The sequence below is a fragment of the Bufo bufo genome, chromosome 6 (assembly GCF_905171765.1).
Source record: "Bufo bufo chromosome 6, aBufBuf1.1, whole genome shotgun sequence".
NCBI classification, from domain to species: Eukaryota; Metazoa; Chordata; class Amphibia; order Anura; family Bufonidae; genus Bufo; species Bufo bufo.
Window position 1 is genome coordinate 305,994,277 of NC_053394.1, and position 72,089 is coordinate 306,066,365.

The 72,089-nt window shown below is 45.0% G+C and overlaps 1 protein-coding gene across 1 annotated transcript; it reads left to right on the plus strand.

The window, feature by feature from the left end:
- The first annotated feature begins 1,444 nt into the window (after positions 1 to 1,444).
- Positions 1,445 to 39,699, plus strand: KPNB1 (karyopherin subunit beta 1). The gene is made up of 22 exons (XM_040434825.1): positions 1,445 to 1,615; positions 1,756 to 1,814; positions 7,349 to 7,531; positions 7,623 to 7,823; positions 10,788 to 10,940; positions 11,644 to 11,703; positions 11,782 to 11,871; positions 11,944 to 12,054; positions 13,480 to 13,581; positions 14,490 to 14,714; positions 18,649 to 18,840; positions 19,513 to 19,643; positions 20,314 to 20,461; positions 20,552 to 20,623; positions 30,593 to 30,737; positions 32,018 to 32,100; positions 33,030 to 33,137; positions 34,004 to 34,147; positions 34,824 to 34,929; positions 36,392 to 36,506; positions 37,281 to 37,442; positions 37,530 to 39,699. Coding segments are annotated over exons 1-22 (2,631 nt in total). The 5' UTR covers positions 1,445 to 1,575; the 3' UTR covers positions 37,531 to 39,699.
- The last annotated feature ends 32,390 nt before the right edge of the window (positions 39,700 to 72,089 follow it).

A 72,089-nucleotide genomic window follows, 5' to 3' on the forward strand; every position in this document is an offset into this window, starting at 1 on the left:
TCATAACAAAATATATGGAAATGTGCATCTGGTAACAAAGATAGTTGATATGACATGGTACGGATTGTATTTGTGATTTTTGTGCGGTACATACCGTTGTGTGTACTTTATATACTTTGTGTATTTTATATGCTCAATAAAAAGAATTTAAAAAAAAAATATGGTGTTTAGACCGAGCTCCATATTCATAAAGCACCTGAGACACATTTCAAGACATATGAATGAAGGAAAAACCCAGTTTCAAATAAAGACAGCATGTTTGTTATAATCCTGTCGAATGTACACCATGACAATGGGGGTGGGGGAGACAGGCGCATTTTTGGCATGAAGTGCTAGTATTATTGGAGCTGCCCCTATTTCTAACCACCAGAGCTCTGACCCCTATAAAGGTTTCTTAAGAAATTACAGTGAACATTAAACGGGTGAAATTAAAGCTCATCTGTCAGCAGATTGGTACCTATGACATTGGCTGACCTGTTATGTATGTGCACTTGGCAGCTGAAGCCATCTGTGTTGGTCCCATGTTCATATGTGCCGGTATTGCTGAGAAAAATGATGTTTTAATATATGCAAATGAGCCTCTAGGAGCAACGGGGGCGTTACCATTACACCTAAAGGTTCTGCTCTCTCTGCACTTTGCATTAACCCCCTCAGTTGTTTACATGGGAACCTGTCACAAAATGCAGTGCAGTCTGCCGGCAGCAGGAGGAGCTGAGCAGATTGATGTATAGGGGGTCATTTATCAAAACTGGCGGAAAGGAAAACTGGCTTAGTTACCCATAGCAACCAATCAGATTTCACCTTATATTTTTCACAGCTCCTCAGGAAAATGAAAGGTGGGATCTGATTGGTTGTTATGGGCAACTAGGCCAGTTCTACTTTCAATCAGTTTGATAAATCTCCCCCATAGTTTGTGGGGATAGATAACGTGTCTTTTATTGAAGTAAGCCTCTAGATTGACAGCTATCTGTCCCGCACATCTAGGGGGTGCTGTCAATCACTGATGGGACCGCCCACTGGACTAGTAAGCCTCTGAGCAGAGCTTTACCTCTAGAAGTAAAGGACAGCTTCTCCCACAGAACTATATATCCCTCTGCTCAGCTCCTTCTGCTCGATGACCTGCTGCCTGCACTGCATTTTCATGTCAGGCTTCCTTTACATAATGGAACACACAAATACCTAAAAAAAATAGATAAAAACCTGGCCTATAAAAATGCTATAAAAAAAAAAACAAAAAAAAAAACGGGTGACAAAGGGTTAAAACTGCTCCTCAGCCTGTCCTATATCTCACACCGCAGCCGCCTATAGAGAGCAGTGACAGGCGCGCAGCACTTACTGTCACATGACCACGCTTAGCCCCGCCTCCGCCATCCCACAATCCTTAGCAGCAATGACTGGCGCCGCGGCGTGCTCGCCGCCAATCAGGAAGCTGTGCGTACAGTGAGGTCCGGCAGATATCAGTGCGCGATCGTGCTCCACCCCTCTTGCACTGCGCGCCTGAATCCCTCCGCGCCACGCTCCCTCCCTCCGGCAGACCGCCCGGCACCGCCCGAGCAGTGACCCGGTATCGCCCGCATGGAGCTCATCACTATCCTCGAGAAGACCGTATCTCCCGGTGAGTGAGCGGGCGCCGTCCGCTCGGACAGCAGCGGGTTTGGGTGTAATGGGCATCTGCGGGCTGGCCGGGTGTGACAGCAGCTGGGTCTGGCTAAACGGAGTAGGGGCTAATTCTGTTCCGCTCTCTGTCTCCCGTAGACCGCAATGAGTTGGAGGCGGCGCAGAAGTTCCTGGAGCAGGCGGCCATCGAGAACCAGGTAATAAAAGCAGAAAGCCGGGGGAGATTGCACATGTGGCGGAGCTTCGGGACAGTGCAGCCGGGGGTCCGGCGGGATGCTTGGCGGTGCTCGGTTCTGCTGAGAGGTTGCCGGTTACAGTGTGCCAGGAAAGGGCCGTGCTCGGGCCTCCTCTAACCGCCAATACACGCGCAGCCTAACCTGCCCGCCACAAGCGATCAGCCAATGGGCATGATGGGAGAGCCGGAGCCGGGTGGCGGCTGTCCAATCGGAAGGCGACGTTGAGGGAGCGGCGCAGGGGGCGGAGGCGCAGCACGTTTGGTTGACGAGCGGCCTAGTGCTCTTTGCCGGGAACCAAAGCCCATGTGGTGCAGCGGCGCGCTCCTGTCCGGCCATGCTGGGAGGAGTAGTCCCTGAGTGCTGATAAGCAGCCATGTCCGAGCTGTCCTGTGGACACTTAATGGCTGCTGCGGAAGCCTTGTATATCCCAAAGACCTCAGTGTAAAGGAAAACTGGCTTTGCAGCAACCAATCAGATTCCACCTTTGGAATATGAAAGGTGGAATCCGATTGGTTACTATGGGCAACTATACCAGTTTTTCTTCACACCAGTTTTGATAAATCTTCCTCAATGAGCGTTACTACAGGGTTCCTAATACACCACATTGTAGCCCCCAGCAGTGACCAGGGCGCTGCTGGCCATCAGCGGTCTCCCGATTTGGCTTGGAAATGGACAGAGGGGAGTAAGCCTCTGGCAGCCGCATGTCTCCCTTGACGGCGAAGGGTTGGACATCTGCTATTGCGGAGTCGTGAGGTGCCCATCCACTTGGAGTACTCGGGTATTCCATCTCAGACATTGATGGGGTTTCCGTAAGCGCCTATCTCAAACGAGACCCCCGAAGTGGAAGGGAGAACAACCTTTCGTGAGCAGCCACCCTCCATTCTCTGTTACATCTGAAAATAGCTGAGGGTGCTCATTAGGCTTTTTTTTTTCTCCCAGATCTCCTATCGCAGTGAATGCACAGTGTGCTATCCGTCAATTTGGGGGTCCCATTCTGGTCTAGGAGCTGGTCCCACCTCTGACATTGTAGAGAAATGCCATCAACGTCGGAGATTCTAAAACCTCTTTAATTTAATGTCTGTGAAGGTTCTCATTTATCCAGGTCATGGAATATCTGTAAAGAATAAATCAAGGCAACTGGACTTACTGTAGATTTCTTGAGTAAGACCAGTTTCTACAGTAAGTCCAGTTGCCTTGATTTATTCTTCACAGATATCTTTAATCCAATGTATATGACCTGCTTAAAGGGGGTTTCCAGCTTTTCACCTCCCTAGAGTCACCCACGATGCTAGGAAGGCTCCCCCCACCCACAGCCATTGGCTTTTCAGAGACCCCAAATTTTAGATAAGAACAAGGTGGTGATTTGGGATTATGCCATATCCTAGAAGTCGACAGGAGGAGAGTTGAAGTGGACGCTCAGACAATTTTGAGTTTTAATATCCCAGTAAAGAAATGCCATATAATTAATTAAAGGGACCCTCTACAAAACACACCTTGCATGATTTATATTTGAAAGTATTCTAAGGGCTTGTAGGTGTTGTCCTTTCAAAGGGTCCCGTCTGAGGAGCTGTGTGCGCCCGGAGACTCGCCTTAGCTGCATGTTGGGGAAAAATATGCTGTGTACATGAGCCTTAACATAGGAAGTGGTCTTAAATGTCCTGTCCTGCTCATGGGGCATACGGAGGGGCCCTAGTGAGTACCGTTCACTGCAGGAATGGTGGTGCTGTGGGCTGCCAGCCAGATTTCAAGAGGCCTTGCACTTTCCTAGTAGACCTGCAACTTAGTGATAGGTTACAGAACCCTGTTTAGGAAATGGAGTCTCCTGACCAGTAGATCACCAGCTTGACCTTAGAGGATCTGCATACCTTTGCAGTTGTATCGTTCAGCCACTATTGGCGTGGTTAGTTTTGGCTTCCAATACCGGTGAGTTGTTAGGTGGGCGATACCCAGCACTCAGTGCCATTGGTTGAGCGCAGGGCACCACCAACCTGACAATGCTGCTATCAGGCGCCAATAGCGTCCAAGTGGGGGGAGGCTAAGGGAACACATTGGCCCTGATTTATCATGCCTTCACTCCAGAATTCTGGCATCAAAAAGGGCTTTTGCGATCTTTCTGCACTAGCGCCAAATTTAGACTTTTTGCTTTTTTACACAACTTACTCCAGTTTTATAATGTGTGTGTGTGTGTGGTTATCTGTTAATTAATTTAACTCCAGATTTATCACTGGGACATTTTTAAAAAGTCGCGATCTTGCTCCAGGAGGAGAGTAGAGTAGAGTGGGAAAACTGGAGGAGCTTCTCTAGACACAAGTGTTAGGTTTAAGGATAAGCCAAATTTATCAAACAAGTACTCCAAAACTGACTTCAAATGTTCCCCTCATGATAAATCCCCCTATTTGTCCCTTTTTTTCATGTGCATGTCATCAGTAGGTCCTGCAGCTTTTCACATAAAAAAAAAACAAAAAAACTTTAGCATCTCCCAGCAACAAATCACAAAAAATGAACCGTACCCGGATGGTTTTGGTGTGCTGTCATTTTTTTTTTTTTCCATCTTGGATACATTGACTTCAGTAGGTGAGTGTTATTTTCGGTTCAGACCAAAATAGTGCATGCAGCAATTTTCTGTGCATGGTCTGATAGTTCCAGAAATGAAAAATGGACGTGAATTGGCCCATTAACATTCGGACAGCAGATGGATGTGAATATTGCTGGTCTACATGAGTCCATAGTTCTTGAGATGGAGCGTCAGCTTTCCTTTCCACCAGTCCCCCATTTGCATGCGTCACTGGAATCAGAAATGCATGGGTGGCTCTCTACAAATCCTTGTGGCTGGGTATGGAGACATCATGTACAGAAGTTATAATATGGAATCTGCATTGATTCCTGAAAGTGCAGTATTAGGGTTCTTTCACACTAGCGTTGTTCTGATATTAAGTTGCGTCACAGGAGCTTAATACCGGAAAAGAACTGATCAGTTGTATCCTAATGTATTCTGAATGGAGAGCAATCCGTTCAGTATGCATCAGGATGTCTTCAGTTCAGTCCCTCTAACGTTTTTTGGACGGAGAAAATACCGCAGCATGCGTTTTTCCAGTGGACAGATCCGGTGTTTCAGTGCATTTGTCAGACGGATCCGGATCAGTCTGACAAATGCCATCTGTTTGCGTCCGGATTGCCGGATCCGACAGGCAGTTCCGATGATGGAACTGCCTGCCAGAATCCCCTGCCGCAAGTGTGAAAGTACCCTTAAAGTGTAGCCACAGCTTTCAGCTAGCTATACAGACCTCTGCTTCTCTCCATTTTGATATTTCTACCACCTTCCTCGTCCAGGACACAGATGAAGCATGTGCTGGCCAGGACAACTGAGCAGCGCTGGTATCAGCCACTTGGCAGGCGGCACAGGAAATACTACAGCTGCCAGCTACAATGTTTGGCAGTTGTAGTAATTCTTGGCATGCTTGCCAGGTGTCTCGTTCTGCCCCACAATGGGTCTCGGTTGCTTCCTGTTGGAGGACATCGGTAGATCACAGTAGGGCAGTTTTCCCTAATAAAAGTTGAATGGGGCAAGCAGTGATAACTACTGTGCTGCCTCTACAAAGGACAGCTCGCAGAGATAATCTTGCAGGAAGCAACTACCTCTTCAAACAGCTGATTCATGAGTCTGACTCCTAATCTGATGACCTATCCAGAGGGGTTTTCCTATCTTGGGCATTGGTGGCATATTGCTAGGCTATGCCACCAATGTCAGGTGCTCCTGTCTCCAAAACAGGCCCTCGAAAGTATAGGAGAGCGTAAGTATGCTAGTTTGATCTTCATTCACTTTTATGGTAGTTCCGAAAATGGCTTGCTAGGCTATTTCTGGCAGTCCCGTAGAAGTGAGCGGTGAGCGCACCACGCATGCCCGGTCATCTCTCCATTCGCCGCTATAAAAAGTCCAGGAATGGCTTAGCTGGCGCTCTATTTGTCAGAGCTCCCATAGCAGTGAATGGAGGGTGGGCATGCCCGAGTGGTGTGTGCTCCACTTCCAGGGGCACATTCTGGAAATAGGACTGGGTCCCACTCTGACATTGGCTGCATATCTTGGCGATATGCCACCAATGTCTAAGATGGGAATACCCCTTTAAGATGTCTAACATGTGTTAAAGGGGTCTATAATGAAGACCAGGATACACACCACTAAAACAGATCTGTTTGGGTAGAACAAGGGCCCCTATTCAAGTGGCAGAACTGCTGTCGGGCCTTAGAGAAGTAACTTTCTTCAACCCCGATGGACTTCATTATCTCTCCTCCCTGCGGACTGTTGGTTTCCATATATTCAGATATGTCCAAATGTATCCCTCCATGTTTCTCTGCCTGTGCCTATGTGTTCCAAGGGGTGATATGCCAAGGACATAATAGGACAGTCTTATCTTTACAAAATGTTCAGGCTGCGTTTTGCTAGAGCCAGACGCCTTGACTTCTCTGCATGTGTAGAAACTGAGGAAACTTTGGAACATTGAGAGATTCTTTTTCCCATTCATCTCCTTTAGTGGGTGTTTGTGGCTTTTAATCCATGTTGTCCGCATATTTTCCTTCCCCACTGAAAATGAACGGGTCTGCACCCTGCGGAACGGATCTGGACTCAAAGTACGGACGTCTGAATGGAGCCTATTGGTGTCTGTTTGGTTTCTGTTCTGAAGTCACAGATGTGAACATGCCCTTTAGTAGTATCACAAGTAAATGTTGCCTGGAATTAAGGCTCTAGGCCAGTGGTGGCGAACCTATGGCACGGGTGCCAGAGGCGACACTTAGAGCCCTTTCTGTGGGCACCCACACCCTGGGAAAAGTCAATGGTGTACCAATATGCCTTAGACTTTTCCTGCCATTCATCAGCGCCGGGTTCACTATGAATGGCACCGGCAGTGCACTGAATGTAGGCAGGCTATTACAGCTACATGATAAAGTACATGGAAGATATACTATATTGGACTAGTATTCAGGGTAAATTGCCGTGTTGGCACTTTGCGATAAATGGGTTTTGGGTTACAGTTTAAGCACTCAGTCTGTAAAAGGTTCGCCATCACTGCTCTAGGCCATTACATCTTGTGAATGGGGTGCTATTTATGGTGGCCTGTATGCTTTGAACAGTCTTGAGGCAACTGTAAGTTGCTGATGGCCACTGCAGGCAGCCATTACACTTAACGGACTGGCATAAACTGCCTGTCAGGGATTGAGGGCAAGTTTGTTATCTATTGCTTTGATTATATTTCTGCTTGCTAAGAAATAATTAAGTAGCTGTAAACTAGCGCTATACCCACAGGTAATGCTGCCATGTAGACTCTTAAAGGAGGTATTCTGGCTTTGACACGTTATTCCCCCGTCCACAGGGGCATCTGTGGTATGTAAAGTGTAGGTAGCAGGTCAATGTGGTGGTTGGTGTGGGTTTACATATGGTTAATGTATGTGTTTTATTGTGACTTTCCCATCTTTTATTAATGCTCTTAATAATTTCATAGGCAACTTTCTTGTTGGAGCTCTCAAAGGTCCTTGCAAATCCTGGGAACAGTCAGGTGGCGAGAGTTGCATCTGGTTTACAAATTAAAAACTCCTTGACCTCAAAAGATCCAGATGTGAAGACCCAGTACCAACAGCGCTGGTTGGCAATTGACGCTAACATCCGTAGGGAAATAAAAGCTTTGGTAAGTTCTGATCCAGTGTCCTAGTGTTTGTCTTTTCTTCAGGCAGTAGAACTAGAGCTACAAACTTCTTCTGTCTTGTATCTCTTCTCAGGTGCTGAGAACACTAGGTACAGAGAGCTACAGGCCTAGTTCAGCATCACAGTGCGTGGCCGGGATAGCATGTGCGGAGATAACAGTCAATCAATGGCCTCAGCTAATTCCACAGCTTGTTGCCAATGTCACAGACCCAAACAGTACAGAACACATGAAAGAATCTACGCTGGAAGCCATTGGGTACATCTGCCAGGACATTGTAAGTAATCTAGAACCTTGGATAGAAGGCTTTCTTACAGTAGAGGTTTATCCTTGTATAGAGTTTTTGAGTTTATATAGATATGCTTTGTGGAAGGTTATATATAATGTGAATACGTTCACCTTTCCTGTACTCATTCAGAGTTAATGTTCAGAGCTGTATTCACAGTTCTTCTCGTTCTCATTGGAACCAGTTGACAAGCCTATTGTCAGACCTATACTTAACAGCTTAGGTGAGCCCCTAGAGAGCACAGAAAGTTTCTGTATGGCACCTGGTCTAAAGACCTACCTTTCTGAATGCATGTTCTATGCAGACATTGAGCTGGGAGGCTGAACACTTTGAGCTCTTAGGGCTCTTTCACACTTGCGTTCTTTTCTTCCGGCATAGAGTTCCGTCGTCGGGGCTCTATGCCAGAAGAATCCTGATCAGTTTTATCCTTATGCATTCTGAATGGAGAGAAATCCGTTCAGGATGCATCAGGATGTCTTCAGTTCCGGACCGGAATGTTTTTTGGCCGGAGAAAATACCGCAGCATGCTGCGCTTTTTGCTCCGGCCAAAAATCCCTAACACTTGCCGCAAGGCCGGATCTGGAATTAATGCCCATTGAAAGGCATTAATCCGGACTTAAGTTAAACGTCATTTCAGCGCATTGCCGGATCCGACGTTTAGCTTTTTCTGAATGGTTACCATGGCTGCAAGGACGCTAAAGTCCTGGCAGCCATGGTAAAGTGTAGTGGGGAGCGGGGGAGCAGTATACTTACCGGGCGCTCCAGAGTGACGTCAGGGCGCCCCACGCTCATGGATCACGTGTCGCATGGATCACGTCATCCATGCGCATGGGGCGCTCTGACGTCACTCTGGAGCGCCCCGGGAGCCGCACGGACTAAGTATACTGCTCCCCACTACTACTATGACAACCAGGACTTTAATAGCGTCCTGGCTGCCATAGTAACACTGAACGCATTTTGAAGACGGATCAGTCTTCAAATGCTTTCAGTTCACTTGCGTTTTTTCGGATCCGGCGGGCACCTCCGGCAAATGGAGTACACGACTGATCCGGACAACGCAAGTGTGAAAGAGCCCTTAGATGGTCACTGTTCTTTCACCAAACTTAAAAAACTACTATTGTGGGCAGTCTAAGGCACACTTGTGCAATATACATGCTGTCTAATCAGCACCTTGATATGGGATGGATTATCTTCGCAAAGAAGTGCTCACTAACACAAATTTAGACAGATTTGTGAACAATATTTGAGAGTAATGGGTCTTTTGTGTATCTAGAAAATGTTTCAGATCTTTGAGTTCAGCTCATGCAAAATGGGAGCAAAACCCAAAGTGTTGCATTTATATTTTTGTTCAGTGTATAAGTAAACTTTATGCTTATGAGCTACTTCTCTCCTTTTATCTACCCTCAATTTGTCTGCATAAGGCCTCATGCAGACGGCGGGAATCGGTCGTGTGCTCCCAGCATCACGGATTAATTTGAATGGGTCTGCAATCCAGAGCTGCGATACGGAGGCACTACGGAGTGCTTCCGTGGTGTTTGTCTGTACCGCAAAAAAATAGAACATGTTCTATTTTACTTTGCGGACGGATCACAAACCCATTCAATTGTAATGGGTCTCGATCCATCCCGGCCGCCGCACGGATGTTGCTCGTGCATTGGGGACGGCAAATTGTGGTCCCCAATGCACAGAACAGCCATGTGCATGAGGCCTAAATCATTCAGCCTCAAGTCAAGGTTAAAATCTTGAGATATGAGATGGATTACTAGCTCACTGAGGTATCTGGCTGTATGTTGCCTGTAGAAGCTTATCGAGGAGGAGTTGGTCAGACACAAAGGCCCTAGAAAATTTTCTCACTTCAAGTGCTGGATTCACAGCTACACCTCCCTGTGGTATTGTGTAATGCCATCTATGCTGCAATAGGAGAGCAGGATCTCCTTTTGTGTGCTGTGTATGGGAAACATCATAGCAGCTACTCTGGTCTGCACATACTAGCTCAGGTAAAACTTAAAATTGGTAGTTTAGACTGTAGAGGTGAAAACTTGTGATAAATGCCATTTACACAGCATAGAACAACCAGGTAGTGTTATGCTCGTGTACACACACGTCTGCTTATGCTGAAAAGTGATCTGAAATAACAGGTACGGTTGTACTGTGTGTAGGTTAGCTACTGCAAATCATTTATTGGCTTGTGTATATTTACGCCACTTCATTTAATATGTGAAATATCTCAAACATAATGCCTTGCTTTGAAAATTGCTAGGCTGATTGCAACAATTATGCCAGCATATCGGCCCATTAAAGGTCCATTCACACGTCTATGTGTTTTGCAGACCGCACATCACTGGCATTCTCATAGAAAATGCCTTTTCTTGTCCGCAATTGCGGACAAGAATATTAAATGTTCTATTTTTATTTTATTTTTTTTGGATCCGCAAATGCGGATAGCACATTCCGGCCCCACTGAAAATGAATGGGTGCGCACCTGTTCCGCAAAATTGTGGACCCATTTTGCGGATGTTTGAATGGACCCTTTATAGTAGCAGTGCTGTCCAACAGCATCCAGATTTCTATGTAGCAACTGAATATTGTCTCAGTACGCCAGCTGTATGGGTAATGTTTTTTTATTTATATTTTTGTGCCCTCTTAGGGTCCATTCTCACGTCCGTATGTGTTTTGCGGACTGCACATCGCCGGCACGCTCATAGAAAATGTCTTCATGTCTGCAATTGCGGACAAGAATAGGACATGTTCTATTTATTTTTTTATTTTATTTTTTTGCGGAATGGAATTGCGGATTCGCAAATGCGGATGCACTTTGAAAATGAATGGGCGCGCTCCTGTTCCGCAACATTGCGGAACGGATGCAGACCCATTTTGCAGACGTGTGAATAGACCATTCGAGATTTGTACGTCAGTCCAAATGGATTTTCTCCCTCATTTTGTTTCCACCTTTAGGACCCTGAACAACTGCAACACAAATCCAATGAAATCCTGACCGCTATCATCCAGGGTATGAGGAAAGAAGAGCCAAGCAACAATGTTAGGCTTGCAGCCACAAACGCCCTGCTCAACTCTCTGGAGTTCACTAAATCTAACTTTGATAAAGAGGTTAGTTGGTAGTTCTGTATATTCTACCTGTGATGTCAGTGCAGTACCCTTCACCCGCTGTCAGCTGGCCTATACCCAGCTGGATGCAGTGCAATGGTATCAAAGGACCATTCAAAATATGTGGAATTGCTGAACTAGCAGCCTCTGGTCTGTGCTTGGACCAGCTATTGCTGAATTAGGATGTGACTTCAACAGTCAGGGGCACAAAATATACAGCACTTTTTCTAAGGGGAAAGACAATGAACCGTCTGCAAGAACAGTCAAATACTCTTTTGGAGTTTGCACTAAAAGGGACAGCAATACATTTTGTATATCATACTACAGCAAGGTAACATAGTTTGTAAGGCAGGACAAATACATCTGTCCATGTAGTTCGGCCTGTTATCCTGCAAAGTTGATCTAGACCAGGCATGCTCAACTTGCGGCCCTCCGGCGGTTACAAAACTACAACTCCCAGCATGCCTGAACAGCTATTAACCTACAGCAAGGCATGGTGGGAGGGCCGCAGGTTGAGCATCCCTGCTGTAGACTAAGAGGATGTCCCCTTGTCAAGCTAGAAGACAATAGCATGTTTCAGTTGTAACCCCCAGCCTTTTCACAAATTGCATGTAGTTCATTCATTTTGGTGGTCTGTTTCCAGGCCTCTGTCTGCTGTGGTTTTGTGTTTATTACAAGTTAATGTCCTTTCTTTTCTCCCTGCTAGTCTGAAAGGCATTATATTATGCAAGTGGTCTGTGAAGCAACACAGTGTCCTGATACTAGGGTGAGTTATTAAAAAATGATGGTCATATTGTCAGTGACATCACCACTTTTGGTTTACCATGTGGCCTCTATCTTGTAGGTGCGAGTAGCTGCTCTTCAGAACCTGGTGAAGATTATGTCCCTCTACTACCAGTATATGGAGACCTACATGGGACCTGCACTTTTTGCTGTGAGTTATGTGACTAAGAGTCTAATTTTGTTCTCGTATAAGACTTTTTGTAACACAGATCTTGTTTTTCAGATCACCGTGGAGGCAATGAAGAATGAAATAGATGAGGTGGCTCTGCAGGGAATAGAATTCTGGTCCAATGTCTGTGATGAGGAGATGGACCTGGCAATTGAAGCAACCGAGGTAATAGAATCGTACTAAAGTATTGGTTAAGGGTGGGTTCACATGTAGTAGATCTGTTGCAGACATTTGTCTCTGAAGAATCTTTTTCCCTGCTGCGTCTGCATTAGGTTCTTCCTGTAGAAGGGGCATAATTCAGACAAATGGGCAGTTCTAGTCCTGAACTGGGCTTCCTCCTAACATGATATGTAAGTGACTGCAGAACAGACCTCCTCTAATGAGACAGATGCTGTCCTGAGGAATGCAAGGTGTACAAGATGAGCATGCAGTTCTTCAGGGAAGGTTCACAAGAGAAGATGACACATGGGCTAAGAATTGCCCATTCAACATAATCTTTAATGGGTAAAACTTTGGTTGGCATGAGGTCATGGTGGTTCTAATAATCTCTTAATCAAAAGAAGTATACAAGGGAAGTATTGACTAAGGAATAGGGTCATTGCCTTTTTATGCTTTGGTCATACCCGTTCTGTGTCTGAGGATGACAAGTTCATGCACCACGCATAAAAAATCGTGTTGATTATGACTTTCTGAAGACTGAGAAGGGTTTTGGCCAAATTGTGTGTATTGTTTTGACCCTTTTATATGCAGTCGTGTAAATATACTGCTCCCACAGGATCTCTATCCTTAAAGGGGTTGTCTCATCTCGGACAATGGGGGCATATCGCAAGGATATGCCCCTATTGTCTTAGCGGTATGGGTCCCACTGCTATGTCTGAAACGGAGCCCCGCACAGTGGTGTCTGGAGGACTGCGGTCCGGCCACCACTAAACGCTCTCCCCATAGAAGTGAATGGGATCGCACCGTGCATGACCGGCCACCACTCCCATTCACTTCTGTAGGCCTGACGGATATGGCCAAGCCAGTGCTCAGCTATTTTCGTTGGCCCCATAGAATTGATTGGAGGGTAACTGCGCATGCGTAGTCTGCCCTCCACAACTTTACGGGGCTCTGTTCTCACCTATCAGACAATACAGGCATATCCTAGCTATATGCCCCCATTGTCTGAGATGAGACACAACCCCTTTTAATACAATGGGTAGGATCATATGTACGCTAAAGTAATCCAATAGTCTGTTCTGACTGGGTAACAGACCTCCAGAGTTACCATATCTGGCGTAGCCAGGCACCATCAGATCCTGTTGGTCAATGGAAAGGTATTTACTATGAATTTACCAGACACATAGCACTGCATGCAGCAGTATTTGTCAGGCAGAACGACGGCAATTATGCCAGAAAGTGTTGCATCCCTTCACTACCCTTCCAGTAGTATCCTTCTCTTCCGGAACAGACTACCGGATTACCTTAATGATGTGACCGTAGCCTAAGCCAACGCATACCTTTTTAAGGTTAATGTCTGCTGAGTAAAGTTGCTATCTGGCAGGCATAAAATGCAAAATGTTAACATAACTGTTTAAACCTTGTTTTCAGGCTGCGGAACAGGGGAGACCACCAGAACACACCAGCAAGTTCTATGCGAAGGGAGCGCTGCAGTACCTTGTTCCTATACTAACGCAAACCCTGACAAAACAGGTGAATATTTATCATTGCCATAAGAAGGTGGTGGTATATGTATATTATAGCTTTAAATTTCCTCTCTGCAAAATCCCTTGTAGAACAAAGGCCCTGAGATATCATGCCTTCACTCCAGAATTCTGGCTTCAAAAAGTTGCAAAATTAGACTTTTGTGACTTTTTGTATACGCAAAAATTTTACAACTTTTTTTACCCCACTCTTCAGCTTTAAAATATGGGTGGGAAAGTGGGTGTGGTTAGCCATGTTAAATCTGGAGTGAAACTCCTTTATCAGAGACTTATCAGTTGCAATCTCACTCCAGTTGGAGGGTGGCGATGAAAAACTGGAGTAGTTTTTCTAGACAGGAGTTAGAATAAATTTGACATTTTGATAAATGTGGTATAAAGTACTCCAACTCAGACTCGAGTGAAATGCACTTCATATATTCGCCTCGTGATAAATTCCCCCCCAAAATGTTTAGGTATTTGGCAGTGTGACAGAATTGGTCACTCAATGCAAATTTTTCAAGGGGATGTCCGGCCTTCTATAAGCAGTGGCACACGTGAACACTGACCTTGTTGGAAGTTTTACATACAGGGACCGAAGGCGCTGTAACTGAGCGGTGGGGACTAAGTAAGCATGCAGGTCTCCACAGCTCAGATGAGAAGGGTTAGAATCTAAAGGCTTATAAGAAGCCTGACAACCCTGTAGTAGCTGCAGTTCTGATTTGGCCTTGCATGTGTATTTATCAAACTCTGGGTTAAAGGGGTATTCCATCTTTGCCTGGTGTCAAACCATCACTTATCTGATATTGATTGCCTGTCTGGAGACGAGCCTATTTTAATGCATCCTAATAAATCTTTGGTTACTTGTACATCACCCTTGAAGCATATGTTTTGTTTTCGTACCACCACCTGATCATCTAGGATGAGAATGATGACGACGATGACTGGGATCCCTGTAAGGCTGCTGGGGTTTGCCTCATGCTCCTTGCTACTTGCTGTGAAGATGACATTGTCCCCCATGTGCTGCCATTCATCAAAGAACACATTAAGAACCCAGACTGGCGCTATAGGGATGCAGCAGTCATGGCATTTGGCAGTATACTTGAGGGTCCAGAAGCCTGCCAACTGAAGCCGTTGGTTATCCAGGTTAGTAAATGATTTGCAAGTAAACCCAAAGGAAGAGCTATGTCTAAAGATGACCAGTTCATGCACCACACAGAACAGACTGTGTTGATTATGACTCTCTGAAGACATTTTAGTAGCCGAATGACTAGGTGTGAACCTCTCCAGTAGTTGAAAACTATACATCATGCGCTGGTCTGATGAAATGGTGTTTATCCACCTCAGCCCCTATGGCTTAAACACCCTGAAAGACCAGGTCACTTTTTACACTTCTGACCTACACTACTTTCACCGTTTATTGCTCGGTCATGCAACTTACCACCCAAATGAATTTTACCTCCTTTTCTTCTCACTAATAGAGCTTTCATTTGGTGGTATTTAATTCCTGCTGACATTTTTACTTTTTTTGTTATTAATCGAAATTTAACGATTTTTTTTGCACAAAAAAATGACATTTTTCACTTTCAGTTGTAAAATTTAGTAAAAAAAACGAGATCCATATATAAATTTTGCTCTAAATTTATTGTTCTACATGTCTTTGATAAAAAAAAATGTTTGGGTAAAAGTTATAGCGTTTACAAACTATGGTACAAAAATGTGAATTTCCGCTTTTTGAAGCAGCTCTGACTTTCTGAGCACCTGTCATGTTTCCTGAGGTTCTACAATGGCCAGACAGTACAAACACCCCACAAATGACCCCATTTCGGAAAGTAGACACCCTAAGGTATTCGCTGATGGGCATAGTGAGTTCATAGAACTTTTTATTTTTTGTCACAAGTTAGCGGAAAATGATTTTTTTTATTTTATTTTTTTCTTACAAAGTCTCATTCCACTAACTTGTGACAAAAAATAAAAACTTCCATAAACTCACTATGCCCATCAGCGAATACCTTGGGGTGTCTTCTTTCCAAAATGGGGTCACTTGTGGGGTAGTTATACTGCCCTGGCATTCTAGGGGCCCAAATGTGTGTTAAGGAGTTTGAAATCAAATTCTGTAAAAAATGACCTGTGAAATCCGAAAGGTGCTCTTTGGAATGTGGGCCCCTTTGCCCACCTAGGCTGCAAAAAAGTGTCACACATGTGGTATCGCCGTATTCAGGAGAAGTTGGGCAATGTGTTTTGGGGTGTCTTTTTACATATACTCATGCTGGGTGAGAGAAATATCTCGGCAAAAGACAACTTTTCCCATTTTTTTTTTTTATGCAAAGTTGGCATTTGACCAAGATATTTATCTCGCCCAGCATGGGTATATGTAAAATGACACCCCAAAACACATTGCCCAACTTCTCCTGAGTACGGCGATACCAGATGTGTGACACTTTTTTGCAGCCTAGATGCGCAAAGGGGCCCACATTCCTTTTAGGAGGGCATTTTTAGACATTTGGATCCCAGACTTCTTCTCACGCTTTAGGGCCCCTAGAATGCCAGGGCAGTATAAATACCCCACATGTGACCCCATTTTGGAAAGAAGACACCCGAAGGTATTCAATGAGGGGCATGGCGAGTTCATAGAAATTTTTTTTTTTTTTTTTTTTTTTGGCACAAGTTAGCGGAAATTGATTTTATTTTTATTTTTTTCTCACAAAGTCTCCCTTTCCGCTAACTTGGGACAAAAATTTCAATATTTCATGGACTCAATATGCCCCTCACGGAATACCTTGGGGTGTCTTCTTTCCGAAATGGGGTCACATGTGGGGTATTTATACTGCCCTGGCATTCTAGGGGCCCTAAAGCGTGAGAAGTCTGGAATATAAATCTCTAAAAAAAACTTACGCATTTGGATTCCGTGAGGGGTATGGTGAGTTCATGTGAGATTTTATTTTTTGACACAAGTTAGTGGAATATGAGACTTTGTAAGAAAAAAAAAAATAATTTCCGCTAACTTGGGCCAAAAAAATGTCTGAATGGAGCATGACAGGGGGGTGATCAATGACAGGGGGGTGATCAATGAGTCTATATGGGGTGATCACCCCCCCTGGAAGGCTCCAGGGAGACGCCTGTATGTGTTTTGTGGATCCGTAAAGATCATGCGGACGTCTGAATGGAGCTTTACAGGGGGGTGATCAATGACAGGGGGGTGATCAGGGAGTCTATATGGGGTGATCACCACAGTCATTGATCACGCCCCTGTAAGGCTCCATTCAGACGTCCGTATGCGTTTTGCGGATCCGATCCATCTATCAGTGGATCCGTAAAAATCATGCGGACGTCTGAATAGAGCTTTACAGGGGGGTAATCAATGACAGGGGGGTAATCAATGGTGAATAAGGGGTTAATAAGTGACAGGGGGGGGGGTGTAGTGGTGCTTGGTGCAACATCTTACTTAGCTACCTGTGTCACCTGGTGGTCGATCCAAACAAAGGGGACCACCAGAGGACCAGGTAGCAGGTATATTAGACACTGTTATCAAAACAGCGTCTAATATACCTGTTAGGGGTTAAAAAAAATCACATCTCCAGCCTGCCACCGAACGATCGCCGCTGGCAGGCTGGAGATCCACTCGCTTACCTTCCGATCCTGTGAGCGTGCGCGCGTTAACAGGAAATCTCGCGTCTCGCGAGATGACGCGTATATGCGTGACTGTGCGCAGCGCTGCCACCTCCGGAACGCGAATCTGCGTTAGGCGGTCCGGAGGTGGTTATAGGCGGTGTGCACATGGTATTCAAGCCTTTGATCAGAGGTATCTCGGGAAGGTTTCCTGATGCATACTTCTGACTGTTAAAACGTTTGCTGCAGGATAACCATATGGTGGCATACATCGCCCATTGACTCAAATTGTGGAGGAAAGTATTAGTGCAACACTGCTTTTGCGGTGGACCACTAAGAAAAAGCAGTGTTCTGCCCTTTCCTATACTGTAGGGGAAAAAAGTGTGCTGCTTACAACAGCTCTTTAACATGTTCCAATTAAACTTAATTTTGCAAAGGAGGACTTGCCATTTTTTTGGAGATTTTCTGTTTTTGTAGAGTTTACTTTTCATCTGGGCTTCTTACCGGCATCCTCTGCAGCCAATGAGTAATGCCGGTAATTTAATTCAATACCCTAGGTCTTACTGAAGAGACCAAGGGTATTGAAGCTGCAACTCTTATTTTGGCCAGCAGGTGGTAGGCCAACATGAGAAATTAGCAATTCAGAACAGTTAATGGGTGTAAAAAAATCCGTGATTGTTCAGAATACGAGCTTCAAAATAATTTTAAAGTTTAAAAAATAAATAAATTGCTAAATATATGAAATAAAAAAATATAAGTTTTAATCATCCCCTTTCCGTAGAATAAAAAATAACAAAAATATAAACATCTTGGGTATCACATGACCGTAAACGCCTGTATAAAATTTTTCCAAGACGCGAATGGCATAATGGCAAAAGGATCAAAATGGCCAATTTGCCATTTTTTTCCCGTTGCTTCTCACCCCAAAAAAATGTGATCCAACAGTCACACAGGCTCCAAAATGTTGTTGATAAAAACTGCAGATCGTCCCGCAAACAGCTCAGTAGATAGAACTATAAGAAAGTTATGGGGGTCAGAATATGGTGATGTAAAAAAAAAAAACACCTTTCTCTATAGTTTGAATTTAGTTTTACACTATTTTAGACATTAAAAAAAACTATACATTTACAGGTTTTGAGGAGATTTTGAATTTATATATTCACACACACACACACACACATGGCTCAAGGAAGATAGGGAAGAAAAATGAAAACGAATAAACCTTTGGTACCCTAAGGTTTAATAAGGGTGCTCGGTGGAGCCTGGCTATGGTAATCTGCCTGCTGATTTCACAGCCAGGTTGGAGTGTACAAACGTCTTAATACATGCATTAGGGAAGTGATTTCCATTGGTTTATATGTAAATTGGGCAATTACTTCCAGTGTGTTTTTTACCTTACAAAGGTGGCCTTTTGCTGTGCGCAGAACTAGTTTGTTTTTCTGTATTCCTCATTCTATCTGCTTTACACCAGGCAATGCCCACACTCATTGAGCTGATGAAGGATCCCAGTGTGGTTGTCAGGGACACTACTGCTTGGACTGTAGGAAGGATATGTGAGCTTCTGCCAGAGGCAGCCATCAATGATGTCTACCTCGTTCCACTGCTGCAGTGCCTCATAGAGGGCCTAGGGGCTGAACCAAGAGTGGCTACAAATGTCTGCTGGGTAAGTAATTTGTCCTATATGAGAAATCCAGTTATGTATATTAGTTAGTTATGGTTACTGGTTTACAGTACAGTTACAGGGGGTTGTCAGTGATTGGGAGGACTGGAGTATGCGTACAACAATGCCCTAAATGTTACAATCGCACCTGTCCTACCTTTACCTGACATTTCTAATACCCAGTTTTCAAATCTCCAACTCTCAGCTGGAAGTGCTGTGTTTCCAAGACTCGGTGACGTACCGGGTCCCTTTCTGCCGAGCGAAGCCTCTTCCGCTTCGCAGGGAGCCCGGTGACGTCACCCTCAGCCACGTGAATTATTCAAAGTGCCTGGATGGGCGGTAAAAAGGTAGCAACCAACCGCCACGCCCCCCTCTTGTCCGGTGACTACACCGGGCAGGGTGCTTTATTAATGGAGGAGGCAGAGCATGGAATATTAATGAGGGGGCGGAGTCACGCAAGATGAGTCATTTGAAACCACGTGATGCTGCGCTGGGAACCACAGTGTAAACAATGCGTGGGGGACTGTCGGAGCCATGTAGAAATGGTGAAAATACCAAAAAAAAAAAAAAAAAAAAACATATGGGGGGACCTTGATTCAGCTGTTAATGGGGAGCACACTTTAAAAAAAAAAAAAAATCCCGGACAACCCCTTTTAATGGTTTGCGTGCTTTTAGGCTTTCTCTAGCTTGGCTGAGGCTGCGTATGAAGCCGCTGATGTAACGGACGACCAAGAGGAGCCAGCTTCCTACTGCTTGTCTAGCTCATTTGAAGTGATTGTACAAAAGCTGCTTGAGACGACTGACAGGTAAGCATCGCTTTAATCAATTGCCATTCAACAGAGCTGCAATAAATCGAGGATAACTGTACCACCTTCTTTACAAGGGTGCCTGTACACATGGCTGAGACATGTGAACACACAAACTACTTTGTTTCCAGTATAGTGGTAATATGCAGCTCATTCGCGATGTGTGCAGGCACCCTTAACAAGAGAACTAGTAATATCCAATTACACTGACAAAAAAATAACATGCAGATGGAAATGTTGGCTTGCTGCAAAACTGAAGAGAACTCAGTTCAGACAGGAACCAGTCTGTGGGTATAATATTACGACAGGTGGTATATAGAGGTAACAGCAGTCCCTGGCTGTGATTGGACCGCGACACATCCAGGGAGGAGGAGTAACCCTGGTGTCTCCTCCCTGTCGGTCAGGTATTGCAGTCATGCTCATGTTCAGTGCTGCAGTCCTCCAACTACACAACGGACATCGCTGTGTAATTTCAAGCACCCTAGCTGCAGCTAGACAGCTGATTAGCAGGGGTGTGGAGTGTCAGACCTCTGCCAGTCTCATATTTGAAGGCTTATACTGAGAATAGGCAATCAGAATTCTTGACAAACTAAGTCAGCAGCACTTTTGTGGGTAGATGTTTGATATTGGAACTGTCAATTTAGTAGACTTGTTACCCTCCTTTAATCAGACCTGATGGACACCAGAACAACCTACGGAGCTCTGCCTACGAAGCCCTAATGGAGATAGTAAAGAACAGTGCCAAGGACTGCTACCCTGCTGTGCAGAAAACTACTTTAGTGATAATGGAGCGGCTGCAGCAAGTGCTTCAGATGGAGGTAGGAGTGGGAGCATCTGCTGCGTAAGATGTGACTATATGCAGCCAACATTGTGTTCTTATGCATTCCACCTCTCATTTCTCTTCACAGTCCCACATACAGAGCACATCAGATAGGATACAGTTTAATGATCTGCAGTCCCTTCTCTGTGCTACACTCCAGGTAAGTGTCCTTGATTACACTTGTAGTCACTTCAGCTCCAAGGCAAACCGCAGTCTGAGGATGACCAGTTCATGCACCACACAGATCTTGCTGTGTTGATTATGACATTCTGAAGACTAATTTATATATTTATTTATAATTAAAAAATAAAAATAAAATTCCTGGCAAATTAGTAAATTAAAGTGTTAATTTACTTGTAAATTGAGTAGATCTTTCTGAAGAGTGCTTTCTGTCTTGCCTAGCATTAAAGGGAGTTTGGCAGACTGCTAACACATAGGTATGGTCACGAGGTAATACGCAACTCTGTCCCTAATTAATATATATCAATGGACTGCTGTACAAATGACCTATACATGATGCACTAAGCTGCAGTTCTTCTAGTTCTGTATAAGAGCAGCTCGCAGCCCAGGGGCTGAGCGGGCGGAGCTTGGCCGTGCGCTGGTATGGCCGCTTGACCAGTCAGCACCGTGGATCAGCGCCGCTACAGCGGTACAAAACAGAAAAATACTGAGAAGGACATAAAACAAGTATATTATACTTACTGACTCCCGGTCTCCCGCGATGTCTAAGGGAAGAGGAACGAGCGGGCACCGCGTCATATTACTGAGTTCGTCACAGCGACGAAAGCTCCACAAGATGGCGCCGGTCCCTCACAAAACAGCCTAACAACGGCTGTCACTGCTGAAGAAACCAAAGGGGGAAGCAATAATAGTAAAATGCTGACATTAACCCCTAACAAGCCGGCTATTAATACTAAAAACTATCCTACTACCCCAAATAACAAACAAGAAAAAAAAAAGGATGCTCACCTTTTCTCCACAAAATCCCACAAATTCTACTGAACCTGCAAAAAAAGCAATATTCCTTCCCAAAATTCCTCAAAACAATCTACAAGAAATGTCGCCAGAAGAACAACCTATTACAGAAAATATACTGAAAGAAATGCTAACATCACTACAAACCAATATATGCGACGACATTGGTCCGATAATGCAAAATATCCATACAGACATAGAAAATCTATGCTCATGTACCTCTCAGAAAACAAAATTGAGGAAATTATTACAGCACATAACGACCCAACAGACGCATACGAAAATGCTAACTCTGAGATAAAAGGGTTGAAAGAAAAAATTACGGATCTGGAAGACAGATCGCGCAGAAATAACATACAAATAAGAGGAATACCTGAAGAAGTTTGAACCCCCCCAATTTAGAAAATTACATACAACAACTTATCAAATCAATCCTACAACACGTGACAATATGCTGCTCATAATATACCAAGCACATCGGATACCAAAATCCAAATCTGCGCCTCCAAACACTCCACTAACCAGAATACATTTTTACCACATAAAAGATCAACTTCTACAAAACTGAAGAAGGAAAAACCCTACCTGAGCCCTATCAAAATATCCACATTTTCCCAGATCTTTCAGCAACGACTACAGGCAAGAAAAGATCTATCTAACATCACCAGCGCTTTCCGGGAAAACTAAATCGGATACAACTGGGGCTTCCCTACGAAAATAATCATCAAAAAAGAAGATACCACATATATAATACGGAATCAAGAAGAGGGGGAAAAACTACTACAACAATGGAACCTAATGCAAGCATCCAGACAAACACCAGCCCAAAACATTACTCAGAAAAGAATCACTCAAGAATGGAAAAAGAAAGACTACACCTTCTACTCTATACCGAACAACTCCTACTCCCAGAATAGATATGTTCCTTATAAGTAGACCAGACCTACCCAAAACCCATCAACTGGGAATCTCATGGTCGGACCATGCACCAACATCAATAGAAATTAAAGAACAATTTATAGGCCCATCTACACCTCTCTGGTGTCTACAAGACTACACTATAAATCACCCAGAATATATAGATAGACATAAATCCTCCCTAAAAGAATATTTCACCATTTACAACAAATCTAATTGCAAGCCCTTTTCAATATGGAACGCACATAAAGCAGTAATGCGTGGATTATTCATTCAAGCAGCACACATAAATAAACTTAAACAAGAAATTACACATTACCCAAGAATTAACAAATGTGCAAAATAAAAATAAATAAAAAACAAACCAAATTGATTCAGAAAATATAAAAAAAAACTCAGACTAGAACTGCAACAAACTAGCCAATTTAATATGGAAAAAATATTACTAAAATACAAAATAAACTTCTATGCTAATAATAAACCTGAAAATTCCTTGCAAGACAAGCTAAAACCTAAAGAAGCAAAACAAAGGATAGCCTATCTACTGACAGAAAACAATCAAAGTAAAAAATCCACAACAAATAGTTGAAAAATTCAAAGAATATTATTCCTCATTATACAACCTTAAAAATTACTCAAATATCATTTAACCAACTATCACTGATATTACAAACTTTATGAAATCTATCAAAAATAAATGATGAATAACCACTCTATATTAATACGCCATACAATAAAACAGAAATCCTAAATGTTGTTAAACAATTAAGGCCTCTTTCACACTTGCGTTGTCCGGATCCGGCGTGTACTCCACTTGCCGGAATTACACGCCGGATCCGGAAAAACGCAAGTGTACTGAAAGCATTTGAAGACGGAACCGTCTTCCAAATGCGTTCAGTGTTACTATGGCACCCAGGACGCTATTAAAGTCCTGGTTGCCATAGTAGGAGCGGGGAGCGGTATACTTACAGTCCGTGCGGCTCCCGGGGCGCTCCAGAATGACGTCAGAGCGCCCCATGCGCATGGATGACGTGATCCATGTGATCACATGATCCATGCGCTTGGGGCGCCCTGACGTCACTCTGGAGCGCCCGGGGAGCCGCACGGACGGTAAGTATACTGCTCCCCCGCTCCCCGCTACACTTTACCATGGCTGCCAGGACTTTAGCGTCCCGGCAGCCATGGTAACCACTCTGAAAAAGCTAAATGTCGGCTCCGGCAATGCGCCGAAACGACGTTTAGCTTAAGGCCGGATCCGGATCAATGCCTTTCAATGGGCATTAATTCCGGATCCGGCCTTGCGGCAAGTGTTCCGGATTTTTGGCCGGAGCAAAAAGCGCAGCATGCTGCGGTATTTTCTCCGGCCAAAAAACGTTCCGTTCCGGAACTGAAGACATCCTGATGCATCCTGAACGGATTTCTCTCCATTCAGAATGCATTAGGATAATCCTGATCAGGATTCTTCCGGCATAGAGCCCCGACGACGGAACTCTATGCCGGAAGACAAAAACGCAAGTGTGAAAGAGCCCTAAAACTAGGCAAATCAAGGGAAGAACTAACACCCAATTTAGAAACCATATTCAATCTAGCCGCTAAAACGCAATCCTTCCCAAAATAAATGTTTAACAGCCACAATCATAACCTTACCCAAAACAGGAAAACAACCTACTACACCACCTAATTTTTGCCCAATTTCTCTACTGAACACGGACGTCAAAATATATGCAAAAATTATACCAAATAGATTAATAATCTTTCCTTGATAATCAACCAAGACCAAGTAGGCTTTATTAAAGGAACACAAACTTTTGACGCTACACGCAGAATAATTAATCTCATACAACATTGTAAATCACTAAATATCCCTCCTTTCTTCCTAAAAAGCATTTGACAGGATACACTGGGGATATCTAGAGTCTGTACTACACAAATTTGGATTAACGGACCATATAAATTCCGGCATTATGGCATTAGATTTCAATCCTTCAGGAAGAGTCTATTCCTCTGGCTACCTTTCAGAACCCTTTTACTATTAGGAATGGTAGAATACAAGGATGCCCTCTCTCTCTCCTTTAATTTTTGCATTACTAATTGAACCCCTAGCAGAAACAATTCATAAACTCCCAAATAGGTATTAAAATGGGCACAACAGAACATAAAATTACATTTTACGCTGACGATATAATAACACAAATGCTAATATTTCACTAAATACACTAAAAACTACTTTATCCAATTTTAAGAAGATTTCGTACTACAAAATAAATGAAAATAAATCCCAAATTTTGAACATAAACATTCCTCATAAAATACAATTAACCACATCATTCCCATATCAATGGAACAACAACAAATTTTAAATATCTAAGAATATATATCACAGCCACCAGTCAAAATCTATATAAAGAAAATATAAACCCTTACTACCATCTATACCTCAAAAATACAACCATCTTGGGCTGGCAGAATAGCCTTAGTCAAAATGTTCATCCTTCCTTCAATTTTATATACATTCCGCACAATTGCCATTCCAATCAAAAATTCATTTTTATTAAACTACAAAATCAAATTTCCAAATTTATATGGACAAAAAAAACAGAATTAACTTAGAAACTATGACACAACATTGGAAAATGGGAGGCATGAGACTACAGAGGATAAAGCAACGCTACTAGATCAAACAAAACACTGGTGGACAAATACTGAAACTGAAAAGACATTGGGTTCAAATAGAAGAAAATTGTTTAAAAGTAGGGGTGCACCGAAATGAAAATTCTGGTCCGAAACCGAAAATTCAGGATGCCCTTGACCGAAAACCGAAACTGCCTTTTTGCCCAAATACTTTTAAAATACTTTTTTTTAAAATGATTTTATTAATCTTTTTCATGAATTTAATAAATCATATTATATATGGAGAGGGGGATCTGTGGGTGGCTCTGTTATGGAGAGGGGGATCTGTGGGTGGCTCTGTTATGGAGAGGGGGATCTGTGGGTGGCTCTGTTATGGAGAGGGGGATCTGTGGGTGGCACTGTTATGGAGAGGGGGATCTGTGGGTGGCTCTGTTATGGAGAGGGGGATCTGTGGGTGGCTCTGTTATGGAGAGGGGGATCTGTGGGTGGCTCTGTTATGGAGAGGGGGATCTGTGGGTGGCACTGTTATGGAGAGGGGGATCTGTGGGTGGCGCTGTTATGGAGAGGGGGATCTGTGGGTGGCGCTGTTATGGAGAGGGATCTGTGGGTGGCGCTGTTATGGGCATAACAGTGCACAGATCCCCCCCTCCCCATAGCAGTGCCATAGACTGATCCCCCTACCCATAACAGCCGCGGCCCTGCTGCTCACAGCAGACTAATCACTCACTGCATCTTTATTTTACCTTACAATCGTGACGCTCCAGTACAACTCTGCAGGCAGAGCGGAGGGCGGCGTAACGTCACTTACTCACGTGACGCAACTGCTCCGCCCACTTTATGAATGAAGGAGGCGGAGCAGGCGCGTCACGTGAGTAAGTGACGTTACGCCGCTCTGCCTGCAGAGTTGTTACTGGAGCGTCACGATTGTAAGGTAAAATAAAGATGCAGTGACTTAAAGTAAACCGCCCGGCGCCCGCCCGCAGATGGTGAGCTACTTGGTGGGTGACAAATCCTACACCCCATATTTTCGGCCGATATGTAACAATATCGGCCGAAATGGATTAGGTACATTTTCGGCCGATATTTTCGGCTGCCGGAATTTCGGTGCACCCCTATTTAAAAGCACACCCTATTATACTCAATACAATTATACCACAAAAAAAACAAATCTAAGTATTAAAGCTACTCAAACTACTTGGGGAAAATTTTATATATATAAAAAAAAAAAATACCCCATGTCTAATAAAATTAACATACAACAATTACCAATTTAAATATATCAAAACAATTTGTCCAGATATCAACCTTTCTAAGGCCTCTTTCACACTTGCGTTGTTGGGATCCGGCATGCACTTCCGTTGCCGGAGGTGCCTGCCGGATCCGGAAAAACGCAAGTGTACTGAAAGCATTTGAAGACGGAACCGTCTTCCAAATGCTTTCAGTGTTACTATGGCACCCAGGACGCTATTAAGGTCCTGGTTGCCATAGTAGTAGTGGGGAGCGGGGGAACAGTATACTTACAGTCCGTGCGGCTCCCGGGGCGCTCCAGAATGACGTCAGAGCGCCCCATGCGCATGGATGACGTGATCACATGGATCACGTGATCCATGCGCTTGGGGCGCCCTGACGTCACTCTGGAGCGCCCGGGGAGCCGCACGGACGGTAAGTACACTGCTCCCCCGCTCCCCACTACACTTACCATGGCTGTCAGGACTTTAGCGTCCCGGCAGCCATGGTAACCACTCTGAAAAAGCTAAATGTCGGCTCCGGCAATGCGCCGAAACGACGTTTAGCTTAAGGCCGGATCCGGATCAATGCCTTCCAATGGGCATTAATTCCGGATCCGGCCTTGCGGCAAGTGTTCCGGATTTTTGGCCGGAGCAAAAAGCGCAGCATGCTGCGGTATTTTCTCCGGCCAACAAACGTTCCGTACCGGAACTGAAGACATCCTGATGCATCCTGAACGGATTACTCTCCATTCAGAATGCATTAGGATAATCCTGATCAGGATTCTTCCGGCATAGAGCCCCGACGACGGAACTCTATGCCGGAAGAAAAGAACGCAGGTGTGAAAGAGCCCTTACTGGCAAAAAAAGTAATAAAAATTAAAGACTTAACCGACCCAAATAACCAACACAAGTTACACTCACCCATTTAGCTTCCCAATATCAGTTACCTAAAACAGACTTCTACAAATATTTAAGAATCAGACACTCCTTTTCACAAATCGAGATCAACGACCCAATTTTTCCTAAATCTGCATTTACATTTTTTTTTTTTCTATTCAAAATCTTATAACGTAAGGTATTTCTAACTTTTTTGTTGATATTAACAATAGTGAAGAGAAGTTAAAAAATAAATATATACTACAATGGGAAAGAAACCTAGGAACAATCTATTCTCCTGAAAATTGGAGATCTGCATTCAACTGGACTAATGAAATATCAAAAGGAATGCACCACTGCGAACTCTCTCAAATAATACTTCTGAGATGGCACCTAACACCGGTAAAAATAAACCATATGGATCCCAACTACTCTGATCGATGCTGGAAAAATTGTGGAGCCCAAGAAACCGATCTACATCTATGGTGGACATGTCCAAAAATTCTAACTTTTTGGAAAACTGTATTTGGATATTTATATGGAGCATCTTGTTTAGTTTTTCAACCATCTGCAGGGCTCCAGATGGCTACCAAAACGGTCGCCAATGCGCCTTAAAATTTGCAGATGGCGACAAGACTTTTTAGTCTTGTCGCCATTTGCGACTGTACCGCCGCGATCCCGCGCAGCTTAAGTTCCCTACAGTAGCACAGTGTCGGCAGCGGTATCACAGACCCGGCCTCAATAACAGGGCAGGCGATCCGCTGCCATTAACCCCTCAGGTGCCCCAGATCGCATGCCCTGTTATTGAGGCCGGGTCTGTGATACCGCTGCAGACACTTGTATAAAGGAGTTAGAGGACCTTTCGTGGGTCCAAAGAATATGAACTTATCAGCAGGCTACATAGAGCGGCGCCCAGGGAACTAAGTGCACTTACTATTATTCCTGGGCGCCGCTCCGTTCGTCTGCTGTGGCCCCCGGTATTTTGCATTCAGAGGAAGGAGGAGGAGATGCCAGTGTCTCTCCTTCTCCCTGACAGCAGCGCTGTCCAATCAGAGCGCAGAGCCAGGGAGAAAAAAACCTCCCTGGCTCTGAGCTCTGCGCTCTGATTGGACAGCGCTGCTGTCAGGGAGAAGGAGAGACACTGGCGGCGTCTCCTCCTCCTCCTCCTTCCTCTGCTGAAAATACCGGGGGCCACAGTGGACGAACGGAGCGGCGCCCAGGAATAATAGTAAGTGCACTTGGATCCCTGGGCGCCGCTCTATGCAGCCTGCTACTAAGTACATATTCTTTGGACCCATGAAAGGTCCTCTTTAAACATTCATTGGTGGTGCAGTGCGCTCTCCCAAAGCCTCTTCTCTCCCCCCCCCCTTCCCATTATCACTTGCCACAAGTCGTCCCCCATTGTTATATGGTGGCCACAGGGTCCCATCCCCTTCATTGGTGGCAGTGGCAGATTACACTGCTGGGGCTCCGATTGTTACCATGGCAGCCAGGACACTATTAAAGCCCTGGCTGCCATGTTCATCTCCCTGCTGCTGTGTGCACAGAGCCCAGAGCAGCAGGGACAGTGTGAGATCCTATTCACCCTGATAGAGCTCTATCAGGGTGAATAGCACAAGGGATGAAAAGATCCAGGTTCTAGTCCCTAAGGGAAGAAATGGTTATTAAATAAAAAGTAAAAAAAAAAAAGAAACACCAAAATACTAAAAGTTTAAATGGCCCTCTTCCCAGTTTTACATATAAAATTTACAAACAATAAAGAATAAACATATTACATATCGCCACGTCCCAAAAAGTGTGAGCTATTAAAATATAAAAAAATATTTCCGCTCGGTGAAGGCCGTAACAGGAAAAAAACCTCTAAACCACGCAATTCGCCATTTTTAGTCACCTTGTCCCCCAGAAAATGTCCCTGGATGTGAGAGGCATGTGGTGCTGTTTTCTCCTATATGTAGTGCACCTGCGTCTCATCTTCTCAAAGTCCTTTTTTAAAATTTATATGCATTTTAAATTTGGCGACTAAAAAATTGAATTTGGCTCCTGGTCATTTATTTTTTTTTTTTTTGTCTGGAGCACTGATCTGCAGACTTTGCTTTGTTTCTTGCAAAATCAACCTATTCCACAACATACCAAAACAGTGGGATCCCATATAATACTAGCTGCAAGAAGCCTCATAGTACAAAAATGGAAAAGCTGAGAAATCCCCACCATCTCAGAAGTATGGACATCGGTCTCATAAGCACACAGTATGGAAATTGAATATGCATCGTATTCACTATCTTTAGGAAAAACAAAATTGGTCTCTATGGGACCCTAACTACCTAAACACCATACCAAACTGATTTTCCCTTAACTATAGATGATTTTCTAGACTGACGTTGATATTATTTACCTGTCATATATTTATTTTCTAAAAATATATAACCAATTCATTAATACTTGGGATAAATGCATGTGTGTGTAAATGTACACTACTGTTCCTACAAATATATTATGCGTATAATATCTGCATAAATATGATGACAAATTGTGTGCTTGTAACATAGGTACATACTAGATAGTCCAAGATGGGTGTGTGTGTGTGTATATATATATATATATATAATATATATTTCACACATATCTGAATGTCTCATCCATATATCAACAACTGCAAATTATCATTAACGTGATATTAAAGTTAATAAAAGAAATAGGGGTAGGTTGGACATGTCGATATGAGTTAATTAGCAGTTAAAGGGTTTCTACCACTTCGTTTCACATATTTAGCTGTCAGACACTAGCGATCCGCTAGTGTCTGCTCTAACAAACCATCCTAAGGGAGGATCGCATTCCGGAGGAGATGGGCGGGCTGGAGGGACGCGCTGGGCGGCGGCAGTTTGTGAAGGTAGACGGAGCCTCTAGGTGCTAATGACGCCCCCATAGCACCTAGAGGCTCATTAGCATATCTATATAAGTTCTTTTTTTAGCGAAACGGCTGCCCCAAAACCTATTATATTAAGATGGTTTGTTAGAGCAGACACTAGCGGATCGCTAGTGTCTGAGAGCTAATTATGTGAAACGAAGTGGTAGAAACCCTTTAATATTAGACTTTTAAATATAGAAATAAACATCTGCACAGGCATTAAATGTAGCTAAACAATAAAAAATAAACATTTTGAATATGTGCGTTTTGTGTAGAAACAAGTTTACAATTGTACACACAGGCATCCACACATTAGATATAGTTTTTTGTTGTTAATCTATATATCACAACGATTAACTATTTTACACTTACTAACATTGTATAATTCAATCGCTCTATTTAACGAATGAAAACAATACGAAGAAACTAATAATTGTTCTGTTTATCAAATATTATACAAACATATGACATCTAACCTTATAATATATCAACTTTTTTTGAAAATGTTAAAAAATAATAAATAAAAAAAATGGAAGTTTCTACTAGGCTTTCAGTAGACTTCAAAATAAATATATTTTATTTTTTTCCTTTCCAGAACGTACTCCGCAAAGTGCAGCCCCAGGATGCCCTACAGATATCTGATGTCGTAATGGCCTCACTGCTGCGCATGTTCCAGAGCACGGCAGGTTCAGGGGGTGTACAGGAAGATGCCCTTATGGCTGTGAGCACTTTAGTTGAAGGTAAGTGGCCGATGAGACTAAAGTTTTGTGTGCTCATGGGGGTAATTCATATAACTCCAGTGAGCCCTGTACCAGAGACAACCATAATTGCATTGAAAAGTGGTCTTTTCAAATCTGGTCTGCATAAGGGGGTAGTCTTTTGTGAGCGGTCTCATATGTCTGAGGATGACAAGTTCATGCACCACACTGAATTTGCTGTGTTGATTATGACTTTCTGAAGGACTTTGATTTTTTAAGTGACACTCTAGTTCACAATACAAATTTCTGAATAAATGCATAATTAAAATCCCTTGTGGCCTCCTTTTTTATAAACTGGTTCTTCCAAAAATCTGTAAAATGGCTAAGGGCTCTTTCACACTTGCGTTGTTCTGTTCCGGCATAGAGTTCTGTCGTCGGGGCTCTATGCCGGAAGAATCCTGATCAGGATTATCCCCATGCATTCTGAATGGAGAGAAATCCGTTCGGGATGCATCAGGATGTCTTCAGTTCCGGAACGGAATGTTTTTTGGCCGGAGAAAATACCGCAGCATGCTGCGCTTTTTGCTCCGGTCAAAAATCCTGAACACTTGCCGCAAGGCCGGATCCGGAATTAATGCCCATTGAAAGGCATTAATCCGGATTCGGCCTTAAGCTAAACGTCGTTTCGGCGCATTACCGGATCCGACGTTTAGCTTTTTCTGAATGGTTACCATGGCTGCCAGGACACTAAAGTCCTGGTTGCCATGGTAAAGTGTAGTGGGGAGCAGTATACTTACCGTCCGTGCGGCTCCCGGGGCGCTCCAGAATGACGTCAGAGCGCCCCACGCGCATGGATGACGTGATCCATGCAATCACGTCATCCATGCGCATGGGGCGCTCTGACGTCATTCTGGAGCGCCCCGGGAGCCGCACGGACGATAAGTATACTGCTCCCCACTACACTTTACCATGGCAACCAGGACTTTAGTGTCCTGGCAGCCATGGTAACACTGAACGCATTTTGAAGACAGATCAGTCTTCAAATGCTGTCAGTTCACTTGTGGTGTTACGGATCCGGCAGGCACCTCCGGCAAATGGAGTGCACGACGGATCCGGACAACGCAAGTGTGAAAGAGGCCTAACTGCTTCTGTGACTACATCATGCACACTGTGCTTTGGTAGTTGACGCTCGCCCTGCTTTTGGACGGACCAGCCAAGAGCAGGGGTAACCAGATGGTTGCTTAACGTGATATTTGCCCTCTAGTTTTGTCATTACTAGATTAAGCATGTCACAATACCTCTGTCATATATTTTCATTGTAGTACTTGGACCAGAGTTTTTGAAATACATGGATGCTTTTAAACCTTTCCTTGGCATTGGCCTCAAGAACTATGCAGAGTATCAGGTGAGATCATGGAGACATTCAGGCTGTTTTGGATCCTAATATACTGGTCTTACCCAGTGAAATCTTGTGACTAGCTGTATGTTCCTTGTATTGTGTGCAACAATCCAGTGAGGCTGAACATGGGCTAATATCTGTTCCAGTGGGTTTTTTATAATGCTGTGAGTTCCATCTTTACTGCAGACTTACTATCCTGTACTCAAGATGCTGGGAGTACAGTAATTTGTGGTCGGGCTGGAGCTCGTGGCATCAGAAGTGCGGCCGTCACATAAACAGTGATGAACTGCAACATTAGTGCATGTAAAAAGCAATTTTAGATTTTGTTTCCAGTAAATGCTGATTGTGGTATGACATGTTTTAATAAACAAAAAATCAGATAAAAACATCCTGCACAGTATGATAAATATGCCGATGTCCCTGGCCATATTCACAGAAAAAAAGATAATGCACTAACAGATGTAAGCATTATATATGGACCGAGCCCTCACTCTGTATTAAAATCTTAGACTCTTAGCCAATATATTTTGATCAAAACACATCTGTGCCCGCCTACCAAGCGCCAAGGTGGTCTCGGGTCAGGTGGATCCCACGCTAAACCTACCTAAGCCATTGGGCTTCTATGTTCAGGAGCGCAGACGCCGCACATATGGTGTGCTGCTCCTAGTCACCTCCATGTGCATCAAGCAACCAATGGGAGGAGGAGCCAGCACACCCATATGTACCACCTAATCGAGGAAGGGCAAAAGTGCACAGGAATGCTACTTCCAAGATAAAATAGGAGTGCATTCACATTTGAAATGTTTTAACATCCAGTGTGTCGTCTTGTTGATCAGATTCTTAGCTACTCACCTCTCCTTTCATGTACACTGTACTGTTTTTTGCCCGGTTGCTCATTTTTCTGAAGCTCATAGCTTGTTATCCTCCTGATTTAGGTGTGCCTGGCTGCCGTTGGAATCGTAGGGGATCTTTGCCGAGCTCTGCAGTCTAATATTTTGCAGTTCTGTGATGAGATCATGCAGCTCTTGTTGGAGAATCTTGGGGTAAAAAACACTGCTACGTTAACCCTTTCAAGCCCAGAGGTTTTTGTTTTGTTTTGCACTCCCTGCCTTCCCAGAGCCATAACTATTTTTTTTTATTTGTCTGTTCACATAGCCATATGAGGGCTTGTTTTTTGTGGGACAAGTTGTACTTTCCAACACCACCATTTAATATTGCATAGGATGTAGTGAAAAGTGGGAAAAAATTCCAAATGGGGTGAAATTGCAAAAACAAAAGCGATTCCACCACAGTTTTAAGTTTTAATTTTTTTTTAAATTAAGACGTTCGATGTACGATAAAACTGACCGGTTACTTTTATTCTACAGGTCAGTACGAATCCGCCGATACCTTTTTATATGTATAGTTTCTCTTGCCTTTTGATGGTGATAAACAGAATTTTTTTTTTTTTTTTTTCACCATCGCTTAAATTTCTTCTTCTTCTTTTTCGACCCCCTATAACTTTTTTGTAATTATGTGTATGGAGCTGTATGGGGTCTCATTTTTTGCAGGGCAATTTGAACTTTTCATTGATAGCATTCTGGGGGGGGGGGGCGGGGGGGGTGACTTTGATCACTCTTTACTTAATTTTTTGTAGAAAATGGCCACACGGGGGAGCTGGAGCACAACTGAAAGTGCGCACTCGGATGCAGTGGTCAGGATTTGACCACGGCATCTGAGGGGTTAAATATCCGCGATCGGCATTACTGCCCATTGCGGACATAAGCTGTGGGTGTCCATCTTTAAACACCCGGGTGTCCGTCTTTAAAGTACGGTGCTGGGCATGAAGGGGTTAAGCAATGTCGTAGGTTAAAGAAAACTTGTATGCTGTTTTTGAAATGGTTCCTAAGGTCTTTGACTTGTTTTCCAGAATGAGAATGTTCATCGCTCGGTAAAACCACAAATCCTTTCGGTATTTGGAGATATTGCTCTGGCCATTGGAGGAGAGTTCAAGAAATACCTGGAGGTAGTGCTGAATACTCTGCAGCAAGCCTCTCAAGCTCAGGTGGACAAGGTTAGAGGCAGATTTGTTATCGCTTTTCCTTTTTAACCTGTGGCGGTAAATGGACGCCTTTTATTAGACAGTTACCCCCATTAACATGCATTCTGTGTTCAGCCGAGCATGGATGTGTTTTCTATAGCAACAGAGGAGATAGCCATTGCCAGACACCTTGAAAAGATTGTGCCAGAAAAAGACTGCTTTAAAATTTGCCTGTGCCTACTTTCCCCCCTACTTCCTCTCTTGGAGAGTCTGGGATCCCCCATACACATTATATAGTTTTCCAGCCTTGTCGTGATTGACTGCTTTAAATTAAGCATACCACCATGTAGGGTATGTGCCTGGAAAATTAAGAATCTTGTGAAAATCCAGTCCTGAAGAATACTACTTTATGCCACCTCCTTGTATGTTTGACAGTCCCAAAGATTTCAGAGCCAGTAGCAATGACACAGGGGACGGGGGCTGCACCAAAGACTGTGCGCCGAGAACTTTATTTGCATAAAAATTGCAATTCTCCGGTTAGAGAACCCGATTTTTACAAGAAAGGTATGGTTGATTTGGAGGCCCCTACCCTACGCAGTGGTATGCTTACTGTGAAACATGTTTTGTAGGTGACACAATCCCTTTAAGATGCAGATGGTTTAATTGCTTTCTGTTGTAGTTACACCATTTGTTTAATCTTTTATTTTAGACAGACTATGATATGGTGGATTACCTCAATGACCTCCGTGAAGGCTGCTTGGAGGCATACACAGGCATTATCCAGGGTCTCAAAGGAGACCAAGAGAACGTTCACCGTGAGTAGAACCAGGCAGACTATCATTTTTGGCTTTATTGCTTTGGCCTTTCCATATAAAGTCATGTCATGTGCCTTCCGTTCTTGGCAATGTGCTCTTATGAGAGCAGATCAAATAATGGGATGTATGTTTGGGCTCTGCATCATAATACTATTGCCCCTGATGGTGCTATTCAACCCTGTCTTGACCCTAGTCAAAGGGATCTTTTACAAATGATTCATGAAAGGGGCATTATCCTGTGGTTGCTACTGTAACAACACCAGCCCACTCATTTATAGCAGTTAGGAGCTCATCTGCATGCACTTGCTCCTTTGTGTTGCATTGCAAGGCTTCGCATATGTCTGGCTAAAGTTGCTTAAAGTGCTGGTCTACTCCTTTAGCATGTAGGAAAGGAGCATTTCCTTGCTTCAATGCTGCCCTGCACGGCATCGCGAAGGGCAAGACCTGTTAGCCTTTGACGTATCGGACTTCACAACAATATGCTAGGCGGATACGTCTGCCTGTCATGGAGCCTGGTGTGACTGGCTCAAGTGGGTGGTTTTATAGTGCTGTTCTGGGCACTTTGAGATGGGTACTAGTGATACCTGCCTCTAAAATGGCCCAGAACAGTGCAATGCACCACCCACTTGAGCTGGTGACCTCACCAGGCTCCCTTCTAGACTGAAGTCTCTGCCTAGTGTAAAGCCCAGTACATCACCGGCTCACAACAAACAGACCTTGTCCTGCGCAGGGCAAGGGGAATATCGGAACAAGTAAATGCTTCTATCCTATATGCTAAAGGAGTTTCTCTGGATTCAGTCCTGAACCGAGACAATCCCTTTTAAAGGGTTGTCCAGTTTCCGATATTGATTACCTATCCTCAGTATAGGTCATCAATACCAGATTGGCAGGGTTCCAACTCCTGGCTCCCATGATGATCAGCTGTTTGAGGTGAACGCAGGGCTCCTGCAGGCGCTGTGTTCTCTTCATGGTTTACCTGCTTGCCGTCGGCAATGCAGCAGCAAACGGGTGTAATAACCGTTCCGACATCCCATTCACTTGAATGAGATGGATTGTAACTACAACTGCTCCTTCCCATTCAAGTGAATGGGACGGATGAGCTGTAATTACACTGCTCGCTGCTGCGATGTCCACAGTAAACTGAAGAGAATGCAGAGCTCACAGAAGCACTGCGTTCTCTTCAAACAGCTGATATTAATAACCTATGCGGACGATAGGTAATCAATATTGGAAACTGGACAACCCCTTTGAACATGGTGACTGCTTTATGCAATAAGTGTCAGTGTCAGTGTATAGAGCGGCACTACTTCTAGCAATTGCGATGACTATGCTGAATTTGCTTTGGTGCATTTTGACTGTAATTGTACCTTTCTCTAAAACATGTCGGGTGTGTATTAACAGCAATGTTTACACTGTGATCTGGGTTGAGCATTTACCACAGCAATACACTTGTCCTTTTTAGCTGATGTGTTGCTGGTGCAGCCACGTGTAGAGTTCATTCTGTCATTTATTGATCATATTGCTGGAGATGAAGATCATACAGACAATGTGGTGGCCTGTGGTGCAGGACTTGTCGGGTGAGTTTGTTTTCTGACTTCTAGATGTATTGAGAAATGCGTATTGTCCACAACTGCGGACAAGAATATGACATGCGTGTTTTTGGTGGAGCCGCGGAATGGAAGAACGGATGCGGACATTGAAATTAATGGGTCCAAATCTGTTCTGCAATATTGCGGGACTGATGTGTACACATAGTTGTCTGAGCCCTAATTGGGGAAACTAACAGAGCACTTACATGGTGCCTTCCTTTTCAGCTGCAGATCTGCCAATTCCCAGGATCCTATTGTACTATCCATTATGGCCGTACTGCTTCTAAGACTACCTGATGCATGCAGACACTTCCCGCTTGTCTAACCCTGCTCTTGGATTGACCAGTGCTCTCCAATCCGAGGGCAGCAGGATGTGCCTTGGACTACCAAAGGCACAGGATGCCCTGGGTAGTCTGAGAAGCAGTGCTGCCATAATGGATAGTAGAAGAGGAGCCTGGGAATTGACATATCTGCAGATGAAAAGGAAGGCACCATGTAAGTGCTCAGTTCGTTCCCCAGTTAATTTAAATTTTTTCTTCAACTGGACGGTCACTTTTAAGGGACATTAAACCAAACTGTACTTTCTATAGTCTGTGTTCCTTTAACGTGTGGAGATGTACAGTAAATGTCCTAGTTTGATGTAACCAAGCTGCCTGTAAAATATTTTGGCCTGTAGTAATCTGCCCCCTTCCAGTGTATTTCTCATTTGATGTACACTAAGGGCTTCATGTGACTTACTAGAAGGTGTCATTATTCCAACAGAGACTTGTGCACAGCATTTGGGAAGGATGTTGTCAAATTAGTGGAGACTCGGCCGATGATCCATGAGTTACTGACAGAGGGCAGGCGATCAAAGACGAACAAGACAAAAACTCTTGCCACCTGGGCAACCAAGGAGCTGAGAAAGCTAAAAAACCAAGCTTGGTATGTATGCTCAAGATTTAATTTGAAACCTAAATGAGGCTTTTTACATTCTTATTCTGACATATATTTTTTTTTCTTTTTCTTTAGACCACAGCGGCTGGGTGCAGCTGATAACCCACTGGAAATCTCTAACCTTTTCGAAAACAAAAAAAAATTATATCCCGGAAGCGAGACGTATGAGCGGGGTACTGAATGTTTGAGAGTGAAAGAGTGATTGAGTGAGGCTTCAAACATACCACATGGATAATGCGACCACAGCAGTGCTGTGAGAAGAGCAGACTTCCTGGGAGAGAGGAGTGAGAGCTGTAACATCATCCACCTACCTGCTGCGAGGAGCAAGGGCCTCTGGGCCTCCACAAATTGGGTGTCTGCTTTCACTGCCTTGCGGCCAGGGCAGAGGAGGAGTGACTGGTGTAAATTTTTTCTTTCTTTCTTTTCTTTTTTTATTTTTATTGTCCAAACCCCCTGACAAATGCAGCCCACACCATTAATAGCTGCGCATAACATCTCTTTAGGGAAGGGGTTCTGTATGGAAATATTCTCAGAGCAAGTGTGTGTGAGTGCGGAGGTCTAACAGTCTGCAGTCTGAACTTCATTTACTGTTTATTCTGAGGAGAAGGTGTTAATGGTGAACTTGCTTCTGGATTCACCTGAAGGAGTAATGATGATGTTACCAGATGCACAACACAAGCATTTCTAGATTACAAAATTAAGGTCTGTTTCTCTAGGTTGTTCAAATTAATTAATATTTTTTTTTTTAACTGTTTCCTCTCCAGGGGTGTGTTCTGTACAGCAGGTGCCCCCCCGGCAGGGAAGTAGTTAAGGGAAACACTGGCTTGGCTACTCTAGTCCTGTAGGAAGCAAGCGGCATCCTGCGCCGTTAACTTGCTTTTGTCAGTCTGTGAACGGGGCAAGGAGGAGCAGGGAAGTGTAAGATGAAGAATAGTAGGAAAACTGCTTAACAAGGAAAGTGCCCCCGCCCTTTTATATAAAACCTGGCCGAAGGGTGCAAGGCTTTTTGAGGGATCTATCTACCCCTCACAGCGTCGTCCTTTGTAAAGAAAAGGTAGCCCTCAAATGTGCCAAAGAATCAAATCCTTAAATGTTCAGAATGTGAAATGACCTTTTGCTGCAGCCAGGGGGGAGGGTTGTGGTGCACCAGTTCTGCACGTTGCATTCGCCCTGTGCTTTCTTTGCTACCATCTAGCAGTGAAATGGTTAAATCTAAACAATTTAATGAGGCCTATTGCTTGCACGGTAGATGCAGCGCTTTTTGTAAGCTGAAGCTACTGTGGTGAGAACAGATTAATTTAACCGAGCAATAGAGCCTCTTTGGGGGTCACTATTTTCTGATGAATTAATTTGCATTCTCACACATTCTTCAGCTCACAGAATAGCTGCCTCCTTAGGCAATGGGTACTTCTAAGATGAACTAAAGTCATGCTATGCTATAGAGCGTGCAATGCTAACTTTTATTTCAGAGTCTAATGTGATATTCAATTTCCTGCACTTAAAATGAAAACATTGAAAAAGTAGTTCAAAGAAAAAAAACGAAAAAAAAAAAACTATATTATAGATACGGACTGGATGTACGTTGGACCATGGCACTTGTACAAGGTTCTATTTTTTCACTGCAGTTAAATATTAATAAAATGGTGTCAAACATCCCCTGCCCTCCATCTTGTGGTATGTTTTTTCTTTTTTTTGTTTAATTTTGGGCTCACCAAGTCCCCCCCACCACACACCAATTATGTCCTGTGTCAATGTACCCCCACCTTCCCAAATATCCATTTATGGTGTGCACACATGGAACGTGGCATTATGCTTTGCCAGTAGTTGCCTGCACCATGCTAGAAATTCTTCAATGCATACGTTGGTAGCATGTATATTACCCGGATGCTACTTTCATCATCTGAAGATGGAAGCATAGTAGTATTTGCAAGGCCTTCAGAGATTCCTGGACTTGAAAATGTTGCTGTGCTTGTGTCTTACGCAATGCATTCCTCAAGGAAAGCAAAGACAGTGCAGATGATTGTGACGTGCTGTTATGGACATTGGGTACACCTGTGGATACTAATCTGATGGCAATAAACCCATATCTGAATTGGTATACTGTACAAAAGGAAAGCTTAGCTGCAGTTAAGCTTTTCCTAGAGGGATCTGGGGAAATTAAACCATTTGAGGTTTCCATCCTGATTCCTTTCTAGGCTGTGCCATTTGTAGAAGAATAAACAGTGACGCAGTGCCAGAAATGCAACCCGTGTGTGTCTCTGAATTACATTGTTTCGAACATGAAGTTTGGATGTCTTCCTATAACTGGAAATGCCTAAGGGCTGTGAACCTTAAAGGGATTGCTCAATCTCAACATTTCATGGCAGAGTTGGGAATAACCCACAATAACTCGATCTGACATTACAGAAATGGCATAGCTTGCTGTGCTACGCTTCATGCATTGCTCATTCACTGCCACCTTGACCTGATGCTTGCTGTGGGTTATTCACATCTTGGCCATGGAAGGCTGAGTCCTGTGCCAGTTTAAAGCGGGTTCTAGGAGATAAGGATGGCTGTCCTTTCTCTGGAAATGCTGATGTCCCTGGAAAAGCTCTTATTGCTGCTGAGTCTCATTCACACAATGAAAATTGGGTTTGAGTTATGGTTTTTACATCCTACAATTTGTAAATGGTGGGTGGAAGCTATAGTGCTTTCTAAAGGTGGGTTTAGATGTACCGATAATCTGGCCATTTAATTGTGCTGCCGATCATCTGATGAACGAGCAAAACGCTTGTTTGTCAGGTGAGCCTCTCCATGCATGCACCATCACTCATCGTTTCGGGGCAGCAGAATTTGCTGTCTATTCAGCGATCTGCTTACAGAAACCATGGTTCTGTATAGGGATGAGGGATTGCAACAGCAGTACCTTGTCCTCATACTGTGAAGGAGATTGCTGCATGAAAGTGCAGTGGTCTCCTTCACTGAGCGGGCTGCTGATTGTCAAAAAGGAATGCTTCCTTCCTGACAATCGGCCGCTCCATCAGCTCATCTAAACCTGCCTTTACACTACATGGATTTAAAGGCATATTCCAGTTTACGCAGATGTTACACCTCAGTTTAGGTTTCCTATCTATATAGGATGAATTGTGGGTGCTCTGGCTCCCTAAGAAGCTGTTTTATACTCAAGTTTGTACATGGGTGGGGGTGGCTTGGGAAGGTCCAGGTCTACCATACCATAAGGAACCTATGCTATGGCAGCGCAAGTCTAGCTAAGACAGGGTTTCTTTCACCCTCCCAGGGCCTTGCCTTCTGGGTGGTAGCCACTGTAGCTATGCCAGGCAGCATGGGTTTAGTTTGGGTGTTTGGGCATTTGCAGGACCGCAAGTGATGTAACTTCCAGCATCTTTCCATTAAAGTGTTGTGGAGTGAGGCAGTCAGCCTATCCCGCACAGGATTGTGAGATCATCTGTCTGGTGCTCTTCAGAAAGATGTCACAGCAGGGAGGTTCTGGTCGCACTGACTTTTGGATACCTGAAGACCCATTAGTCTGGTACTTGTTTTGAGCATGATGGGCTTCATCTATGTGAGGTAATTCAGTATTCATTATGGGAGTTCTGTTCTCCTAGCACCTAGGAAAGCCACTTCTAAGTGTTAGGGCTCATGCACATGACCTGGGTGTTTTACAGTAATATTACATGCTATAGCTACTTGAGATGGGTTGTTGATCCATGGTGTTTATTCTGATTGGAGTTGAAGGAATTTTTTTTCACCTAAAGTGAGGAAAAATTGTCTTCTACCTCTGTTTTTTTTTTTTTGCCATCCTCTAGATCAACTTGCAGGCTAACGGGCTGAACTGGATGGACAAATGGCCCCCCCCCCATCCAGCCTTATAAACTGTTACGATGTTAAATTGTGGCTCCACAAAACGCCGATACTGGCCTCTAATAGAATAGTCCTATCCTTTTCTGTAATGCGGACAATGACCACTTCTAACTTTTTTTTTGCCATATGGACACAGAATGCACATAGAGGCATTTCTGGGGGTTTTGTGCCCCCATAGAAGTGAATGGTTCCTCATATGGGCCACAGGACCCCTGCCCCCCCCCCCCCCCCCCCCCCCCAAAAAAAAACACAATACATTTGTGTGCCTGAGCCCTTAAGAATAGAGTATGTGTGGTGGTACAGTAGTCCTATACTAGGCCTGTTTGTCAGTCATGTATGGATAGACTGGTTGCTGAAGAGTCCACTATTCTGGCTAAGAACACGAAATCTATAGTGACATGAAGGGAAAGCTTTATTAGTCCTGGAATAAGTCTTCCCCAGACTGATGATGTCGGAAGTTCTAAGGAATCTGATGAGGAGGAATACAAGATGGACTTTGGTGAGAGCGTATCAGATGAAGCTGCCTCCTCTGATCATTCAGCAGGGAATACTTTGTTTCCAGTAGAGGATACAGAGCTTTTGTTAAAGGGAACCTGTCACCTGGATTTTGTGTATAGAGCTGAGGACATGGGTTGCTAGATGGCCGCTAGCACATCTGCAATACCCAGTCCCCATAGCTCTGTGTGCTTTTATTGTGTAAAAAAAAAAACTATTTGATACATATGCAAATTAACCTGAGATGAGTCATGCAAGTCAACGCAGTTCCAAAGTCTTTTGCAGACCAGATGTTTGGGACCTAGGCAGCAGTTTTTTTTGGTCTACAAAGTATGTAAACTGTGGTCAAGAATGAAAGAATCCAGATAGATTTTTTTTTTTTGTTCCTACTACAGTTAAGAATATTTCATGGAGTCTATATCTTGTTTGGGACAGGATTCCTGCTATTGCCAGGTGGTGCAAATGGTCTTCCCTTCCTTTTGAGAACTTAGGCTGCCTAGGTGACCTTTTATGGATGAAAAGACATCTATTGTAATCTGAAGGAGACATTTCGGCCCTGAATCGCGTCATTGAACAATAAAGACAATCAAAGGCTACTTTCACACTAGCGTTCGGGGCTCTGCTTGTGAGCTCCGTTTGAAGGGTCTCACAAGCGGCCCCGAACGCATCCGTACTGCCCTAAGGCATTCTGAGTGGATGCTGATCCGCTCAGAATGCATCAGTCTGGCAGCGTTCAGCCTCCTATCAGCAAGCGGACACCCGAACACTGCTTGCAGCGTTCGGGTGTCCCCCTGGCCGTGTGGAGGCAAACTGATCTGTCCAGACTTACAATATAAGTCAATGGGGACGGATCCGTTTGAAGTTGACACAGTATGGCTCAATTTTCAAACGGATCTGTCAGTCATTGACTTTCAATGTAAAGTCTGGACGGATCCGTCTGAACTACTTTCACACTTAGAATTTTTTTTAAACTATAATGCAGACGGATCCGTTCTGAACGGATCCAAAAGTCTGCATTATAGGAGCGGATCCGTTCTGAATGCAAGTGTGAAAGTAGCCTTAAGCAATATACTTACCTCTGTCTTCTATCACGGCATTAAGAGAGTGCTCTCCTCCATCTACTCCTGCTACTTAAAAAAAAAAGCATAGGCGTCTGCTTAAGACTAGTCAAAGCAAAGTTTTTTTTAATCAAATTGTTTTTTAATTTATTAATTTTTAACATTTATACATACCAGAAAGTACATGTACAAGAAAAACTACCCATCAAAGTATATACCTTTTTAAAAACAATTTCTAGTTGACATCACTTCCCTCCAATAACGTGGCAGTCTGGGACAGCTCAATATGAGGTGCACTAACCCCACTGGTGACATACCACATCTCGGGTAGGCTGCACCTTTGACTATAGTCCATCTTAAACCAGTTGTGGAGCCAGAGCCTGGTCTTGGGAGGGGCACTTCCAGGTAGTTTTGTGGTGGCGACAGAAAATAATGTGGCGCTTATAGAACAGACTATTTTATTTAACTGATCGTACAGCTCTAACGCATATAATCTAATAGACTGTTGAAGTACTGGTACGGTCTACTATAAAGATGGCGGTGTGCCAGGCCCTTGTGGGTACAGAGTCCCTGGTAATAGTCTTTGACCACATGGGGCAGTAAATGATTTGTTTTCATTGGGGCTCTCAGATCTGATCAGTTGCACACACTGGTCTTCTGCAGTTCTTCCTGGGGATCGGGTGGCTCAGGGCCAGTCTGATCACACTCTGCACTGAGGAGACGGATCGCAACACTCCCCCCGCACCGCAGAGACAACACAGGACCCCAACACCTTACCACAGACTCGCACACAACACCCTGCTGCACACACACAGGCTCCCGAAGAACAAAGAGACAGGCAACGATGTCAGTGAAAGTGTGAGCAGAAATGCTCTGGTCTATAAGGAGTATCGGTATATTATACAGGGGGTTATATAACTGAGAAGGGGTGTTGGGGTACATTATGCAGGGGTAATATAGGTTATATTACCCCTGTATATTGTCCCCTGATAACCCTCAGTTATATACAGTCGGGGCCATAAATATTGGGACTTCGACACAATTCTATCATTTTTGGCTCTATAGACTACCACAATGGATTTGAAATGAAACAAACAAGATGTGCTTTAACGGCAGACTGTCCGCTTTAATTTGAGGGTATTTACATCCAAATCAGGTGTAGAAATTACAACAGTTTGCATATGTGCCTCCCTGTAACAGGGGTATTAGGCAGTGTACAGTCGTGGCCAAAAGTTTTGAGAATTACATAAATATTGGAAAAGTTGCTGCTTAAGTTTTTATAATAGCAATTTGTATATACTCCAGAATGTTGCATAGTCTTTCTTTGCCATGAAAATTGAAATGAAAACTTAATCCCAAAAAAAACCTTTCCACTGCATTTCATTGCGGTCATTAAAGGACCTGCTGAGATCATTTCAGTAATGGTCTTGTTAACTCAGGTGAGAATGTTGACGAGCACAAGGATGAGATCATTAAGTCAGGCTGATTGGGTTAAAATGGCAGACTTGACATGTTAAAAGGAGGGTGATGCTTGAAATCATTGTTAACCATGGTGATAATTTAACACAACCAATTAAAGTCGGTCAAACTATAATGAAGTAATGGGCTAAACCCTTGGTCAATATTAGAAATCACAGTGAACGGGTAGCTTTATAATATTTAAAACATAACATTTAATGATGTACGTAGATAAAATAATGGGCCCTACTATGCTTGACAAAGATGAATAGTTGCCACTAGTAACACTTATCTCCTGCAAAAATGGGCGGAGATATGGAGGGACCAATAAGGGATAGTAATAAAGTAGGGAGATAGGATGAAGGGTAGCCAAGTACCAAGGCAGAGAGACACAGTGCTGGGTCACTTTCCCTAGATCACCCTGTCTCTCTATATCCTCCTCCTATCTAACACAATATCCCTATTGCAACCCTTCCTTAAGATGGACTGCCCAGCTTTGCCCGATAGCCAGAAAAGGTCCTTAGGTGGTTACCCTAGCACCAGGGGAGGGGGCAAAAAAGATGGCAAAGATAAATGTGATGAATCAAGAGCAAGCGAATCCACAACTGGTGTGAAATCGCCTACAGTACCAGACACGTTCATACACAAAATAAGATATGTTATCCAAAATAATTAACACTTAATGATGGTGGTATAGTCCCGACGCGTTTCCTCAGTGTTACCTGATTCGTCAGGGGACAGAATTATATCTAGAGAGCCCTTAGGCTGGGCTCAGTTATCCAACAAAATAGGGTCACAGGGGGCACACTGATAAATCAAGCCCACAAAGCTTTTACAGTCTCCCTAGTGGTGGAGAACTGTACAGCAAATGAGGTATGAAGATGAACAATTGTGTGACCTCCAATCGGTCAACCGTTGTAAAGTTAGAGACCGAGACACCCTCTATTTTGTAAGGCCTGTGGTGATTCCTGGTATTTAATCCTCTATCCGTGTGGACAAAGAGATCTCAGGTGCTCAATGTTTAATGCACACCAATGTCCAGGTATAGGTGTCCAGACCTGGAGGATAAACCAGGAGTAACCAGAGGTCAATAGTCTTAACCAAACCTAGTTATATTGTTTGGTAAGACTTCAATCCAAACCTAGTAAACCGGTGATCATATATTCATAAATGCTTCTCATTAACTGAAAGTATCTATTCAATACACTTCCAATAAGAAAAGCATTCTGTCAGTTGATAGTATCAGTTTAACACACATTGTAACCGATCCCCCACCAGTGATGTCACTAGCGGACGTTTAAGAGACGGTACAACATAACTTATCTCATGCTAGTAACAGTCTGGTATAAAAGCATAAGGTAATGAGCAGCTTATCTGTCCAGTCGTTGGTAATGACCGTTCCCAGATATGGATGGATGGAGGGTATTCCCTGGCGTCCCGCGTGTAGCAGTGGCAGTGAGGCCAGGTTCGCGGGTCATTTAAAAAGCCGAGAGGCCCCGCCTCCATACAACGCCCCCTCATCGTCGAGACGCGTCATCGTCACGTGGTCCTGCCGCTGTTCCGCCTATGGTCACATGATACTCTGTTTTCCTATGACGTCTAGCGTGGAGGCGGATTCCTGTTACCAGGCAACCATGACAACGCTATGCTCTAATAATAGAGCCGAGGTCAGTATATGCCAGGTAGCCTGTCGGAACGCCGCCTTCCCTAGTTAGGTTACAGGCGGCTTAAAGTCTCCACTACACTTGCTTGAGGTGGTTGTTATAGTGAGATGCAGGGATGAAATCAAAGGGCAAGTAAGTTCAACCTCTGCTCCCACCACAATCTAACATGATTTCCATTGGTCCGTCAGGTCTGCGGTTCTCCTAATGGAATATTTAAGTTTATAAGCTGGTTCTTCAGGTGACTGTCGTTGGCACTTGATTGCTACAACGCAACCATGTTTCAATATGCCTCTACTGATCCGATCCCCAAAAGGGGAGGGTTTTGGTGACCTAGTTCGAGATGTCACTCCAACAGAAATTTTTGTTGTTGTCCAATTTGTTCTCACAGTAATGCAACCAATTACTGGGGGAAGCTAGGGGGGGGGGGGGGACAACCGGATGGTTTCGCTCTTAGGGTACAATATAACAGCCAAACGACAATTGCTCGTTTAGACCATTAGGGGCTACGGTTTGAAGATGGAATATCCACCAAGTCTCCCTCTGCAATATTTTCCGGTCCCAATCCCCACCCCTTTTGGGTCTTGCGACCAGTTCGATGCCCATAAACCTCAGTCCTGAGGCATCACCCCCATGCATCATGTTGATATGTTTAGCAATGGGTGTGTCTTTGTCATTTCTAATGTCCCCCAAATGTTCACCTATCCGGCGTCGCAACTCACGGGTGGTTTTCCCAATGTATTCAAGACCGCATATGCAGTTGGCCCTGTAGATCACTCCCCTGGTGCGACAATTAATGAAATGTCTGATTTGGTGACACTTGCCGGTGACATTGGCCTGGAATGACCGTCCCTTTTGAATGTGTCCACATGCCACACAACCACTACAGCGAAAACAGCCGATTGGACGTTGGAGCCATGTCTCTTTAGAATCACGTGTGTCGCTGTAGTGGCTGTGTACAAGGCGATCCCTAAGGCTCAGGCCCCTACGGTAGGTGACCTGTGCTGTTTCCGGGATAACCACCTTGATGTCTGGGTCCATGAGGAGAACCTCCCAGTGGTTCTTCAATATCTGTTTAACCTCTGCAGAACAATCATCAAAAGTACCAATAAGGCGTATTAAACCAGTATCCGGTATCTTAGGTTTAGGATAGAGAAGTTCATCTCTTTTACTACCACACGCTCTTTTGAAGGCACTTTTTAGAACCGCATCTGGATATCCCCTTTCCCAGAAACGACTTCTAAGGTCGTCTGCCTGGGTTTTGAATGTTTCCCAGGTGGAACAGTTCCTCCTGATGCGCAGGTACTGTCCCACTGGTATTCCCCTTTTCAAAGGGAAAGGGTGGTGACTGCTCCAATGTAGGAGTGAATTTGTGGAGGTGGGTTTCCTAAAGATGTCAGTTTGAATCAAGTCATCCCTTCCCCTTGAGATGGAGATGTCCAAGAAAGGCAGAGTGTTCGTTTCAAAGACAGAGGTAAACTTCATGTTTATCTCATTTACATTAAGAGACTTAACAAAATTTGAGAATTTTGTTAAGTCTCTTAATGTAAATGACAGAAATATGAAGTTTACCTCTGTCTTTGAAACGAACACTCTGCCTTTCTTGGACATCTCCATCTCAAGGGGAAGGGATGACTTGATTCAAACTGACATCTTTAGGAAACCCACCTCCACAAATTCACTCCTACATTGGAGCAGTCACCACCCTTTCCCTTTGAAAAGGGGAATACCAGTGGGACAGTACCTGCGCATCAGGAGGAACTGTTCCACCTGGGAAACATTCAAAACCCAGGCAGACGACCTTAGAAGTCGTTTCTGGGAAAGGGGATATCCAGATGCGGTTCTAAAAAGTGCCTTCAAAAGAGCGTGTGGTAGTAAAAGAGATGAACTTCTCTATCCTAAACCTAAGATACCGGATACTGGTTTAATACGCCTTATTGGTACTTTTGATGATTGTTCTGCAGAGGTTAAACAGATATTGAAGAACCACTGGGAGGTTCTCCTCATGGACCCAGACATCAAGGTGGTTATCCCGGAAACAGCACAGGTCACCTACCGTAGGGGCCTGAGCCTTAGGGATCGCCTTGTACACAGCCACTACAGCGACACACGTGATTCTAAAGAGACATGGCTCCAACGTCCAATCGGCTGTTTTCGCTGTAGTGGTTGTGTGGCATGTGGACACATTCAAAAGGGACGGTCATTCCAGGCCAATGTCACCGGCAAGTGTCACCAAATCAGACATTTCATTAATTGTCGCACCAGGGGAGTGATCTACAGGGCCAACTGCATATGCGGTCTTGAATACATTGGGAAAACCACCCGTGAGTTGCGACGCCGGATAGGTGAACATTTGGGGGACATTAGAAATGACAAAGACACACCCATTGCTAAACATATCAACATGATGCATGGGGGTGATGCCTCAGGACTGAGGTTTATGGGCATCGAACTGGTCGCAAGACCCAAAAGGGGTGGGGATTGGGACCGGAAAATATTGCAGAGGGAGACTTGGTGGATATTCCATCTTCAAACCGTAGCCCCTAATGGTCTAAACGAGCAATTGTCGTTTGGCTGTTATATTGTACCCTAAGAGCGAAACCATCCGGTTGTCCCCCCCCCCCCCCCCCCCTAGCTTCCCCCAGTAATTGGTTGCATTACTGTGAGAACAAATTGGACAACAACAAAAATTTCTGTTGGAGTGACATCTCGAACTAGGTCACCAAAACCCTCCCCTTTTGGGGATCGGATCAGTAGAGGCATATTGAAACATGGTTGCGTTGTAGCAATCAAGTGCCAACGACAGTCACCTGAAGAACCAGCTTATAAACTTAAATATTCCATTAGGAGAACCGCAGACCTGACGGACCAATGGAAATCATGTTAGATTGTGGTGGGAGCAGAGGTTGAACTTACTTGCCCTTTGATTTCATCCCTGCATCTCACTATAACAACCACCTCAAGCAAGTGTAGTGGAGACTTTAAGCCGCCTGTAACCTAACTAGGGAAGGCGGCGTTCCGACAGGCTACCTGGCATATACTGACCTCGGCTCTATTATTAGAGCATAGCGTTGTCATGGTTGCCTGGTAACAGGAATCCGCCTCCACGCTAGACGTCATAGGAAAACAGAGTATCATGTGACCATAGGCGGAACAGCGGCAGGACCACGTGACGATGACGCGTCTCGACGATGAGGGGGCGTTGTATGGAGGCGGGGCCTCTCGGCTTTTTAAATGACCCGCGAACCTGGCCTCACTGCCACTGCTACACGCGGGACGCCAGGGAATACCCTCCATCCATCCATATCTGGGAACGGTCATTACCAACGACTGGACAGATAAGCTGCTCATTACCTTATGCTTTTATACCAGACTGTTACTAGCATGAGATAAGTTATGTTGTACCGTCTCTTAAACGTCCGCTAGTGACATCACTGGTGGGGGATCGGTTACAATGTGTGTTAAACTGATACTATCAACTGACAGAATGCTTTTCTTATTGGAAGTGTATTGAATAGATACTTTCAGTTAATGAGAAGCATTTATGAATATATGATCACCGGTTTACTAGGTTTGGATTGAAGTCTTACCAAACAATATAACTAGGTTTGGTTAAGACTATTGACCTCTGGTTACTCCTGGTTTATCCTCCAGGTCTGGACACCTATACCTGGACATTGGTGTGCATTAAACATTGAGCACCTGAGATCTCTTTGTCCACACGGATAGAGGATTAAATACCAGGAATCACCACAGGCCTTACAAAATAGAGGGTGTCTCGGTCTCTAACTTTACAACGGTTGACCGATTGGAGGTCACACAATTGTTCATCTTCATACCTCATTTGCTGTACAGTTCTCCACCACTAGGGAGACTGTAAAAGCTTTGTGGGCTTGATTTATCAGTGTGCCCCCTGTGACCCTATTTTGTTGGATAACTGAGCCCAGCCTAAGGGCTCTCTAGATATAATTCTGTCCCCTGACGAATCAGGTAACACTGAGGAAACGCGTCGGGACTATACCACCATCATTAAGTGTTAATTATTTTGGATAACATATCTTATTTTGTGTATGAACGTGTCTGGTACTGTAGGCGATTTCACACCAGTTGTGGATTCGCTTGCTCTTGATTCATCACATTTATCTTTGCCATCTTTTTTGCCCCCTCCCCTGGTGCTAGGGTAACCACCTAAGGACCTTTTCTGGCTATCGGGCAAAGCTGGGCAGTCCATCTTAAGGAAGGGTTGCAATAGGGATATTGTGTTAGATAGGAGGAGGATATAGAGAGACAGGGTGATCTAGGGAAAGTGACCCAGCACTGTGTCTCTCTGCCTTGGTACCTGGCTACCCTTCATCCTATCTCCCTACTTTATTACTATCCCTTATTGGTCCCTCCATATCTCCGCCCATTTTTGCAGGAGATAAGTGTTACTAGTGGCAACTATTCATCTTTGTCAAGCATAGTAGGGCCCATTATTTTATCTACGTACATCATTAAATGTTATGTTTTAACCATGGTGACCTGCAAAGAAATGTGTGCAGCTATCATTGCGTTGCATAAAAATGGCTTCACAGGCAAGGATATTGTGGCTACTAAGATTGCACCTCAATCAACAATTTATAGGATCATCAAGAACTTCAAGGAAAGAGGTTCAATTCTTGTTAAGAAGGCTTCAGGACTTCCAAGAAAGTCCAGCAAGCGCCAGGATCGTCTCCTAAAGAGGAGTGCCACCAGTGCAGAGCTTGCTCAGGAATGGCAGCAGGCAGGTGTGAGCGCATCTGCACGCACAGTGAGGCGAAGACTTTTGGAAGATGGCCTGGTGTCAAGAAGGGCAGCAAATAAAGCCACTTCTCTCCAAAAAAAAACATCAGGGACAGATTGATCTTCTGCAGAAAGTTTGGTGAATGGACTGCTGAGGACTGGGGCAAAGTCATATTCTCTGATGAAGCCTCTTTCCGATTGTTTGGGGCATCAGGAAAAAGGCTTGTCCGGAGAAGAAAAGGTGAGCGCTACCATCAGTCCTATGTCATGCCAACAGTAAAGCATCCTGAGACCATTCATGTGTGGGGTTTCTTCTCATCCAAGGGAGTGGGCTCACTCACAATTTTGCCCAAAAACACAGCCATGAATAAAGAATGGTACCAAAACACCCTCCAACAGCAACTTCTTCCAACAACAGTTTGGTGAAGAACAATGCATTTTCCAGCACGATGGAGCACCGTGCCATAAGGCAAAAGTGATAACTAAGTGGCTCGGGGACCAAAACGTTTACATTTTGGGTCCATGGCCTGGAAACTCCCCAGATCTTAATCCCATTGAGAACTTGTGGTCAATCCTCAAGAGGCGGGTGGACAAACAAAAACCCACTAATTCTGACAAACTCCAAGAAGTGATTATGAAAGAATGGGTTGCTATCAGTCAGGAATTGGCCCAGAAGTTGATTGAGAGCATGCCCAGTCGAATTGCAGAGGTCCTGAAAAAGAAGGGCCAACACTGCAAATACTGACTCTGCATAAATGTCATGTAATTGTCGATAAAAGCCTTTGAAACGTATGAAGTGCGTGTAATTATATTTCACTACATCACAGAAACAACTGAAACAAAGATCTAAAAGCAGTTTAGCAGCAAACTTTGTGAAAACTAATATTTGTGTCATTCTCAAAACTTTTGGCCACGACTGTACATTATATAACTGAGGAGAGATAGCAGGGTAGGGTACATGTGTTATATACTGTGTGTGTGTGTGTGTATATATATATATATATATCAATTATACAGAGGTAGGGATGGGTCTCAGCCAGGGCAGTGTTCTTGTAACCTGTAAGGTAGCAGCTGGGCACAAACACTATCACGCCACCCTCACCTCACTAGCAGGCGTGCGGGACGGGCACGCAGCAGCTTCAGACTCTTCTTTCCAACTTTGCTGCCCAGACGGGACCACTCCCTCTTCTGGCTGCATGGCTCTGCCTCCGCCCCCCTATGTGAACTTAGCTGCCTGCAGGACAGGTATTGTAATTACAGTGCGGCACTGCGGCAGCCAGCGTTAAAGGGGAAACTTCTCAGTGGGGGCAATTGCCCCGTTAACCTCCCCCCGGATCCGCCAATGTCTTAAAAAGAAGTTCGGGGGTCCTATAAACTGCAATAAATACAGTTGGGAAAGTCTATGCGTCGCTCACCGCTACATCAGGAAAGCTGTTTAACACTTCTTCCCATTGTTCCTCCGTCTAGTCACATATCCATTTTCAACTTTTCCAGTAATAATACGGGAGATTTTTTGATTTGTTTATCAAGAAGGCTATTATAATGATTATCAGCCCTTTATGCCTCATTAGCACCCATTATGCCTCATTAGCCCCCATTATGCCTCTCATTAGCCTCCATTATGCCCCCAGCAGGCTCATTTTCTATAAAATAAAAAAAACACATACCTCTCTTCTGGAAACCACTGCCCACGCTCCTATTCCTCCTGCTGTCAGCTGTGCTCTATACTGGCTTGCACGTCACAAAGCGCCTTACGCTGTGCGCAGCCCTGCACAGCCGAGGTCTAGGAAGTGGTAAGTACATAGTGTTCACCACTTCCTGGTCCTCCGGTACTAATGAGCGCTTCCAAAATGGAAGCGCTTCGTTAGTATTTGCCGGCCAGCAGGCTTGATTAGGGTGTGCCCAGGCACACCCCGTGCGCATGCCTATGGGTAAGCTATGGACTTCCTCCAATAAAGGAGGAAAAAGCTTGGGTGATTATGGTTGCTCAAAGTCCTGGTTCACAGGGATTCAGAACATGGCCATCGAGCTCCTCTGGAAGATGCCTCTAAGAGAGGTTCTCCTGTACCAGGGACCTCTGCTGTGTCCCAAGCCAATCCATCTACATCTCGCAGTTTCAATTTTTGAAAGGGTAATTTTCCCCACGCCTCCACAATGGCACTACCTGGAGGTTGGCCCGCTTTCTCAGGGACAGGAAGCAATAGCGAGATCAGCCAATAAAGGGCCCTCTCCCTCTTACCTCTCCAGTTGTTTCCTGTCCCTCAGAAGGTCGGGAGAGTGGATCAGCAGCTTGCACGGCCTTTATTCTTGGTAGGTAATCCCAGTTCTGCCGGAGGGCCGTTGCAGGGGGAGGGATCGCGGGACGCAGTAAGACTGTCCCTCCCTCCTCTTGGTGTAAATCCGGCAGGCGCCGGACACCCCGGGCTTTACCTCCCGCGTCCTGTGAAGCATGGACCGGCGGATCTGTGGACATCAAGGGGCATTCCTGGGCCTGGGAACACTCCCTGTGCGCTGTGCTGACATAGAATTCAGACGTCGGCATGGCAGGACGCATGGGGGGGAGGGGCTATGACGTCACCGGACCAGGAAGTAAAAACAGCGCGAGCTGCCGGTGTTCCAGGCAGCTATCTGTTCTGAGCAACATGTCCCTACAAGCCCGGTAAGCCTCCTCCCTATGTGTTATTGGGTTAACTTTAGAGGACGCTTTGGGTGTTTTGTGTTACTACACACACTTCTCTTTGGTGGCGGTTCCAAAAAATATATACTTACCAGTGTCATCCTGAATTGTGTCTCCTAGGGGAGTGACATCTCAAAAAGGGAACCGTCCCTCAAAAAGAAATGTGCCATCTGCAAAAAGGCGCTTTCTAGGTCGTATAAGAAGCCAAAATGGAAAGTGAAGACGCAACACACTACCAATCGGGTGCAGAATCAGGCCAATACGAACCGGCACCAAGGTCCCATTCAATGGAGAAAATTCAAAAAGCCAGCAGCACTCCAGTATAATCAAAAAATCAACATGGTTTATTCACCCAGTGTCAAATTTCAGCGACGTTTCAACCGCTTATTGCGGTCTTTCTCAATGCTATGTGAACATGTGTTACAACAGCAGTATATAAAGGTGTGTCAATTCATTACATGAAATATCCAATTAAAATAAAAACAATCACAATTCATAAGAGCTATGTTTAAATAAATACATATTCATCATCTTCAATGTGAAATTACATATAATACAGATAAAGTGACAGTGCCTCGTGCAAAAATACATAGTACATGACAAAAGTGCATGATCAAATATAATTGATAATTAAAATTCACGTGTTCCCAATATGTGGTGTTGATTAAAAACTTACAAAACCAGTTAGCAAACAGTGTCAGCCAAGCATCACGGTCTCAAAAGACGTCCACATTCAGTTAGTGTGCATGCGCAGGATCCCTAGATCCCGCGATATCCCAGGTGCAAAGGAACTCTATGGAAACCTCATCAAAGATGGCAAATCTGGAGATACCTACAGTTGTTTTCAAAATTATTCAACCCCCACTGAAATTGAGTGTTTTGGCCAGTTTGACATTGATTTTGATCATTTCAGTCCTCTTGTTTACAATTAAATCAAAGAGGCACTTGTAAGTCAGACAAATATAACATAACATTTATAATGAAATAACCACAAATGTCTTTTCTGTGCTCACATCATTATCAGTTTTATTCAACCCCCAAGTGACATTCAATCTTAGTACTTAGTACAACATCCTTTTCCAGTTATAACAGCTTTTAAACGTGAAGCATAGCTTGACAAGAGTGTCTTGCAGCGATCTACGGGTATCTTCGCCCATTCTTCATGGGCAAAAGCCTCCAGTTCAGTCCAATTTTTAGGCTTGCGCGCTACAACTACTTTCTTTAAGTCCCACCAGAGGTTCTCAATTGGATTTTAGTCTGGTGACTGCGATGGCCACTTCAAAATGTTCCAGCCTTTAATCTGCAACCATGCTCTAGTGGACTTGGAGGTATGCTTGGGATCATTGTCCTGTTGAAAGGTCCAACGTCTCCCAAGCCTCAGGTTTGTGACGGACTGCATCACATTTTCATCCAATATCTCCTGGTACTGAAGAGAATTCATGGTACCTTGCACACGCTGAAGCTTCCCTGTACCTGTAGAAGCAAAACAGCCCCAAAGCATGATTGACCCCCCACCATGCTTCACAGTAGGCAAGGTGTTCTTTTCTTCATAGGCCTTGTTCTTCCTCCTCCAAACATAGCGTTGATCCATGGGCCCAAACAGTTCTAATTTTGTTTCATTAGTCCACAGAACACTATCCCAAAACTTTTCTGGTTTGTCCACATGACTTTTGGCATACTGCAGTCGACTCTTCTTATTCTTTGGAGACAGCAAGGGGGTGCGCCTGGGAGTTCTGGCATGGAGGCCTTCATCACGCAGTGTGCGCCTTATTGTCTGAGCTGAAACTTCAGTACCCACATCTGGCAAATCTTTTTTCAGTTCCTCAGCAGTCACATGGGGACTTTTCTCCACTTTGCGCTTCAGGTAGCGCACAGCAGTCGAAGTCAGCATCTTCTTTCTGCCACGGCCAGGTAGCGTTTCAACAGTGCCCTTTGCCTTGAATTTGCGAATGATGCTTCCTATGGTGTCTCTTGGTATGTTTAACATATTTGCAATCTTCTTATAGCCATTGCCCTTCCTGTGAAGAGAAATCACCTCTTCTCTTGTCTTCCTGGACCATTCTCTTGACTTCACCATGTTTGTAAACACACCAGTAAATGTCTAGAAGGAGCTGAGTATCACAGTCCTTTTAAATCTGCCTAATTGGTGCTTATTATGCTTGATTGCTGCTCCTTGACATCCACAGGTGATTTCAATACCTGATCAAAAACACTTGAATGAACCTCTGTTCTTAAGAGTGGTAGTCTCTAAGGGGTTGAATAATTGGGTCAATGAAGAAATCACAAAAAAAAAAAACATTTAATACTGTTTTACAAAAACAATTGATGTCATTTTAGTTGCATTTGGTTCTTTAAAAAGTCCTTGTAAGATTTCATTCTGAACACAATTACAAATGTACACTAAATTACCTAAAACCCTTTACAGCATTGGGGGTTGAATAATTTGGAACACAACTGTACATGTGCGCATGTCTGAGTAATAGTTGCCACCCACAACAAAGTCGTGATCATAGTCACATGATCCAGATCGCAACAAGTAAACATGGTCAATGATACACACAGGATCACAGCGACTAGCAGCGAATCTAGACTGTGTCAACAGTCAACGATTCACTAATGGTAGGTGGTGGAGACGCCGCCGCGGATCCCCGGGGCCAAGTGTCCCCCCAACTTACATCACGCTGTATAGACCCAAAAATGAACAAAGTAATATAAAACGCAGGAGTGAAGGTGTCTCACAGTCAAAACCGACCGGGTCAGCAGTCAGGTCATCACTGTTGTAGGGAGGCGAAGGCGTTGGCACGGGTCACTGTGTCGACCCGTCAACGGCGCCCAAAAGACCTCAAACAAAGCCATACGTATAGCAAATATAAATAGGAAACGGACATAGTGTAACCTCTGGACCAAGGGGGAAACACTATCTCAATATTTCCTGAAAATATTACAGATAGTCATATGTACAGGTGGACAAAAAGTTGCAATTTACAGCATGACACATGTATAGTAATGTATATACGGGCCATCCTATAATTGTTAACAATGTATCAAAAAACAGAATGTGGATAGCTGGTGTAAGGCCGCGATGCTCAAATCATCACACCGGATGTCCACTGGAGTTGTAACTCCTAGATGAATCGAAAAATTTTTTTTTTAAAGAAAGAGAAATTATTACTCATTGTATAATATAATTGTAAACTGTAAGCCTAGTTATTTACACACATGTCCAAAAGGACTACACCAGGGAAGGAGAACAACATGAAACACTGAGAGAGACACCACTGGTTTACCCTGAAGTCAACGTTCAGGCCGTTTGGTTTAAGTGTCTTCAAAGTGAATATCCAAAATAATTCTCGCTTTCTAAGGAGAGCCTTCCTATCACCACCACGTCTGCCCATCTGTACCTGCTCCAACACACGGTAGCTAAGGTCCTTTTCAGAGTGACCTGCCTCCTTAAAATGTTTGGAGACTGGCAAATCCATTTTCTCCTTTCTAATAGAATATCTATGTTGGTTTAAACGTGTTTTGACATCCCACGTGGTCTCCCCAACATACCACGCCTCGCATGGACATGACAGTAGGTAGACCACGTGGGACAAATCACACATCAAATATTGAGCAATCTTAATTGTTTTATTTGTCGCTGGATTGAGGAAAGAATCCCCTTTGAGCATTAGGCAACAATTCACACAGTGGTAGCATGGATAGCAACCAGTCCGTGTGGAGCCACAAAATGACCTCACAGTGGTCCTGTTGCTGCCCACATCAGATCTAACTAATCTATCACCCAAGTTCCGCCCCCTACGGTAGGAGAAAAGTGGGGGTGTCCGAAACTCCTCAATATGAGGGAAACTGTTACCAATGATCTTCCAATGTTTTCTGATCACAGACGCGATTTGCAGACTGTCAGCAGAATACTGTGAGACAAAGGGAATGCGTGGGGCTGCTGTAGTCTCATAGCAGGGAGTCTGTGCCCGGTTAGAGTCAACCCGCAACCTGCTCTCTGCAATGAGTCTCTTGGGATACCCTCGAACTACAAATTTCTTGCTCATTTCCATAAAGCGTAAGTCCCTAGTGGATTTATCCCTCACAATCATCTTAACCCAAAGGAATTGGCTGTAGGGTAAAGACTGAACCATGGAATGTGGGTGGTGTCTTTCAAAGCGTAACAAAGTATTCTTCTTATTATCAAAAAACAAACTATGTGCCTTGCCTTGCGAGGGAGATAGAGTGTTTGGCTCAGCGCTTGATGATAAAGTCTTCCCGTCCCACTACCCAATGACGCCAGAGGAGCAGTAGGGGGAAGGCTCGTTCATTTTTACTCAGCTTGGGAAAATATTCAGGCCTCCCCTTGGGTACTTGGGGTGATAAAGGAAGGCTACAGTCTGGAATTCACCCGTCTCCCCCCAGACCGTTACATGGAAAACTCTAGACTAAAAGGAAGAAATCAGGAAGTGATGGACCAACAAATATCGCTCCTGTTAGAGAAGAGAGCCATCATTCCAGTACCAGTAGGGGAACAGAAGAAGGGATTCTATTCTCTTATATTTCTGGTGAGAAAACCAAACGGTACTTTCAGGGCGATAATAAATTTAAAGACGCTAAACAAATGTATTGTTTACCAAAAATTCAAAATGGAGACCAGAAGAGAGACCAGAAGTTTCTAAGGACAGCGGTTTGGTTCCAGGGATCTCTAAGCCACTATCCGTTTCAAGTTCTACCGTTTGGTCTCAGCTCAGCCCCGAGATTATTCACCAAGGTCATGACGGCAGTAGCAAAATTTTTTCATCTAGCAGGAATTTCCTTTGTGCCGTATCTAGACGATTTTCTAATCACAGCTCCGTCAGAAAACCTTCTTCTGTGTCACCTTCAGACAATCCTTTTAACCCTAGCCGACCTGGGTTGGATAATAAACCAACAGAAGTCTTGTCTTCTCCCCTCACAGGAAAAAATCTTTTTGGGAGTTCTACTGGACTCATGTCTTATGACTTCTTTCCTGCCGGAGCAGAAACAACTGAATTTAATTTCCAGTATCAGGAGTTTCCAACGACAAAGGGTCGCCTCCTTCAGGGATATAATGATAATCTTGAGACTCATGACGTCAACAATTCCGTGTGTAAAGTGGGCTCAGCACAACTCAAGAACGCTTCAAGCCTTTCTTCTAAAAAACTGGGACAAAAAACAGACATCCCTAAACAAGAGAATAAGAATCCCATCATATCTGAAGATGGCCCTATCCTGGTGGACAAACCAGTCAAATTTATCTCGGGGGGTGGAATGGAGACACAGGGACCAGGTAGTCATCACAACAGATGCCAGTCAGCAGGGCTGGGGAGCCCACATGGAGGGGAAGATGACACAGGGTTTATGGAAAACAGAGCTACAACAAGCTTCATCAAATATGAGGGAACTAAGTGCGGTCTGGGAAGCCATGAAAATGTTTTCCTCCTCCAGCTATCAGAAAAATGTAAAAATCCTCTCGGACAATTCTACCACAGTAGCCTACCTAAACAAACAGGGAGGAACAAGAAGCCGCTCCCTGTCTTTAGTCACGAGGAAGATCCTGAATTGGGGCAAGAAAAATCTATGCTGTCTATCAGCAGCCCACGTAAGAGGAAAAGAAAATCAAGTGGCAGACTTCCTGAGCAGGGATCGGCTAAAGCCGGGAGAATGGAGCCTGAATCGTCAGATCTTCGGTCAAATTTGTACTAGGTGGGGCACTCCAAAGATCGACCTATTTGCCACAAGGAAAAACAGGCAAGTCACGGACTTATTTTCCCTATCTTCTCTAGACTGGCCCCTAAGAGTGGACGCCTTGTCATCACCCTGGCCTCAGGAACTTCTTTATGCGTTCCCGCCATTTCCTCTAATACCGAGGGTCATTTCCAAAATCCTGGAAGAGAAAGCCCAAATTCTCCTAATTACTCCCTTCTGGCCCAGGAGAACATGGTTTCCAACACTGAAAAACCTTGCAGGAGAAGAAATCTGGGTTCTACCGCCCAACCGTATCTACTTCTCCAGGGACCAGTGGTGCATCCCGGAGTCAACCAGCTTCACTTGACAGCTTGGAAACTGAAAGGCGCATCCTGAGAGAAAAAGGATTCTCAGAGGCAGTAATCTCCGCTCTATTGTAGAGTAGGAAAGCGGTCAAGTCAAAGATCTACTTGAGAGCCTGGGAGTCCTTTTTACGCTTTGGGGACGGCAAATGGGATCCCTCCAAGAAACCAGATGTAACCCTAATCCTGGATTTCCTTCAGGCAGGACTTGATAAAGGTCTATCAGTAAGTACCCTAAGAGTCCAAGTAGCAGCTCTAAGCGCATTTCTGAATAACAAGCTTTCATTTGAATGTTGTCAAGAGATTCCTTAAGGGGGCAAGTAGAATTCGCCCTAGGCTTAGATCATCAGTCCCTCCTTGGGACTTAAATCTGGTCCTAGCCAGACTAATGCATCCGCCTTTTGAACCCATTGAAGAGATCTCCTTGAGAACATTGACACTCAAAACAGTATTCTTATTAGCTATCACTACTGCAAGAAGAATAGGAGAAATCCAGGCTTAGAGGATAGGATTATATTAAAACATGCTCCTGAATTCCTTCCTAAGGTGGTGACCAAGTTCCACTGTCACCAGGAAATCACTCTTCCCTCCTTTTGTTCCCAGGCGACATCAGATAAGGAAAAATTGTTCCATAACCTAGATGTTAGAAGGTGCGTTCTACAGTACTTGGAAGCAACCAAGAATCTGAGAAAATCAAACCAGTTACTCATACAATATCTGGGTCTTCACCGAGGCAAAGCAGCCAGCAAGACTTCCATCTCCAGATGGATAAAGGCCTGCATTACTTTAGCCTATGAGACTGAGGGGATTGCTCTGCCTTCTTCATTGATAGCTCATTCCACCAGAGCATTGGCAGCATCCTGGGCTGAAGGCGCCTCAGCCTCATTGGAAGATATCTGTCGGCAGCCACATGGTCCAACCCTTGTACCTTTTTTAAGCATTACAAGCTCGACGTTTCTACCAATAGAGACTTATCATTTGGCCGCAGAGTACTATCTGCGGTGGTCCCACCCTAGTCATGTCTCCTATGTTATTCCTCCAGGTAGTGCCGTTGTGGAGGCGTGGGGAAAAGACAGAAATTACTCTTACCGGTAAATGGATTTTCCTTTAGCCTCCACAGGGATTCCCACCCGAAAAAAAAAAAAAAGGGTATATAGATATACACTCACCTAAAGAATTATTAGGAACACCATACTAATACGGTGTTGGACCCCCTTTTGCCTTCAGAACTGCCTTAATTCTACGTGGCATTGATTCAACAAGGTGCTGATAGCATTCTTTAGAATTGTTGGCCCATATTGATAGGATAGCATCTTGCAGTTGATGGAGATTTGAGGGATGCACATCCAGGGCACGAAGCTCCCGTTCCACCACATCCCAAAGATGCTCTATTGGGTTGAGATCTGGTGACTGTGGGGGCCATTTTAGTACAGTGAACTCATTGTCATGTTGAAGAAACCAATTTGAAATGATTCGAGCTTTGTGACATGGTGCATTATCCTGCTGGAAGTAGCCATCAGAGGATGGATACATGTTCTCATTCTGTTTACGCCAAATTCGGACTCTACCATTTGAATGTCTCAACAGAATTCGAGACTCATCAGACCAGGCAACATTTTTCCAGTCTTCAACAGTCCAATTTTGGTGAGCTCGTGCAAATTGTAGCCTCTTTTTCCTATTTGTAGTGGAGATGAGTGGTACCCGGTGGGGTCTTCTGCTGTTGTAGCCCATCCGCCTCAAGGTTGTGCGTGTTGTGGCTTCACAAATGCTTTGCTGCATACCTCGGTTGTAACGAGTGGTTATTTCAGTCAACGTTGCTCTTCTATCAGCTTGAATCAGTCGGCCCATTCTCCTCTGACCTCTAGCATCCACAAGGCATTTTTGCCCACAGGACTGCCGCATACTGGATGTTTTTCCCTTTTCACACCATTCTTTGTAAACCCTAGAAATGGTTGTGCGTGAAAATCCCAGTAACTGAGCAGATTGTGAAATACTCAGACCGGCCCGTCTGGCACCAACAACCATGCCACGCTCAAAATTGCTTAAATCACCTTTCTTTCCCATTCTGACATTCAGTTTAGAGTTCAGGAGATTGTCTTGACCAGGACCACACCCCTAAATGCATTGAAGCAACTGCCATGTGATTGGTTGACTAGATAATTGCATTAATGAGAAATAGAACAGGTGTTCCTAATAATTCTTTAGGTGAGTGTATATATTCATATGTATTTACATTCAAATACTTTTTGTTATGTATTATGAGCCGTTTTTTGGGGGCGCATTATTGAGTCTTAGTTTGAAGAACCTTATTTCAAGTGACATTACCTCTGTTGTTTATGTTTATACCTTATTATTAAAATTGTTCTTTGTTTAATGCCTATTCTGAGTCCTAGGTTAATAACTGGAGAGGTAAGAGGGAGGGGGCCCTTTATTGGCTGATCTCGCTATTGTTTTCTGTCCCTGAGAAGGCGGGCCAACCTCCAGGTAGTGCCGTTGTGAAGGCTAAAGGAAAATCCAATTACCGGTAAGAGTAATTTCTGAATTTTGTCCAAGAGGGTTGTCAGATAATGTCTACCCTTTTAGCAAGCAAGAAATCTTTTACCTCTGCAAAATATATAACAGTATTAAAGGCTTTTTCTTTTATTGATGGGGAACCTAATCTTTTAAAGAATTCCCCTTTTCCAGAAATATCAGATTTTCTATAATCTGTGTTGGATAAGCAGTTAACGCCGCCAACTTGCTGTGCAAGAGATTTCTGTAGGCTGTCTCCTTTTACAGATTTTTTTTTTTTTTGGGGGGGGGGGGAGGTTGATGTTTGCAAATACTCTGCAACATATACATTCTTACAATATTCAAAGTAGTGGAGGAAACTATCTTTCACTGATAACATGACATAGCAGGCCAAAATCCATATGTGCGTGTATCTCCACACAGTTGAAATGTAATATTTTTTGCGGGAGGTTGAAGATTGGTAACATAGCATATACGTGTCTTATAATACTCAGGATAGTAGCAGTTTACATCAAATCCTTATCGGTGCATCTCCAGACAGTTCAAATGTTTGTGTGGTGATAAAGTCAACTGCCGGTAGCAGGTTCTTGTGGTTCTTGGTTCAGTGTATTTTATGGAAAGTAAAGGACAAACCCCCTGTGGGGTTTTCGCTCTGGTAGACAGAATTAGCGGACACAGTATAGAGGCAACAAGTTATTTGGATCAAACAGTTCAGTGTTTTATTCACACTTTAGGCAAGTGACAAAACAAGCAGTCATAATCAAACAAAAAGTCACGTTGCGGTGTTGGTGTTAATTCACACCATGCGGCAATTCTGCCTCAAAGAGTCATTGACCATAGCAGCACCAACCTGTTTTCATGCCAAACAGGTAGCAAGCCTTTATCCAGACACAAGGCTCCCAGATCCCAACACAGAGACCTCGCTTCTGAGCCAAGCTGCCTATGCTGGGAGGAAAATACCTGCCTTGCCAGACAAAACCTCTCACTGTGTCACATCCCCCCCCCCCCCCCTCCCTTTGTTCAACCCAGCAGTCATAATCAAACAAAAAGTCACGTTGCGGTGTTGGTGTTAATTCACACCATGCGGCAATTCTGCCTCAAAGAGTCATTGACCATTGATTCACACCATGCGGCAATTCTGCCTCAAAGAGTCATTGACCATAGCAGCACCAACCTGTTTTCATGCCAAACAGGTAGCAAGCCTTTATCCAGACACAAGGCTCCCAGATCCCAACACAGAGACCTCGTTTCTGAGCCAAGCTGCCTTTGCTGGGAGGAAAATACCTGCCTTGCCAGACAAAACCTCTCACTGTGTCACATACCCCCCCTTTGTTCAACCCTGAGGGGGTGAACACACGCCAGACAGTGTACCCAGGACAGAGCATCCGCGTTTCCCTGTAACCAACCTGCCCTGTGTTCCACCAAAAACGTAAAGTTTTGTACGGAGAGAAACCATTGGATGACCCGGGCATTTCTGTCCTTGGCCTTGCTCATCCACTTGAGAGAGGAGTGGTCAGTCACCAGGCGGAATTTTCTCACCAATAAATAATAGCAGAGAGATTCTAGTGCCCACTTAATAGCTAGGCACTCTCTCTCCACTATACTATACCGGGTCTCGGCTGGGGTGAACTTACGGCTAAGGAAGACAATGGGATGCTCCTCCCCGTTGACTTCCTGAGACAGTACAGCACCGAGGCCTACTTCAGAGGCATCAGCCTGTACTATAAACTCCCTTTTGAAGTTGGGCGTCACCAAAACTGGGGACCCACACAGGGCCGGCTTAAAAGCGGAGAAAGCCTCTTCCGCCTGATAATCCCATCGAACGATCTTTGACTTGTGTCCCTTCAACAGTCCTGTCAAGGGTGTGACTAGAGTAGCAAAGTGGGGAACAAACCTCATGTAATAGCCCACCATTCCCAGGAATTACTTTATTTGCCTAGTGGTGACAGGTCGGGGCCAATTCCGTATCGCCTCTATTTTGTTCACTTGGGGTTTGATGACTCCGCGCCCAATGACATACCCCAGGTACTTAGTCTCCTCTAACCCTATCGCGCATTTTTTTGGGGTAGCGGTTAGGCCAGCTTTCTGAAGGGAGTCCACTACAGCCTGCACTTTGGGTAGGTGACTTTCCCAGTCGATACTGTGGATGACAATATCGTCCAGGTAAGCCGAAGCGTACCGACGATGTGGACGAAGCACGATGTCCATTAGTCGCTGAAAAGTGGCGTGGAGGCATGCAGACCAAAGGATAAGACCTTATATTGATAGAGCCCCTCAGGCGTGATGAAGGCAGTTTTCTCTTTGGCAGCCTCCGTTAAGGACACCTGCCAGTAGCCTTTCGTGAGGTCCAAAACAGAAAAATACCGGGCTTGTCCTAACATCATCCACCCCGGGCATGGGATATGCATCGATTTTGAAAACCTAGTTTTTCGCCGCCCTGGCTGGTGTACCTTGTAGTTTACATCTCCAATTTTCCATTACGCCCCATGACAGCACCTGTGAGAGATCTTCCCCCTTCCGGACAGGAAACAGGAACTTCCCAGATCTTTAAATTGGTCCACTGACTTCCACCACTCAGTTCTTTCCTGTTTCCTGTCCAGAGACAGGAGGAGTTCTTCTCAGGTCTGTTTTTGGGGCTGCAGGACCTCTAGGGTTAAAGGGCCGAAACCTATTGGAGGTACCTGTCGGCATAAGTCTCCACTAGGAGCTGCTGAGAAGCCCGGCAGTCTCCCTTTTTTCAGCGCCATGGGGGGGATGCCTGGGGCTGCCTCATCGTCCCTTGCCAGGCCGGCGAAGTTCGGCCCGAGGGGGGAGGAGTATCTTCTCCTCTCATTTTGCGGCAGGCCGAGTCTGGCGGTGTACGGCCCATTTGAAAAAGGGAACGCCGGCCAGCCAGCATGGAGGGAGCAGTGGCAGCCAGATTCTTGACCGGACGGCCAGATCTTCCCTCCATTGCCCCCTTGAAGCAGCATCATGCAGGAAGAGGGGGAGGTTCAACTGCGCACAGACAGGCAGGAGCTGCATTCGGAATCCAGCATGGTACTCCTGGGGGTAAGAGGGGTTAACCCCCACCATCTCCCTTTGGGGAGTTTATTATTGTGGTCAGAATTAGACTGATTGGGGCTATTTATTAAATGCAGGTTAAAGAAGCCCCAAGAAAAGCTACCCACAAAACAAGCGCTAAGGAGTGTGGAATTTGCAAGCTAAAATTGGGCCCGTCCTACCCCAAAACATGTTGCCAACCTTGTCTGGATAAGTTAGTAGCAGACGAGTCACCATCTTTATTGCAAAACATCCAGGAGTTAGTTAAAAAGGAAGTTCGTTCTTCTGTGGAACATCTTAAAAAATCTCTGCCTAGCTCATCCAGACATAAGAAGGCTCAGACGATAGTGGAGGATACTACGGATTCTGAGTCTGAGGAGGAGGGCGCCATTGCAAGCTCAGATTCCTCCTCTGAAGATTTGACAGGGAAACTATTATTCAGAGTGGAGGATACGGATCTACTATTGAAAGCGGTTAGATCCACGATGGAGCTGGAGGAGGAAAAGGAGTCCAGGTCTAGGCCAGAACTCATGTTTGAAAGCCTGAAGCCAAAAAAGTCTAGGTAGGGTGTTCCCCATTCAGGGTTGTATCAAAGACCTGATTAAGGCTACTTTCACACTAGCGTTCGGGTGTCCGCTCGTGCGCACCGTTTGAAGGGGCTCACGAGCGGCCCCGAACGCATCCGTCTGGCCCCAATGCATTCTCAGTGGAGGCGGATCCACTGAGAATGCATCCGCCTGCCAGCGTTCAGCCTCCGCTCCGCTCAGTGAGCGGACACCTGAACGCTGCTTGCAGCGTTCGGGTGTCCGCCTGGCCGTGCGGAGGCGAGCGGATCCGTCCAAACTTATAATGGAAGTCAATGGGGACGGATCCGCTTGAAGATGACACAATATGGCTCAATCTTCAAGCGGATCCGTTCCCCATTGACTTTCAATGTAAAGTCTGAACGGATCCGCTCAGACAACTTTCACACTTAGAAAATTTTCTAAGTTTTAATGCAGACGCATCCGTTCTGAACGGATGCGAACGTCTGCATTATCGGAGCGGATCCGTCTGATGAAACATCAGACGGATCCGCTCCGAACGCTAGTGTGAAAGTAGCCTAAGCGTGAATGGGAGAAGCCTGACAAAAAATTATTTATCCCTAGAGCCGTTAAGAGAAAGTACCCCTTTGATGATCAAGAAGTATCAGCTTGGCAGGAGGTACCCAGGGTAGACGCCCCTGTAGAAAAAATAAATAAAAAATCGGCTCTTCCGTTTGAGGATTTAGGATCCCTTAAAGATCCAATGGACAAAAGGGCAGACGCCTACTTAAGAAAGAATTGGGAGGCATCCACGTCTGCCTTCAAACCAAATATAGCAACTACTTCAGTGGCAAGGTCATTAAAAGTCTGGTTGGAGGAACTAATGTCTCATATAGAGAACAAGACTCCTAGGGATTAGCTTCTGGAAGCTATACCAACCATGTCCAGAGCAGTAGACTTTATTTCTGATGCCTCCGTTGATGCATTGAGACTATCTGCTAGAGCGGCCACACTGTCTAATTCAGCCAGAAGGTCCCTATGGTTGAAGGGGTGGAAGGGCGATGTGGCATCAAAGTCTAAGCTATGTGCCCTTCCTTGTCAAGGACATTTTTTGTTTGGGTCAGCCTTGGACGACATTTTAGATAAGGCATCAGATAAGAAAAAAGGTTTTCCAACGCCGTCCTTTCCTAGACAGGGGAAGCCATTTCGGAATAGTGAGAGAAAGAAGGGTTTTGGGGATCAAAAGAAGGGAATGGAGATCGGATAAATCAAAAAGCGTGCTGTTTAAATCCAGACCTCAGACTTCGAGTTCCTCTCAGCAATGACGCCAGGCACCAGGTAGGCGGTCGTCTTCCTTCGTTACCGCAAGCGCCTGGGTAAGGAGTATTATAGAGGAAGGCTACTGCCTAGACTTCAAAAAGCTACCACCCAGGACATTAAAAATAACATCCATAAACCAACATTCTCCAAAACAGGCGGCACTTATGGAAGAAATAAACAACCTCCTGGCCAAGGCAGTCCTTGTACCAGTTCCGGAAACGAACAAGGAGAGGGCTTCTATTCGACCCTATTTTTGGTTCCCAAACCCAACAGTACATTCCGACTAATAATAAATTTGAAGAACCTCAACCAATATCTGACATACCAAAAATTCAGGATGGAGTCAATCTCCTCCAAGGTCCTTCATCTGTCCCCCAACTGCGTGATGGCCTCAATAGATATAAAAGATGCCATTCATCCATCATCTCAGAAATACCTCAGGGTAGCAGTAAAGATGGGGGACTCGATTGTCCATCTGCAGTTCAGAGCAGCGCCAGACTGGGGATAAAAACCAGCCCTGGAAAAAGTTGCATACCAGCCCCACAGCATTGCGTCATTATTTACTTGTTTATAATAGGAGAAAGCATTAATTTTAAAACACGTGTGTAAACACGAATATGAACTTTGCCCCACGATAGCTTTTTTGTAGAACCACCATTGTTCATATTTTTACAGTTTTCCCAACCAGGATGCCTCCAACTGTTGCAAAACTACAACTCTCAGCATGCTCAGACAGTGTTTTACCACGCCCTTTGACCCGCCCCTTTTTTGTCGGCCACCTATTTAATGATTGTTGCATGCAACATTTTACTTGACCAGCTATTTTAGATATTCTACGGCAGTCCTGTTACAATCCCCCCTCCCCCCAATGAGCCTTTCGACCAAATAATAAAAATATTTATAAAATCTCACCCATATGCTGCAAAAAATAAATAAAAATCTGCAATGTAAAATCGATAATAAAGATCAACTACAAACAAACATATTTCACATGAAAACTTACAATTACTTGGCTTGGCCCTTGGGGATCTCGGACACCACTTCACCACTTTGGCTGGGGGGGCTCGGTGGAGCTGATGTGTTTTATCCTAATGAGAAAGATTTCATAAAAGGATTTGGAGAAGGGGCAGAGGGATAGCAGAGCAGAGAGAGGCCGGTGCTGCCACTAGGGGGTCATACCATGGGGGAGTAATAAAGCCCACCATAATGCCCCCCCCCCCCCAGGAGTAATAATTCTCCTTATAATGTGAAAAACATACCCCTTTGTAATGCCCCCAGTTGAGCTAATGTTCCCATAATGTGCCAATATAAAATACCCCTTCTCAGTGCCCCCGTAGATGACCCCATAGTGCTCCCCCCCTTCCCCATAGTACCCACCATAATGTGTCCCAGTATAAAATGCCCCTATACAGAGCCCCCCATATAAAATACCCCTTCTTTTTAGCCTCAGTAGATGCCCCTATAGTGCCACCCAATAATCTGCCAATAATAAGTGCCCCAATAGATGCCCCCAACCCAATCATGTGCCAGTAAGATGTGCCCCCATAGATCCCTCCCAATCATGTGCCAGTAAGATGTGCCCCCATAGATGCCCCCCAATCATGTGCCAGTAATAAAAGCCCCCCCACCATCATGTGCCAGCAGCCAGAGCCCCCCTATCATGTGCCAGTAGCCCCCCCTTATTATGTGCCAGTAGTCCCCCTTATGTGCCAGTAGTCCCCCTTATGTGCCAGTAGCCACCCTCATGTGCCAGTAGCCCCCCTTATGTGCCAGTAGCCACCCCTTATCATGTGCCAGTAGCCCCCCTTATGTGCCAGTAGCCCCCTTATCATGTGCCAATAGCCCCCCCATGTGCCAGTAGCCCACTTATCATGTGCCAGCAGCCCCCATCATGTGCCAGTAGCCCCCCTTATGTGCCAGCAGTCGTCCTTATGTGCCAATAGTCCCCCTTATCATGTTCCAGTAGCCCCCCCATCATGTGCCAGTAGCCCCCCTTATGTTCCAGTAGCCCCCCCTTATCATGTTCCAGTAGCCCCCTTATGTGCCAGTAGCCACCCCTTATCATGTGCCAGTAGCCGCCCCTTATCACGTGCCAGTAGCCCCCTTATCATGTGCCAATAGCCCCATGTGCCAGTAGCCCCCTTATGTGCCAGTAGCCCCCCTTATCATGTGCCAGTAGCCCCCCTTATCATGGGTCAGTAGCCCCCCCTTATGTGCCAGTAGCCCCCCCATCATGTGCCAGTAGCCCCCCATCATGTCCCAGTAGCCCCCCTTATGTGCCAGTAGTCGTCCTTATGTGCCAGTAGTCATCCTTATGTGCCAGTAGCCCCCCTTATCATGTTCCAGTAGCCCCCTTATGTGCCAGTAGCCGCCCCTTATCATGTGCCAGTAGCCCCCCTTATGTGCCAGTAGCCCCCTTATCATGTGCCAATAGCCACCCCATGTGCCAGCAGCCCCCCTTATGTGCCAGTAGCCCCCCTTATCATGTGCCAGTAGCCCCCCCTTATCATGTTCCAGTAGCCCCCTTATGTGCCAGTAGCCACCCCTTATAATGTGCCAGTAGCCGCCCCTTATCACATGCCAGTAGCCCCTTATCATGTGCCAATAGCCCCATGTGCCAGCAGCCGCCCTTATGTGCCAGTAGCCCCCCTTATCATGTGCCAGTAGCCCCCCTTATCATGGGTCAGTAGCCCCCCTTATGTGCCAGTAGCCCCCCATCATGTGCCAGTAGCCCCCTTATGTGCCAGTAGTCGTCCTTATGTGCCAGTAGCCCCCCTTATCATGTTCCAGTAGCCCCCTTATGTGCCAGTAGCCGCCACCTTATCATGTGCCAGTAGCCCCCCTTGTGTGCCAGTAGCACCCTTATCATGTGCCAATAGCCGCCCCATGTGCCAGCAGCCCCTCTTATGTGCCAGTAGCCCCCCTTATCCTGTGCCAGTAGCCCCCCTTATGTGCCAGTAGTCGTCCTTATGTGGCAGTGGCCCCCCCTTATCATGTTCCAGTAGCCCCCCCATCATGATCCAGTATTGTACCTATATTAAAAAAAAAAAATTATACTTACCTCCAACGATGCGATGCAGGCCTCTTCTGGCCTCTTCCGGCCTGTGTCCCTCGCTATACGGCTCAGGCTACTTTCACACTAGCGTTCGGGGTTCCGCTTGTGAGTTCCGTTTGAAGGCTCTCACAAGCGGCCCCGAACGGATCCGTACAGCCCCAATGCATTCTGAGTGGATGCGGATCCGCTCAGAATGCATCAGTTTGGCACCGTTTGGCCTCCGCTCCGCTCAGCAGGCGGACACCCGAACGCAGCTTGCAGCGTTTTCGTGTCCGCCTGGTCGTGCGGAGGCAAACGGATCCGTCCAGACTTACAATGCAAGTCAATGGGGACGGATCCGTTTGACGTTGACACAATATGGTGCAATTTCAAACAGATCCGTCCCCCATTGACTTTCAATGTAAAGTCAGGAGTCCCTATTAATATACCATCAGATCAGAGTTTTCTCCAATCCTATGGTATATTTTAACTTGAAGCGTCCCCATCACCATGGGAACGCCTCCATGTTAGAATATACCATCGGATTTGAGTTACATCGTGAAACTCAGATCCGACAGTATATTCTAACACAGAGGCGTTCCCATGGTGATGGGGACGCTTCAAGTTAGAATATACTGAGAACTGTGTACATGACTGCCCCCTGCTGCCTGGCAGATGCTGCCAGGCAGCAGGGGGCAGACCCCCCCCTCCTGTATTTAACTTATTGGTGGCCAGTGCGGGCCCCCCCTCCCTCCCCAGTATTAATTGTAACCAGTGCGGCCCCCCTCCCTCTATATTCATCGGTGGCCAGTGCGGATTCCAAGTATTGTGACCAGTGCGGCCTCCCCTCTTCCCCCCCCCCCCTAATTAAAATCACCCCCCCCCATCATTGGTGGCAGCGGAGAGTACCGATCGGAGTCCCAGTTTAAATCGCTGGGGCTCCGATCGGTTACCATGGCAGCCAAGACGCTATTGCAGTCTTGGCTGCCATGGTTATTTAGCAACAAATAGAAGCATTATACTTACCTGAAGAGCTGCGATGTCTGTGTCCGGCCGGGAGCTCCTCCTACTGGTAAGTGAAAGGTCTGTGCTATAGGCAATGCGCCGCACAGACCTTTCACTTCGGTACTCTCCGCTGCCACCAATGATGGGGGGAGTGATTTTAATTAGGGGGGGGGGGAAGAGGGGAGGCCGCACTGGTCACAATACTTGGAATCCGCACTGGCCGGGCCACCAATGAATATAGAGGGAGGGGGAGGCCGCACTGGTCATATTTAATACTGGGGAGGGAGGGAGGGAGGGAGGGGGAGGCCGCACTGGTCATATTTAATACTGGGGAGGGAGGGAGGGGGAGGCCGCACTGGTCATATTTAATACTGGGAATCCGCACTGGCCACAGATGAATATAGAGGGAGGGGGGCTGCACTGGTTACAATTAATACTGGGGAGGGAGGGGGGGGGGGGCCCGCACTGGCCACCAATAAGTTAAATACAGGAGGGGGGGGGGTCTGCAGGGGGCAGTCATGTACACAGTTCTCAGTATATTCTAACTAGAAGCGTCCCCATCACTATGGGAACGCTTCTGTGTTTAGAATATACTGTCGGATCTGAGTTTTCCGAAGTGAAAAATCAGATCTGAAATAAACAGTTATGCAAACGGATCCGTTCTGAACGGATGCAAGCGTTTGCATAATAGGAGCGTGCAGACACCAGACGGATCCGCTCCTAACGCAAGTGTGAAAGTAGCCTTAGGCGGCGTGATGACGTAATCGCACCGCCTGCATCGGCCTAGGATAGGCTGCCGGCCTAGTGCTGGCAGCCTATCAAAGGAACAGGAGGGGACACACCTCTCCCTCCCCTGCCGTAGCATAGACATCTGTATCGCCGTCCTGAGGACGGCGATACAGATGACTATTGAGATGAGTGCTTCCACAATGGAAGCGCTCATCTCCTGCTGTGCCCTGCCGCCGTCCGCCCCCACTTGCCACCAGGGCCGCGGCCTTGCGGCACTCAGGACTGCAGGCCTAACGGGAAATTTCCCGGTATCCCGGCAGGCCAGTCTGGCCCTGGTTCAGAGCACTTCCCTTCGGGATATCGCAGGCGCCGAGGCTCTTCACGAAACCCTTCTCTTGGTAGGGCAGTCCCTAGAGGTGTTGATATCTCAAATACAGGAGGTCCTG

Excerpts from the sequence above, each read along its gene's own strand:
- KPNB1 (XM_040434825.1), top strand. The coding sequence starts at position 1,576 with ATGGAGCTCATCACTATCCTCGAGAAGACCGTATCTCCCG. Across the intron at positions 1,815-7,348 it reads AGGCGGCCATCGAGAACCAG|GCAACTTTCTTGTTGGAGCT; the intron begins GTAATAAAAGCA and ends ATAATTTCATAG. Across the intron at positions 34,930-36,391 it reads AGACCAAGAGAACGTTCACC|CTGATGTGTTGCTGGTGCAG; the intron begins GTGAGTAGAACC and ends TGTCCTTTTTAG.